A 72,089-nucleotide genomic window follows, 5' to 3' on the forward strand; every position below is an offset into this window, starting at 1 on the left:
GGAGACTGTCCGCATGTGCCAGTCTCCCTTCCTGTCCGCATGTGCCAGTCTCCTCATACAGCTGTTCGGCGGGGGTGCCGGGTGTCGGACCCCCGCCGATCTGATATAGCCGACCTATCCTAAGAATAGGTCATCAATATTAAAAGCCCGGAGAACCCCTTTAAGCATTCTCTCTCCTCTTCTAAACGAAACGAATTCGGGGCTGTAGTGATGCAGCTTTTTGTAAAATAGGAAGCCAAGTTTGCGAAAAAATATCAAAAAAAAAAATTATCACCAGTAAATGAAAATTCTTCCCCCCAGAAACTTTTGTCCATGGGCGAAGCGATTCATAACAGCTCAGCCCCACTCAAGCGAATGCTGCAATACCGGAGACAGCCCATAGACCGGATTGGCGCTGTTGCTGGGAAAGATGCAGACCCTTTTTCTAATCCTGGATCCCTTTAGGTCAAGTCGTAAAATAGAATATCCCTAGAAAAATGCCTAATAACCAATTACAATCAGGACAGCGGGGTGGACTTTACCACCGTGCAAATCCGAAATCAGGGGCCCCCCTACTGGCCACGAGCCACAGCAACAGATTTACCGCCTGTGCAGCAGGTTCAGTTGCAGAAGGGCGCGGGGCAGGCTGCAATGCTAAGCTGAGAGTGAGGATTTGAAGGTCAAGTGGGAGTGGAGTTTAGGGGTGTAACAGGGCGTAGCATAGTGCGATTTTTCGATTTTTAAATCGGAATCTCACCTAAGAGAAAAGCCATTTGGGTCTCTGGACAACCTCACTGGCGGCCAACCTGCTGGCTAAGAAAAAGACATGGCTGAACGGAGCAGCAGGGGGCGTCTCGGTGACTAACACATTATGTCATGTAACGGGGTGATGCTATATAGACCACACATGGTTTGGAGGTTTTTTTTAGCAGGCCTCATCTACAGGAACCATTTGACAACCCTTGGCGGGAAACTACTGGTTGAGATGGATTTGATTTATTTATTTATATCTTTTTATTGGGGCGATGCCAACCCCAAGTTAAGCTGGTGTCCTGCCTCTTCTCACCTGTAAGAAGGTCTTGTACGGTGCAATTATTAGGGGGAGCCACTAGTCCCAAGAATAGGACGCCTGTTGAGCAAGCGGCGGGGTGCACAAGCAGTCAAACTCCACTTGAGCCAACAGGAGCTATGGAAATGGGCAAGCCCCATTCACTTCTTGGGATCGGTTGGGGTCCCGAAGGTCAGAACCGCCACCAATTGCACTTTCAAGTTGATAGGTCTTCGGACGTTTATGGGCCAAATCCCTTTTCAGTACGGAAATGGACGAACCTATCAAACATCTACCCTCTAACGACCAAGACAAAAACAGCCGAAACTCATCCTTCCAAAACAAATAATGCCGATATAATTATTACGGTAATATGACGCTAGTGCAATCCCACATAGCCTGGTCACATGACAAGGCACGGTTTGTTAAAAAAAAAAAAACCATAATAAAAGTAACGATACAACGGAACAACTGGCAAACTTTACAACCGAGTCCGGATTTGATAATTTAAGGCAATTTAGTGAATACGAGAACAACCTGTTGAATTTAAAGCTGTGGATTCGATGACGTCATCCATCTGCAAAGCAAATGTTAGATAGGTCCTCAGTCTTGTGCGTGCGCAACCAGAGCGGGGAAGAAACAGAACAAAAAAAAAAAAAAAAGCTTCGGCTTGTGTGGTAGGTGAAACAGTTCGGAACACTGACTGTAAAAGTCCTTGACAGGTGGGACAAAGCTTCTCGGGGGCGACTCTTAAGACAGCTTTAGCCGCTTCCTTGGAAATCCAAAAGGCAGACACTGTGCGCATGCGAGTGCTCGGAAGGCTTCTGCTACTAGGTGTGGATGGGATTGGATCATGGATTTCCAGCCGTCTGTCTCCATTACGTCCATAGCTTGACTGGAAAAGTGAAGAAAAAAAAAAAAAAGAACGGAAATTGTAAAAAATAAAATGAAAAAATACACAAAAAAACAATAAAAATCCCCAAATTCTCTTTTATGTCTTCCTATCTTGTCTTAGAACACAATCACAACTGTATTAAATATACAAAGATGATGTATCTCAGAAGATCAGACTGTGCCCCTTCTTCCTCACGAACCTCAGATCAGATCTGACTTGTTGTAAGGCAACTGGCTGCAGCAGGAGCCCTCCCCCACCACTTCTTCTGCAGACCAAGCCCTCACATGTCCTGAAAGTGGACGGGATCAAGGTAACCTTGTGTTCAGTGCAAGACGCCTACAAGACTGTTTGATGGGAGGAAAAGGGGGAAAGTATGGCAGGTCGGCAAAGCAGGCAGGGAACAAACAAAGGCCGTAACCGTGCTAAACCAAGAACCAGTCTCGTCACCCAATGGTCAAACCCTGGAAACCATCAATAGGCACATTAAAGAAGGGTTAAAAGGATGAATCCCTCTACCACAATGTGAAACTAAACTTAAAAGGGAATAGCCTGTCAGGGTCCATGTGCTGCTTTCTCTGAGAAATGCGGGGTGAGCAGTAAGAGTCCAGCGGTATGAATGACCCCCCCCCCCCCAAGGTTTGTTCCTTTCAGAATAATGGGGATAAACCAGCCAATCAGCAGCTGGAAAGTGGTGGTCCAACCACTGGGACCACACCAATCAGGGGAACAGGGTCCCCGACACACTGGAGCGAATGGACTTATTTATTTGACTTCCATCAGCACCATATGACAAACACGGATCGGCCAATCCGATCACCACCACATGGCCAACCTATAGTAGTAATAAAAACCAGCACTTACCTGCCGTTCCAGTTTTTGCTGTCCTTGCAGCCCAACTGCCGGAGAACACTACATCTGAAAAGAGCACATAAGAAATAATAATAATAATAATAATAATAATAATAATAATAATAATAATAATAAGCGGAGATTTTTGTCCACGTCATGAAAAAACAGGGGTGCAAAGTTTCAGATGAAAGCCGCCCTGTGACCAGCGGATCTGGGGGACGAGGCCAGTTCTTTGATGTCCACAGTACTCGGCGCGTGTCACTTGCCTGTTAATGAAGTCTATTGCTTGTGCTTTCAGCTGTTCTGCGCTGTGCAAATCTGCGAGGATAAGGACGTCGGCGACATTCTCCACTGACAGGCTATTGCATAGGGCCTCTTCGCATAGGACTTTTAGCCGTTCTAAAGCATACTGACAAAGAACGACAAGCCGTGTTACAAGTCAGAAATGAATGAATGGAAGAGGGGGCTAAGAAAATCCTTAAAGGGGCTTTACAAGACCTCAGTATAGGTCATCAATATCTGATCGGTGGGGGGTCCGACTGCTGATCTGCTGTTTGAAGCCTCTTCTCGGCCAGTGACGTCAGGTTCATCGGTCACTTGACCAATGTGCGGCTCGGTTCCATTCAAATAAATGGACATGGGCTGCAATACCAAGCACGGCCACTATACACTATACAATGTATGGCGCTGTGTGATGAGGACGCATCATCGTACAGTTCCACAGCCTCTTCAAAAAGCTGTTTCAGCTAGGGTGGCGGCGTCGGACCCCCACAATCAGATATCGATGACCTATCCTGAAGATAGGTCACCAGTATCAAACTCCAGGACAAACCCTTTATTTAAATCCTGAAGATACCTAAAGGCTCTGTTCTGCTTAGGCGCAGTATCCTAGCAACTTCACCGTCTGATAGTCTCAGTTTGTTTATCACAGCGCATGCGCAGACTGACACATGGGACAGCCATGAGTAAGCCGATCAACCGGGGAATACCTCGCTAAATCGACAGGTACAGCTACCAATGGTAGGACACTATTTACACTGGAGGTTTATAAATCTGGCTAGTACACCACCTAACCAGGGTTGCCACCCAGAAATTTTCTTAGTTAACCCAAAATCACGGACATTTTTTACGGACAAATTGGAAAACCCTAACGAATGATAAAGATTATAAGTGAAGCCTGTCTATAACTCAATATACTGATAAGAACTCATTACCAGCATTTACAGTGAGCTGTAAAATGATGGACATTAACACCAAAATAATCTAGTCAAGAACCACCAGCCTAAAAAATCACGGACACACAGGCAAGAGAAGGACAGGGAGCATGTCGGGCTAATTAACTAAGGACACTTGACTCTGCAATGTACAGCAATCATCTGGTTATCGGAGGAACACGTGGATTGTGAGGCAGCACCGTGGGTGACATGAACCAGTGGCCTCTAAATGTATCTTCTTTTCATGTATCTTTCAGTATTTTGCTACTTTTTAACTATATAGTAAATTTTTGAATTGCCGCCCTATCGTGATCTGTCGTTTTAGCGATTCATTTAGGTTTTCAGCCTTTCAATGTAAACAAGAATTTTTCAATGACAGCAAGTAGTGATCATGAAAATGGAGGTAAAACGCAATGGGGCAGATTTACTAGTCCTATATAGACGGTGTACACTTACGGGCGGTCTAGACCTGCACTAGATTCAGCACGGGGGCTCGGACTGGATGACAAATGTGGTGCAGGGACAGACACTTATACCGACCATCGGTCGCTCAGACCGAATTCTGCTGCAAAATTGTGGAGCTATTTTGGTGCTAAATGCTGCAACTTCGGACACCCCCCTTTCCTGTAAAGCCTCTTTGTCAAGCTAGGTGCAGATAATTTGTCTAAACCTTAAAGGGGTTGTCCAGGTTCAGAGCTGAACCGGACATACGTTCCCTTTTACTCATTTAGCCTGTATGAGTGGAGCATTTCTAGCTCCGATGCCCCCCTTGCCCTGCATCACACAGGGCGAGGGCTTTTTCTTCACAACCGGTGACATACCAGGCTTTTCATGGGTATGCAGAGGCTTCCACCTAGCAGTGAGCTCGGTGATGTCACCGGCACAAATGGGTGGTCTTTAGAGTTGCCCTAGGCTGTTTTACAGGCTAGAGCAGTGCTAAGGACCACCCATTAGCGCTAGTGAATCACTGGGATCACTACAAGGCGGAAGCCTCTGCCTAGCATACCCATAAGAAGACATCACCGGGATCACTGCTAGGTGGAAGCCTCTGCCTAGCATACCCATGAGAAGACATCACCGGGATCACTGCTAGGCGGAAGCCTCTGTCTAGCATACCCATGAGAAGACATCACCGGGATCACTGCTAGGTGGAAGCCTCTGCCTAGCATACCCATGAGAAGACATCACCGGGATCACTGCTAGGTGGAAGCCTCTGCCTAGCATACCCATGAGAAGACATCACCGGGATCACTGCTAGGTGGAAGCCTCTGCCTAGCATACCCATGAGCAGACATCACCGGGATCACTGCTAGATGGAAGCCTCTGCCTAGCATACCTATGAGAAGACATCACCGGGATCACTGCTAGGTGGAAGCCTCTGCCTAGCATACCTATGAGAAGACATCACCGGGATCACTGCTAGGTGGAAGCCTCTGCCTAGCATACCCATGAGCAGACATCACCGGGATCACTGCTAGATGGAAGCCTCTGCCTAGCATACCCATGAGCAGACATCACCGGGATCACTGCTAGATGGAAGCCTCTGCCTAGCATACCTATGAGAAGACATCACCGGGATCACTGCTAGGTGGAAGCCTCTGCTTAGCATACCCATGAGAAGACATCACCGGGATCACTGCTACGTGGAAGCCTCTGCCTAGCATACCTATGAGAAGATGTCACCGGGATCACTGCTAGGTGGAAGCCTCTGCCTAGCATACCCATGAGAAGACATCACCGGGATCACTGCTAGGTGGAAGCCTCTGCCTAGCATACCTATGAGAAGACGTCACCGGGATCACTGCTACGTGGAAGCCTCTGCCTAGCATACCTATGAGAAGACGTCACCGGGATCACTGCTAGGTGGAAGCCTCTGCCTAGCATACCTATGAGAAGACCTCACCGGGATCACTGCTAGGTGGAAGCCTCTGCTTAGCATACCCATGAGAAGACATCACCGGGATCACTGCTAGGTGGAAGCCTCTGCCTAGCATACTGAGAAAAAAACAGGTACTTCATTGGCAGTAAACAAACAACCCTTGTCCTGTGCTATGCAGAACAGCGTAAAAGGGAGCATCAGAGGTAGAAATGCTCCGATGCTCCACTCATACAGGCTAAATAAGTGAAGGCGAGCTTATGTCCGGGTTCAACTCTGAACCCGGAGAACCCCCTTTAATGAGCCACATTTTGGAATCTAGGTGCACTCACATTAGTAAAGGTGAATCAATGTATCGGAAAGTTGCATAACTTTCCAGAATATAATAATTATGCCTTGTTCACATAAAATGGAAATAAAAAACACTTTTTATGCAACTTTGCAGAAATCAATTGCACAAGTGACTATAACAAACTTTGTAATATATCTTATCAAAGAAAATGCCTCTTTTTCCACTTATTAGCCCCTTTACTCCCCCATCCTACACTAACGTTCTCTAAGACGGAAAGCTCAGTAAAGGATCAGATTCCATGCTGCCCGAGTCTATACAGAGGGAGAGGGAGGAGGAAGAATAGGCTTTTTTCCCCCTTTAACCTATATTACAAAGTTTCTTATTGTCACCTTTACTATTGATTTATGCAAAGTTGCGTGAAAAGTAAGTTGCCATTTAACTATGTTTTTGCACATCACTGAGACTAGTCACGTGAAGGTACATGAGCAGGGACCCTAATAGGTCACCAAAACAACCCCTAGGCAAGTATGTATACCAAAGGTACATTAAGGCAGCAAGTTCTACGTATATATTACAGATCACTGAACCTTAATCCATCATCAAATCAATTACAGAAATCTCCCATAATGAAGGATGACATTTTGCTTTTCAGAAAATATTAGTATTGCTTAATTAACAATTCCATAATACATTGCTGTCATCTGCAGGCGCAGTCTGAATCTGCTGAAGACCGGCATGGAGAGAATTCCTTGCATCTATCAATCTATACTACAGGCTGAAGCCGCAGAGACTGTCAGGGGGTTTGAGCTCAGGGGTGCTTCTATTCATTTGTCAGACTCCACCCTTCCCCAAAATTGTACCCAAAAGTGCACTTGTTTTTCCACAGCTGGGGGTTTGGAACACCTCATCCACATTTATTGTACTGGATTCATTGCCTGTTTAAAGTGTGGAATTCGCATTGCAAATCTGCAGCGTCTGAACTCTGCCAAAGTAAGGAGCTTACCTTGTGGACGGCGTACCTCCTACTAGGACTAGGCCCCTTCTGGCAGCCAAAGGATGTACAGGCAATAATACTATAGGGGCTTTCTGGAAGTAGAATATTGATGATCTATACTAAGGATAGGTTCTCAATATCTGATCAGCGGGGGTCTGACTCCTGACATCTCCCCCAATTAGATTCCCTGCGGCCTCTTCAAAGCTTGTCGAGCACAGCGCCATACACTGTGTGGTGGCTGCTCTTGGTATTGCAGCCCAGGCCTATTCATTTGATTGGTTCTGAGCTACACAGAGGCCATGTGACCGACGAAGGTGATGTCACTGGCCTAGGAAGGGGACACAGCACTGACCAGAGCAGGTCGGCCTCTTCAAAAAGCTGATCAGTGGGGCTGCTGGGAGCCGGACCCTCACGATCGGATATTGATAACCTAACCTGGGGATGGGTCATCAATATTGTACGACTGGAAAACACCTTTCAAGGGGTCATCCAGTTCTTTAAAGTGGATGGGCTGCCCTTAGGATAGGTCATCAATATTAGATCTTGGGGCACCCCCACTGATTAGCAGCGTGAAGGGGTCGTGGCTTGTCCCATTCACATGAAAGGGAATGAACTGCAGTACCAGGCACAACCACTGCTAAAAGCATGGCGCTGTGACAGATCTCTCAGAAGTGCTGCGAGATACTCCCCAATATAATATTAAGGCCGTGGTGTTTTGTGGTCTGCAAACTGCGGATCCGCAAAACACGGATACCGGCCCGTGTGCGTTCCGCATTTTGCGGACCGCACTATGATAGAAAATGACTATTCTTGTCCACAACTGCGGACAAGAATAGGACATGCTATACATTTTTTGCAGGGCTGCAGAACGGAACAACAGATGCGGACAGCAGGTGGTGCTTTTGCGGAAATGAAAAATGTGCGGAACGGATGCGGACTCATTCATGTGGTCGCCTGAATGAAACCTAAATGTTTATCCTAAAGGTCAGGCCGTTGGAAAACCTGGAGGGGAAAATTTTGAAAAAAAAAAAAGAAATTCCCCTTTAAGAAATGGCACATTATATGGATTGCAACCCTGACTTGTAAATGATCCTGTAGGAAGACGTTCACAGTCAGATTAGCAAACGTGTGAAGAACTACAGACACTTTTAATTGGCAAATTGACTTACTTTATCTGCTGCTGCCAACAAGTTATCAGCCATCTTCTCTAAATTAGGAGCCTTTCCGGTGTAGATGTATCCCATCATTTCCTTAAACACTTCTGGTTCCATGTCGTGAATGTCTACTCTGTTCTGTACCAAAAAAAAATAAAAAAATAATCCAAAAATTAGAAAAAAATACATAAAAAAAAAAAACTGACAAGTTCCGAACAAGAGCAACGTTCAACAGACGCCATATTGTACCATGGGTATTACTCCCATCATGCCCTGCTGGCAGCTATAGAGGCCAGTAATGTACCGTCGCAGGTTAGGGATTGCTGCATCTCTCTGATATCCATCTCCAGCAGGGGGCGCCACTCATCTTTCCCATATTAGAGAATGTGCCTAGTGAGCTGCCCCGCTCTTTATGGAGTCTAGGAGAGATGGGCGATTTGGCCACTGTTGGGTTTGTTATTAGAATACATTGACAGCTGGGGGTGTTACTAGTTGAAACTACTACCCTATGAGCGCCTCTCCCTTTTCTGCCACAATTGCTGTTTAAAATATGATATTTGTTTCCATTTCTGTCAGTGAAACATTCCTAGTGACAACTAGACCAGGCATGCTCAACCTGCGGCCCTCCAGCTGTTGCAAAACTACAGCTCCCAGCATGCCCGGACAGCCAACAGCCATCAGCCTACAGCAGGGCATTGTGGGAGTTGTAGTTTCACAACAGCTGGAGGGCCGCTGCTCTGGAGGGTGCAAATCCTGTACCAACCCAATTCTGCATTTCTCACAGCTGGGAGTTTTATATAAAATGTATCAAGACTAGACACCTCTATCCGTAGTTTGCTCCGCTGTATCGGGGCAAGCAAAATGCATCAGCTTGGATACAATAGTAGCAAAATCTCAGCTGTGAGAAGTATTAGGTCTGCGCAGAGTTATTGGATGCAAACAGGGAGGTTTCCATTCACGGATAGCAAGCCGGGGTATTGAAGGCTGAAAGGAAATGATAATGGAGGAAGGCTGTAGAAGGTTTCATTTTGCAGGGATTATGGTTTATTTACATAAAGCCAAAACATTTAAACTGGAATTGATCCAGAAATAACTGACTGAAAAGACCTTTATTGGTCCAAAACCATCAGATGTGAGCCACAGGCACCAACATTTTTGCTCTGCGCAGGATAGGTAATAAATGTATGATGGGACCCACACTGACCAAGAAAAGGGGGGGGGGGGTCCCCAAGTCCCTTGAGTAAACAGAGAGGTAGTGGACATGGTTGACCACTCTTCCATACACTTCTATGGGAGATGGCCAAGCGCCATCTTGTGATTAAAGGGGTTGTCCAGGTGTTTAACACGGATGACCTATCCTCAGACTTGGTCATCAATATCAGATCAGTGAAGATCCAACGACCGTCACCCCCGCCGATCAGCTGTTTGAAGAGACCATGGTGCTCCGGTGATCAGCTGTTTGAAGAGACCATGGTGCTCCGGTGATCAGCTGTTTGAAGAGACCATGGTGCTCCGGTGATCAGCTGTTTGAAGAGACCATGGTGCTCCGCCGATCAGCTGTTTGAAGAGACCATGGTGCTCCGCCGATCAGCTGTTTGAAGAGACCATGGTGCTCCGCCGATCAGCTGTTTGAAGAGACCATGGTGCTCCGGTGATCAGCTGTTTGAAGAGACCATGGTTCTCCGGTGATCAGCTGTTTGAAGAGACCATGGTGCTCCGGTGATCAGCTGTTTGAAGAGACCATGGTGCTCCGGTGATCAGCTGTTTGAAGAGACCATGGTGCTCCGCCGATCAGCTGTTTGAAGAGACCATGGTGCTCCGCCGATCAGCTGTTTGAAGAGACCATGGTGCTCCGGTGATCAGCTGTTTGAAGAGACCATGGTTCTCCGGTGATCAGCTGTTTGAAGAGACCATGGTGCTCCGGTGATCAGCTGTTTGAAGAGACCATGGTGCTCCGGTGAGCGCTGCAGCCAGTGGCATCACAATAATATGTCACACGGCCTATTGAAGTGAATGGGGCTGAGCTGCAATACCAGGCACTGCCACTACCCAATGGACAGCGCTGTGCTCACCGAAGCGCCGCAGCTTCTTCAGCGGTGGGTGCCGGGTGTCTGACCTCCACCAATCAGGTATTGATTACCTGTCCTGAGAAATCGGTCATCAATAGTCAATACCTGGAAAACTCCTTTAAGGAGATTGCACGCAGTAGGTTACTGGCCACTACATAAATACCACCGCCATGTCTGCATAAATATATCACCTCTATGAAACCATGGCCGTGTACAATCCTGTTAATGAAACAAGAGAAGCGCCTGGCGCTGTCCGGAGATGCAGTAAAAATAACGGCAGAAGCGCGGCAGTAAATAATAAAAAAAACTGGAATTTTTTTCTTTTGTCCCAAAGTGAAATATTAGAGAAGAAGAAAAGCCCACGCAGTTAGGGGACTGATTTGTCTCCAGGCTCCCGGCTCTGGACAGTAATACCTTCTTGCTCTCTTCCATCTCGTGTTCGAACATTGCATTGAAAACCGGGGATCGAGCTGCAAGAGAAGAGACACGTGGTCAGACAGCCGGAGAGCCGAAGAGGCGGCGGACGGGACGAGACGTTACCTGCGAGGATGGATTTGTGAGCTTTGAACTCCTGGCCGCCCACGTGCAGACTGCAGTCCGTGAAGCGGCTGCTTTCCCACAGAGAGCCCACGTCCTCGGCCAGGCGGCACTCCGGCACTTTCAGGTTGTTTGTGCTGGACTGTCCCGATATGTTGACAGAATCCTGAACTACGCTCACCTGGGGACGGAGGAAAGGGGTATGATCAGGATGGACGAGAAAACGGCTACATTTGTATCATACAAGTGCCGGAAAATGGTTGTGCCACCACGACATAGTCATTTGATATAAGGCTACCTTCACAATCGCGTTTGGTGCGGATCCGTCATGGATCTGCACAGACGGATCCGTTCAGATATTACAACCGCATGCATCCGTTCAGAACTGATCCGTTTGTATTATCTGTAACATAGCCGAGACGGATCCGTCTTGAACACAATTGAAAGTCAATGGAGGACGGATCAGTTTTCTATTGTGTCAGTGAAAACGGATCCGTCCCGATTGACTTACATTGTGTGCCAGGACGGATCCGTTTGCCTCCGCATCGTCAGGCGGCCACTTAAAGGCTGCAAGCAGCCTCCAGAGCGGAATGGAGACGGAACTGAGCGGATCCTTATCCATTCAGAATGCCTTAAGGGCAAAACGGATCCGTTTTGGACCGCTTGTGAGAGCCCTGAGCGGATCTCGCAAACGGAAACCAAAACGCCAGTGTGAAAGTAGCCTAATTCAGTATGAGAAACTAGTGACTTTGTTACAAAAATGCTCCAGTTGTGATAAATTCTTCTTACTTCATTATAATGCCGCCTCCTGGTGCTCATTCTGTATAAGAACATGCATCTCCACCCAGGGCCGGCCTTAGGTGTCCAGGCGCCCTGTGCGAGCTAACCTTATGGCGCCCCCCCCCCCCCCAAAAAAAAAAAAAAAACACTGCTTGTTGCTGGCATCATGGCATAGGCTGGCTGACTATCCAACCAAGTAGTTACCAGCCCGCACACCCCAAAGGCCGGTGTAATGTTATATTTCCCTACCTCGTGAGATTTCCCTACCCTCGTCACTTCCGGTCACACCGGACATGACGTGAAGAGGTGTGCAGCGCCGCGCAGGCACACAACGACAGGTTAGGGAAATTTCACAGCAGAGTGCGCATGCGCCAGGAGCCTCGCCGGCGGTTAGGGTAGGGAAAAGCTATGGGCCAATGCGCAGGCGCAGTGATCGGATGGATGTTCTCAGCTGGACACCGGCCAACACTGCGCATGCACCGGGAGCCTCACCAGCGGTTAGGGAAGGGAAAAAATTACGTACGGGCCAGTGCTTTTTCCCTACCCTAACCGCTGGTGAGGCTCCCAGCGCATGCGCAGTGTCGGCCGGTGTCCAGCTGAGAACATCCATCCGATCACCGCACCTGTGCACTGGCCCATAGTTTTTCCCTACCCTAACCGCCGGCGAGGCTCCCAGCGCATGCGCAGTGTTGGCCGGTGTCCAGCTGAGAACATCCATCCGATCACCGCACCTGTGCACTGGCCCATAGTTTTTCCCTACCCTAACCGCCGGCGAGGCTCCCAGCACATGCGCACTCTGCTGTGAAATTTCCCTAACCCGTCGTTGTGCGCAGTGCGCCCCCCCAATATAATAAACATTTGTGGCGCAGTGCGCCCCCCCAACACCCCAGTATAATAAACATTGGTGGCGCAGTGGGCCCCCCCAATATAATAAACATTGGCGCAGTGCGCCCCCCAACACCCCAGTATAATAAACATTGGTGGCGCAGTGCGCCCCCCCAACACCCCAGTATAATAAACATTAGTGGCGCAGTGCGCCCCCCCAACACCCCAGTATAATAAACATTGGTGGCGCAGTGCGCCCCCCGCAACACCCCAGTATAATAAACATTGGTGGCGCAGTGGGCCCCCCCCAATATAATAAACATTGGCACAGTGCGCCCCCCCCAATATAATAAACATTGGTGGTGCAGTGCGCCCCCCCCAACACCCCAGTATAATAAACATTGGTGGCGCAGTGCGCCCCCCCCTCAATATAATAAACATTGGTGGTGCAGTGCGCCCCCCCCAACACCCCAGTATAATAAACATTGGTGGCGCAGTGCGCCCCCCCTCAATATAATCAACATTGGTGGCGCAGTGGGCAGTGCCAATGAGGGTTAAAAAATAATTAACTCACCTCCTCCAATTGATCGTCTCCTGTTCTTTCTTCAGGACCTGTGGTGACATCACTGTGCTCATCACATGATACATCACATGATACATCACATGATCCATCACCATGGTAATGGACCATGTGATGAGCTCAGTGACGTCACCACAGGTCCTGAAGAAACAGGAGACAGCTACGCGATCAACTGGAGGAGGTGAGTTAATTTTTTTTATTATTTTTTAACCCTCATTGGCACTTCCCACTGTGCCACCAACGTTTCTTATACAAATACAGGAGGCGGGTGCCGGAATCAAATAGCCGGCACCCGACCTTTGTGACAGGGAGCTGCGATCAGCGGCAGTTAACCCCTCAGGTACCGCACCTGAAGGGTTAACTCAACTGCAGCTGATCGCAGCTCCCTGTCACAGAGGTCGGGTGCCGGCTATTTGATTCCGGCACCCGCCTCCTGTATTTGTATTTCAGGTCAGTTATCTTCATTGGTGGCGCAGTGGCCACAGCCCCTCCTCCTCCTCCTCCTCCTCCTCCTGTCTCTCTTCTTTTTGGCAGCGGCGGGGGCAGCAGGCAGGTCAGACACAGGGGAGGGGGAGATGGAGGGGGCGCCCCGAGGGAGAACACAAGTGCAGCCTCGCCTGCCGCATATTACATTGCGAGCTGTCGGCCGCCCAGCGCCCCTGTTGCTATGGCGCCCTGTGCGGCCGCACAGCCCGCACACCCCAAAGGCCGGCCCTGTGTCCACCTACTGAGGTGGTCACACATGTTCAGTTTCATTCTTCAACTGCCACCAGCCGTATGTACTGCTAGAAGCTGTGACAGTTACAGGAAGAGAGCTGTAGCAGAAAGGACACACCCCCTGAGCTGTGATAGAGAGACAGCTACAACGGAAAGGACACCCCCCCTGAGCTGTGATAGAGAGACAGCTACAACGGAAAGGACACACCCCCTGAGCTGTGATAGGGAGACAACTACAACTGAAAGGACACACCCTCTGAGCTGTGATAGACAGCTACAACTGAAAGGACACACCCCCTGAGCTGTGATTGAGAGACGGCTACAACTGAAAGGACACACCCCCTGAGCTGCCACTATGAAGATAATCTAGCAGAGTAATTGGAGCAATGACTGGGGAGATCTCTGGATCCATGTGAGGTACAGGGCTGGTTCTGGCTTTGTCAGCTGTAACCTCCAGGGGTGTAACCTTGATAACCGACGTTCAATTCACTCTGCAGCCACAACTCAGGGTAATTGAAATATTACACAATATCTATTTAAATCAACATGTATGTTTTCCACAAATTTTTTCAGATACAAATTTCAAAACTTCATCCACTTGTATTGTATCTTGTGGCAGAGCTGCACCACAAATCTGCTACAAAGGGATTCAAACTAATAGGGCACTTCAAAATGTTTCCCCCCCCAAGCCAGACAAATACTGTAAATAAAACATATCTAATAATAATAATAAAAAACCTAACTATAATAAACATAAATAACAGTAAACCGAGCAAAAAAACTACAAAATAATTTCAACAATAACAGTAAATAAGCCTAATAATAATAGTAGTAATAAACATAAAAACAATAATCTAAACAATAAAGAATGATAAACCTAATAATACACATTATAATGATAATTAAAAATAATAAACTAAACACTCAAACATAACACTACTAATAATAATAATAAAATCAGAACACAGATATTACAAATGTGAATAAAAGGGTTACTGTGCCTTTAAAGAGGAGCTGTCCCCTCTCCAGACTTGAATGAATTGCTAGCAGTTTACAATGAAGGTCCAGATGGGCGTTACCAGTTGGTGGTGTGTCCCTGCACAGTCTGACAGTATCCAATCAGTGCTGCCAGTCTTCAGACTGTGCAGGGTCACAGGGTCACACACCTGGACCTTTATTGCAAACTGTTAGTAATTCATTCATAACTTCTAGTAGGAATAATAAAGGAACAGCACGGAGCCATAAGAGTTGTTATCACATGGAGAATGTCAGGAGAGGCGACGGCTCCTCTGTAATGTGCTGTAATGAAACGCGTGTTTGGGGCGCGGAGCCTGCCGCATTCTCTCCATATGTAATGTTATTTTAATACACAGAATAATGCACTCGATAAAAGCCCCACAAATGCCCGCTCTCTCTAATGACATCCAAACGATTACCCGAATTACCAATTGGTTGGGCCATTAAGCGGAGGGGCGCAGCAGTCGGCTCAGACTCTGCTCGTCCGGAGAGCAGACAGTTGCTGCCTCGTCTTTTGTCAGCCACATAATTGTATTCAGAACAGATTCCTTCTACAGCTCATTTCACTCGTCGGAATGGAAATGGGATGTGCGCTATTTGCACCATGTGGTCTCGGGGGATGCCCATCAATTATTCCCTTGCACGCCATAATATCATATAATTAAGTTGCAATCTTGCCAGTTTTACATATATTCGAGGAAGACGCAGATCATAGGAAGTGTACTGGCGGTTAACACATTCACGAGCCGGGCCAGCGCTGAAGCGCGTGACGACGCGCCGAGCGCCCGCTCCCGGGCTCTGACCTTCTGCACTCCATTGCTTTACGAAACTCACAAATTGCTTTGCTAACAACGGGCAGAGCGGCATCCTCGCGGACCTTTACTAGGTAATTACCAGCACAGCACATGCTACGACGAGGCAAGACAAACCCATCGTCAAGCTTTAACCCTTTCACCGACACAGGTGATGTTCACCCCTCCAATGCCAGGGTAAATCTGGGCTTACTGTAAAATTTCCGGTACCCACACAGGAGGTCGTTCGAACGCTTATTCGCCCATAAACATGCATGTTTATTTCAACAGGGGGGTGAGGATAAGCAGCTGCAGTGCACCACTTATCTCCCAAATACACCTATAAATACAGCCTACAGATGCAACGGAGAATCAATTCTGGCAAATTTATCCCAAAAAAATAAAAAATTAAATTATTTTCAAGATTAGTGTTACGAGGCTCCACATAGATAATTAGTAGCTTTCTTCCTTGTCCCATTAAGACAACTTATCCCCTGGCCACCAGTTCGGGGGGTGTCCCTGCACAGTCTGACACTGGCAGCATTGATTGGATAGTTGTAGACTATTCAGGGACACGCTCCCAACTGGTGACATCCATCTGGACCTTCATTGTGAACTGATACCAATCCTACTTCCTTTCCTGGCTCTTTACCTCTTTCATTCAGTTTGGAATTAATGTCTTTTAACAAAGCTAGAACCAGCCCTGTACCTCACATGGATCCAGAGATCTCCCCAGTCATTGCTCTGCAAGATTTATATCAATCTGGCAGCTCAAGGGGAGTGTCCTTTCTGCTGCAGCTCAGGGGGCGTGTCTCAGCGCACCCTATCACAGCTCAGGGGGCGTATCTCAGCGCTCCCTATCACAGCTCAGGGGGCGTGTCCATGCTCTACCTATCACAGCTCAGGAGGCAGTTGAAGGATGAAACTGAGCATGTGCGGCCATCTCAGTGAGCAGGTCAAAGAAATGAGAAAAGAACAAACAGCAGGTGGCGCCATACAGATACAATTTATTGAACAGCTGAGTGGCTATGCAAAATTTTTAATTACATGCAATTACAAAAGTATTCAGATCCAGGTGCTGGTTTGAAAACTGTAGAATATTTTTCATGGGACAACTCCTTTAACTGTCTCAGTCAGACCATCACTGTGACCAGAGAGCCCTTCCCCCTCAATTAGAGAATCACACATTACACTGATCAATGCAATGCTCTTCTGTGGCCACATTTACCTAGGCCTATCAAGAGAACAATAGAGCTTTCATACTGTCATCCCAATTCTACACCTACCATTATCATGAGGATTACCCCGCAGATAACACGGTCCCGTCACAGCAGCAGTGAACTGACAACGGATTACCTATCGACATGGGAGTTTTATATCTCTGCGCTGACTGCTACAGAGGAAAGTATTTTGCATTTAATCACAATGGCATAGTGCTGCCGAAATGAATAAGCAAAACATTCGGAGTTAAAAAGAAAATCCTTTTGGGATGGAAACGCCCCTTTAACTCAGGACTACTGCTGTTTAGAGGAACAATATCCACATTTCTCAAGAAGCTTCCTGGTCTTTAAAAGAATTAATAAAAAATAAAAATCAACCACATAACGAAAAGCAAAAAACAGAACTAAAATAAAATAAAAATAAAATAATTCCACTCACCTCACAGAACAACGTGAGTTTATCATCTGGCAGGAGACCATTGGCTTCATCAAGTAGGAAGTCTCGCCGGATGAATTTTTTGAAGCCCCAGTCTTTACCCTGGACAAACCGGTATGCCCTCTGACTCTCTGCGTGACATCAAAACATAAAAAACGTCAGAGAACATCTGCAAGAGCAAAAATATCTAGATAACACTTCTGGAGCATCTATTTTGAATTCTGCATTGTGTCCTATTATTCCTCCTGGAAATTTATGAATGAGCTGACAACTGGGCGTCACCATTCCTCTTGCCGATGGGCATCTGAAACTTGCTCCTCTCATCCTGAAAAATATTCTCCATGCTCTGAATTTTTTGCACTGGGTCCTACTCAACAACACAGGGTTTTCTGCTGTTGTACGAATCAAGGACCGCACCAGAGGATGGATAAACCTACAGACTTAAAGGGGTTAATTAAGACTATAAAATTCTCCCCCATATGCCGGGCCCCTCACAATGAATATACTGGGTGACGCTAGGGATGCTCGTCGCCGTCACCGCCTGCCATTGGCTGCTCCCCCTCCCCCCCATCCATGCACAGGGAGAAGCAGGTGGGGACCAGGAGTGGCGCAGGGAGCGGGGTAAGTATATTCATTGTGAGGGGCCCAGCATATGGGGGGGGGCTTTTTATAGTCTTGGATAACCCCTTTAACCTCTAGGTCTTAGTGCTGCTCAGTCCTATGCAAGTCAATGGGAATGAGCAGCAGTACCAAGCACAGCCACTATGCGTTGCATTGCGCTGTGGCTGGTTTACTAATGAAGAGGCTGCAGAATCCAGCCAAGCACCACGGGCGCCGGTAGACGGACCCTGAGGATGGGTCGTCCACACAGAATTCCTGGAAAACACTTGAATAAATCCACGGAACAACCAGAACTCACCCATGGCTTTTGTCTCCTCCCGCCGCACATTTAACAGAGAGAACTTAAATTTTGCTCGAACTTCACTCTTCGGACAGCTGACGAGCAGCAGGTACAAGGACAGGTAATCCTTGCTCTCGTCGTCCAGTCCTTTTGGGTTAACTCTTAAGCACCTGGAGGGGTAAGACGAGAGATCAGTCAGTTCAGATGGGAGTTTTTGACGTTGTTTCTACCATCAGAGTGCAGCGCATACGGCTCGTTCTTACCATTTCATTTTATCATTTGGCCCCGATGAAAAAGTAGAACTTTTTAACACTTCGCCCATTTCCTCTCGACAAAAACTGAAGTTACTGATGGTCCACATGTAGGAAAACTTTACTACTTTCACCTGTGGATAAAAGGCGAAGCAATTAACACACACGTATTATATGTATCAAAGGGCAGGAAAGAATAAGCGGTTTCAGAATTTACAGGATTATGTGAGATATTACATTTTTAGCACAGCCCATCAGGGCATAACTGCAGAGGTCCTACCCCTGGGAAGCCTGCAAACAGCAAAGGGTTAGCAGCACACAAAGTGACACCCGTAAGAATGTGTCTGTGCCTGGGATTGCAGCACTATTCACTTCAATGAGCAGAGATCTGGACCTCACTGTGCCGGGTACTGCAGAGATGCCCACATGAGGGTGCCCTTCACAGGGCAATGGTCAACCATTGGGCCTTGTGGCATATATAAATGGGTGAGGCTAAACACATTCAGTTCCCTATAGTAACACCAAAGCCTTTACCAGACCCCCTATATTGCCGTCAGAGCCCAGACCAGAGGCCTGCATTGCCGTCAGAGCCCAGACCAGAGGCCTGCATTGCCGTCAGAGCCCAGACCAGAGGCCTGCATTGCCGTCAGAGCCCAGACCAGAGGCCTGCATTGCCGTCAGAGCCCAGACCAGAGGCCTGCATTGCCGTCAGAGCCCAGACCAGAGGCCTGCATTGCCGTCAGAGCCCAGACCAGAGGCCTGCATTGCCGTCAGAGCCCAGACCAGAGGCCTGCATTGCCGTCAGAGCCCAGACCAGAGGCCTGCATTGCCGTCAGAGCCCAGACCAGAGGCCTGCATTGCCGTCAGAGCCCAGACCAGAGGCCTGCATTGCCGTCAGAGCCCAGACCAGAGGCCTGCATTGACGTCAGAGCCCAGACCAGAGGCCTGCATTGACGTCAGAGCCCAGACCAGAGGCCTGCATTGACGTCAGAGCCCAGACCAGAGGCCTGCATTGACGTCAGAGCCCAGACCAGAGGCCTGCATTGACGTCAGAGCCCAGACCAGAGGCCTGCATTGACGTCAGAGCCCAGACCAGAGGCCTGCATTGACGTCAGAGCCCAGACCAGAGGCCTGCATTGACGTCAGAGCCCAGACCAGAGGCCTGCATTGACGTCAGAGCCCAGACCAGAGGCCTGCATTGACGTCAGAGCCCAGACCAGAGGCCTGCATTGACGTCAGAGCCCAGACCAGAGGCCTGCATTGACGTCAGAGCCCAGACCAGAGGCCTGCATTGACGTCAGAGCCCAGACCAGAGGCCTGCATTGACGTCAGAGCCCAGACCAGAGGCCTGCATTGACGTCAGAGCCCAGACCAGAGGCCTGCATTGACGTCAGAGCCCAGACCAGAGGCCTGCATTGACGTCAGAGCCCAGACCAGAGGCCTGCATTGACGTCAGAGCCCAGACCAGAGGCCTGCATTGACGTCAGAGCCCAGACCAGAGGCCTGCATTGACGTCAGAGCCCAGACCAGAGGCCTGCATTGACGTCAGAGCCCAGACCAGAGGCCTGCATTGACGTCAGAGCCCAGACCAGAGGCCTGCATTGACGTCAGACCCCAGACCCCTGCATTGACGTCAGAGCCCAGACCCCTGCATTGACGTCAGAGCCCAGACCAGAGGACTGCATTGACGTCAGAGCCCAGACCAGAGGCCTGCATTGACGTCAGAGCCCAGACCAGAGGCCTGCATTGACGTCAGACCCCAGACCAGAGGCCTGCATTGACGTCAGACCCCAGACCAGAGGCCTGCATTGACGTCAGAGCCCAGACCAGAGGCCTGCATTGACGTCAGACCCCAGACCAGAGGCCTGCATTGACGTCAGACCCCAGACCAGAGGCCTGCATTGACGTCAGACCCCAGACCAGAGGCCTGCATTGACGTCAGACCCCAGACCAGAGGCCTGCATTGACGTCAGACCCCAGACCAGAGGCCTGCATTGACGTCAGACCCCAGACCAGAGGCCTGCATTGACGTCAGCCTCCAGACCAGACCCCTACATTGACGTCAGCCTCAAGACAAGACCCCTAACATTGACGTCAGACTCAAGACAAGACCCCTAACATTGACGTCAGCCTCAAGACAAGACCCCTACATTGACGTCAGACTCCAGACCAGACCCCCACATTAATATCAGACCACTGACCAAACCCCTATATTAATAACGTTAGATGTGTCAGGACCCAGTGTAGTGGAGCCTGAGCTGAATAAGAGCCATGAGCAGGGAAGGTAAGTATACAGACCACCATCTATTGGAGTAATTCCCGCGAGCAGGGTCCCCTCCCAGCAGACGGATGAACTGCGTTCAGGGGTCCTTGATGGACTATTCTGTGAATGGCCATGTGTACAATGAAATCAGTTGACATCCATTGGTCGCTTAAGGTCCCCAGCAGTGGGACCCCCTATGTTCAGCTCATCGGTGAAAACTTCTAACAGAAAGGGATTGTCCAAAGAGGAGGACACCTTAAAATTTAATAAAACTGGAAAACCCCATTAAAAGAATTCAAGTTTCAGGAGGGAATTAAAAAGTGGGAAATCCCCTTGAAAAAGGAGAATTTGCTCAGACAAGCCTTTTATAATGAAACTTCTGTGAAACATCAGCCAGTGACGTCACACACCAGTCAACGTCCATGTCCTAAAACTAGAGGCATCTCATGAGTCAGGCCCAAAATATGGCCTATCTAGTAATTCAGGTCCTTCTAATGCTACGTGCATTATAAGCAAACACGTGAATTATCATCACATGCTACAATGTCCATTCACATGTTTAAAGCATTACCCTAAAAGTGGTCAGGTGCACACCTGAAGGTTTAAAGGGGTCGACTCATGAATCAGACCCCAGATCACTAGTTTACTATCAGACTCCAGACCACTTATTTCAGACTGCAGACCAGACCACTAAATTAATATCAGACCCCAGATCACACCACAATAATAATATCAGACCCCCGACCAGTCCACGGTATTAATATCAGACCCCCGACCAGACGACTAAATTAATATCAGACCCCCAACCAGACCAGACCAGGCCTCCATATTAATAACAGACCCCTGTACCACGTAATTCATTTCCAACCCCAGAGCAGACCGTAGATCAACAAAAAAAAATAAAAAATACAGACCCTTGCTCCGATGCCATCCAGCGTCAGGATGCCATGGGGGTCACCACATATTACGGCCTGAAAACAGATGGTGTCAGAATTCAGCCAAGTGGTGGAACTGAGCCCTGACCAGACCTTCGATCACACAAACCCCGCACGCTCCTGGGCGCACCTGCAAAGGAGTTGCCAAACCCCTCCCCCCTGAAAAAAAAAAAAGTGGTCAATCCCTTTAATGGCCATATAACACCTGACAGACTCCCTTTACATAGACTTCTGACACATTACAAGTTTTATAGGTGGGGGTCTGGGTGCTGTCCATCCACAATAACTGGAGCTGAAAGCTCTGCCCGAAATAGTGAGCGTAGAGGGAGGGATAACAAACGTACCGAGAAAGAGGAAGAAAGAGGGGAAAAAAGGGTAGGAAGTGTGGGGGATCTATATAAATGTATCCTTCGTACAGAAGAGTTATCATTTGTGGGATATATAAATGATCGTCCGTAGTCACAACCACCGCAGAGAAGACTGAGGTCAAGTTTACACTTCAATGGAGGTATGGCGGCTCACTCAGTATATAGTTGTGGAATGGGTGCTACTAGGCCTAGAATGACTCACCCAGTCATAAATAAGAACAAATATGGAAAATATAGGAAGACTGAGCACTCACCAGCTGGACCAAATAGAGACTAAAAGTAGATGATATATAACAATATTATTTAATAGCCCTATACATAATCTAAACAAGTATAATCTGCAATAAAACAATGTGATAAAATGACTAAATGAATAAGGAGACAATCATGTATGTTGAAATATAAAAGGACACAAATGTATCAATACGCCTGATATATAGATACTAGTAAAAACCTAAATGTTACAAGGACAAGTATTATCGGTCAATAAAAATGGATAAAAAAAATATTCGATAATTAAATCGGTAATGAGTTCAATGAGAAATTCGCCAGATAAAATATAAGCAGATGAGTTATATTCGTATTTGATGGAATCAGTTCAATTATTCACGTTCAGTTCGATCATATAGACCGGATCGGTATAAAGTCAGTTAGTGTATTACACCTGTTAAATTGCCGTCTGATGTGAGTATACCGTGGCGTCCCACGTGGCTCACAAAATCAGATCTGGCGGTACCTGGTTCCAGTCGCTTGTTTGAAGTGATTCGGGCGGTCGTGTGGCCCCCAATGTAAGCGGTCTCCTGATGATATTCACCGGGTATACAAGTCTGGACCTGGTTTGCAGTTAACAGGGTGTTCCCTCCACATTGGAAAAGTCGTAATTTCGACAAAGTTGAAATCCAATTATCGGAGTGTTGGGGTCTCGTAGATATTCATCAGCTGATGTCCGAGGTATACAGTAACCAAGCGCGTTTCGGGGTCCTTTCCTGGTCCCTTCCTCAGTGGTGATCTGTAATGGGGTTTTATCCCCTTTTTATACCCAACATCCTTTAGAATAAAGTGGAGTGAAACTATGGTTTTGGATCCAGTGACATGTAAACTCTGGTATGGAGCAGTCTAGATGATTATTCTTGTTACGAAACAAAAAAGAAAAAGTACTTTCAAAGGTTATATTAATATAATCAATCTTGACCGTAATGTAGTCTGGCGTCTCTCATTTGAATCCCATTCTCATTAAACAACAATTTTCATGTGCGTTATTGATGCGGTTTTTCTTATAAAAAAAACGCAAATGCGGTTCCTTCAATGTATATGCGTTTTGTTGTTCCTTACATATATAAACACAAATCATATTGGTTTTCATTGATTTTACACTTTAAAATATAATATATAGCATTACAATATGCAAAAAATATATATATATATATATATATAGAACATAACAATAAAATCTATGCATAAATAAAATAATTAAAATATATATATTCGTTATTCCTATCTAGTCATGGCGTCATTGGAGTGGAGGAAGTGGAAGTGGATCAGATAAACATACTGTCTCGAGACATTTTAAATTGCACCACGGCCAAGATCCAGGCTGTCTCTTCTTTGCTGCTGTTGAAAAAGTCAGGCCCCATTGGAGAGGAGGAGATATCATCAAACATATGTCCCGTGTTGAGTCGCGATTTATATTCAATTTCGATTCAATTATACCCATGGGCTTGAATGCTGAATCCGAACTCTTCGACTTCCTATAGTCTACCTCTGTGGGGTGGAGGCCCCCCACCCGATGTGGCCCAGAGGTGGATTTAATACTCGCTCTGGTCCCCCTTGGGTGGGCAGCCTCCACTCTCATATTCTTCCTCCACTCCAATGACGCCATGACTAGATAGGAATAACGAATATATATATTTAAATTATTTTATTTATGCATAGATTTTATTGTTATGTTCTATATATATATATTTTTTTTTTGTATATTGTAATGCTATATATTATATTTTAAAGTGTAAAATCAATGAAAACCAATATGATTTGTGTTTATATATGTAAGGAACAACAAAACGCATATACATTGAAGGAACCGCATTTGCGTTTTTTTTATAAGAAAAACCGCATCAATAACGCACATGAAAATTGTTGTTTAATGAGAATGGGATTCAAATGAGAGACGCCAGACTACATTACGGTCAAGATTGATTATATTAATATAACCTTTGAAAGTACTTTTTCTTTTTTGTTTCGTAACAAGAATAATCATCTAGACTGCTCCATACCAGAGTTTACATGTCACTGGATCCAAAACCATAGTTTCACTCCACTTTATTCTAAAGGATGTTGGGTATAAAAAGGGGATAAAACCCCATTACAGATCACCACTGAGGAAGGGGCCAGGAAAGGACCCCGAAACGCGCTTGGTTACTGTATACCTCGGACATCAGCTGATGAATATCTACGAGACCCCAACACTCCGATAATTGGATTTCAACTTTGTCGAAATTACGACTTTTCCAATGTGGAGGGAACACCCTGTTAACTGCAAACCAGGTCCAGACTTGTATACCCGGTGAATATCATCAGGAGACCGCTTACATTGGGGGCCACACGACCGCCCGAATCACTTCAAACAAGCGACTGGAACCAGGTACCGCCAGATCTGATTTCGTGAGCCACGTGGGACGCCACGGTATACTCACATCAGGCGGCAATTTAACAGGTGTAATACACTAACTGACTTTATGCCGATCCGGTCTATATGATCGAACTGAACGTGAATAATTGAACTGATTCCATCAAATACGAATATAACTCATCTGCTTATATTTTATCTGGCGAATTTCTCATTGAACTCATTACCGATTTAATTATCGAATATTTTTTTATCCATTTTTTTATCAATTTTTATTGACCGATAATACTTGTCCTTGTAACATTTAGGTTTTTACTAGTATTTATATATCAGGCGTATTGATACATTTGTGTCCTTTTATATTTCAACATACATGATTGTCTCCTTATTCATTTAGTCATTTTATCACATTGTTTTATTGCAGATTATACTTGTTTAGATTATGTATAGGGCTATTAAATAATATTGTTATATATCATCTACTTTTAGTCTCTATTTGGTCCAGCTGGTGAGTGCTCAGTCTTCCTATATTTTCCAAGTTTACACTTCAGTTATTTCCACACTTCAGTTAGGCCTCATGCACACGACTGTATGTATTTAGCGATCCGCAAAAAACGGATCCGCAAAAAATATGGATGACGTCCGTGTGCTTTCCGTATTTTGCGGAACGGAACAGCCGGTCCCTGATAGAACAGTCCTATCCTTGTCCGTAATGTGGACAAACGACATACGGAAAAGGAATGCACGAGGAGTAACTTCAGTTTTTTTTGTGGACCCATTGAAATGAATGGTTCCGCATACAGTCGGCAAAAAGAACGGAACGAACACGTTAAGAAGAAACGTTCGTGTGCATGAGTCCTTATCGTGAGCCAAAACTAAGTGCGCGTCAAAAACACAGAACAGGTGAAAATCTTTCCATTACACCTGATCTCTGGAGGAGGCTTCCCTACTGGTTTTGGCTCACAATAAGCCCTCATGCACACGACCGTTGTGTGTTTTGCGGTCCGCAAATCGCGGATCCGCGAAACACGGATGGGGTCCGTGCGCGTTCCGCAATTTGCAGAACGGCACGGACAGCCTTTAATATAACTGCCTATTCTTGTCTGCAAAACGCGGCCAAGAATAGGACAGATTTTTTTTTTTTTTGCGGCCCACGTAACGGAGCGACGGATGCGGACAGCACACGGAGTGCTGTCCGCATCTTTTGCGGCCCCATTGAAGTGAATGGGTCCGCATCCGAGCCGCCAAAACTGCGGCTCGGATGCGGACCAAAACAACTGCCGTGTGCATGAGGCCTGACTGATGGACATAACTGAAGTGTGAACCCAGCCTAAACGGTACTGCAGGCCTCGGCCGGACCACCACTAGCGTCGCTGGCTAGTTGGGGGTCTATAGACACAATGGGACCACCATGATCTAAAATCTCATGTATAACTGTACGTTGCTGCACTTGGTTGGAGGAACCCGGCAAATTCTGCGGGACTGGCCGCCCACACAATGTGCTGTCCGCATCCATAGATCCGTTCCGCGGCCCCGCAAAGAAGATAGAGCATGTCCTATCCTTGTCCGCAATCGGACAAGAATAGGCATTTCTATCATAGGGCCCGGCTACATTCACACGGCCGGTATCCGTGTTTTGCGGATCCGCAATTTGCGAACCGCAAAACACATACGGTCGTGTGAATGTAGCCTAAAAATTTCATAGGGGGAATTCAAGAAGTGACGAGCGCTCTAGGAAGAGGGTTTCCTGGACGGCATATTGATACAGGGGCCCGGCAGGCACTTACAGGGGGGATCTCCTCTGTCTGACCCCAAATAATAACCCACTTAATCCATGTGTTGTGCACAGAAAACAGTTTAAGGCTAGGTCTACACGACGACATTTTGTCGCACGATAATATTTATAATGGTAGTCTATGGTGTCGCACTGCGAAATGGATTTTTTGCGACTGTCGTGTCGCAGCATGTTGCAGTGAGACACCATAGACTACCATTATAAATATTATCGTGCGACACATGTTGCAGTGAAGTTGTACCCTATGTGTCGCGTCGTGTAGACCTAGCCTAAATGCTACATGCACACGAACGTTGCTTGTTTTCGTGTCTGTTCCGATTTTGTTTGTTTTTTGCGGATAGGATGCGGACCCATTCATTTCCGCATCAGTATGTCCGTTCCGTAGCCCCGCAAAAAATAAAATAAAATAGAACATGTCCTATTCTTGTCCGTTTTAGGCATTGTTACAATGGATCTGCAAAAAAAAAAACGGACGTTATCCGTTTTTTTTTGCAGACGGCAAAACACATACGGTCGTTTGCATGTAGCCTAAGACCCCAAGATAGCCAGATATACTTCCCCATGCTCCAGCCCAGGTCTTGGTGCACAATGTAGGTAATGTAAAGCCCTCCTGCTGATAGGTCAGGCTGGAACTTGTAGTTCTCCAACAATTGTCGATAGCACATGTCACCTATCCTTGACTTCAGCGCACATTTTGGGCATGTTAGTACGTAGCCCAAGTCTTAGTGCGCAATTTAACCCGTGCATAGCCAATCTACACATTTAATAATGTCCTACTGCTGGGCCTGGCTGGGACTTGTAGTCCTCCAATAGCTGGTAGTAATACACGTCACCCATCCTTCACCTCAGCACATAATTCAGTCCTATAGCTAGCCCAGTCCAATCACATAATGTAAGTCGTGGGCCTGGCTGGGACTTGTAGTCCTCCGATAGCCGCGTGTTTTATGAGTTATGACTTCAGTGCATAATTCAGTCCCATAACGACGTAGCCTTAGTCTTCTCACATTATATAAGTCATGTATAGCCGTTCTATGCCCTGCTGATGGGCCGGGCTGGGACTTGTAGTCCTCCGATAGCTGGTGGCACCACAGATCGCTTTTCTTGGCATGTCACTATGTAGCCCGGCTCTTAACGCAGATTTTTAAGCCGTGCATAGCCTGTCTCCATGTTTAATTATGTCCTGATGATGGGCCTGGCTGGGACTTGTAGTCCCCAAATGGCTGACGGAGCGACACCGCCTGTCCTGGACTGCAGGGCATTACTCAGGCATATTACTAGGTAGCCCATCCAACTGTGCCCCGCTGATGGGCCTGGCTGGGACTTGTAGTCCCCAATCGCCATCGGCACCACGCGTCGCCTAGCCTGGGCTCCAGGGCATAATTTGGGCAGGATACTGTGTATCTTGTGCCCACAACATTCCAGAACCATTATCAACAATGTAACAGATGCAAGAAAATGGAGCAGCAATGGGAAGACAGATGTTGTTTACCTGGGTGTAACACCAGCTCTCCGCTACCGGTCCACTTGACACCTCTACAGGGGGAGGGGGCGAGGGCCCTCCTGACATGCTGCCTCCGAGGTGAGAACAGCCTCAGATCAAGGTTTTGCTTTTTTTGGCTTTATGTCACTTTTGCAAATAGGCAGCGGCGTGCTGTCCCTCCACGGCCCCATGGACGACCCGGACCCAGCCTCAGCGGCCCCCCGTGGGCTCACATGGTACAGCCCGCCGCCGCATCAGATACTTTGTATCAATGGAGAAATGTTTGCAATTCTGCCGGTACTGGCACGGAAAAGGCTCAATCCCATGGACGGGAAGGGCCTTCTGACGTCAGGGAGGCACGTGACACGCTGAAATCACGTGACCGGCTCAGAGTGATGGCGGCTGAAGTGAGAGGAACCAGTACCTGGCTTTACCACAGGTAGTTACACTGCGTGCACTCCGCTGCTGATGGCGGAGGGGGCCGGTCTGTACACTGGGTGAGCAGGGGGGTTATAGTGGGTGCACATGGAAGGAGCATGTGTGTGTGAGGGGTGAACATGTAAGAGACGTGTGTGTGTGTGTGAGGGGTGAACATGGAAGGGACATGTGTGTGTGTGAGGGGTGAACATGGAAGGGACACGTGTGTGTGTGTGAGAGGGGGGGTGAACATGGAAGGGACATGTGTGTGTGTGAGGGGTGAACATGGAAGGGACGTGTGTGTGTGAGGGGTGAACATGGAAGGGACGTGTGTGTGTGTGAGGGGTGAACATGGAAGGGACGTGTGTGTGTGAGGGGTGAACATGGAAGGGACATGTGTGTGTGAGGGGTGAACATGGAAGGGACATGTGTGTGTGAGGGGTGAACATGGAAGGGACATGTGTGTGTGAGGGGTGAACATGGAAGGGACATGTGTGTGTGAGGGGTGAACATGGAAGGGACATGTGTGTGTGAGGGGTGAACATGGAAGGGACATGTGTGTGTGTATGTGTGTGAGGGGTGAACATGGAAGGGACGTGTGTGTGTGAGGGGTGAACATGGAAGGGACGTGTGTGTGTGAGGGGTGAACATGGAAGGGACATGTGTGTGTGTGTGTGAGGGGTGAACATGGAAGGGACATGTGTGTGTGTGTGAGGGGTGAACATGGAAGGGACGTGTGTGTGTGAGGGGTGAACATGGAAGGGACATGTGTGTGTGTGAGGGGTGAACATGGAAGGGACATGTGTGTGTGTGAGGGGTGAACATGGAAGGGACGTGTGTGTGTGAGGGGTGAACATGGAAGGAACATGTGTGTGTGTGTGAGGGGTGAACATGGAAGGGACGTGTGTGTGTGTGAGGGGTGAACATGGAAGGGACGTGTGTGTGTGAGGGGTGAACATGGAAGGGACGTGTGTGTGTGTGTGTGTGAGGGGTGAACATGGAAGGGACGTGTGTGTGAGGGGTGAACATGGAAGGGACGTGTGTGTGTGAGGGGTGAACATGGAAGGGACGTGTGTGTGTGAGGGGTGAACATGGAAGGGACGTGTGTGTGTGAGGGGTGAACATGGAAGGGACGTGTGTGTGTGAGGGGTGAACATGGAAGGGACGTGTGTGTGTGAGGGGTGAACATGGAAGGGACGTGTGTGTGTGAGGGGTGAACATGGAAGGGACGTGTGTGTGTGTGTGAGGGGTGAACATGGAAGGGACGTGTGTGTGTGAGGGGTGAACATGGAAGGGACGTGTGTGTGTGAGGGGTGAACATGGAAGGGACATGTGTGTGTGTGAGGGGTGAACATGGAAGGGACATGTGTGTGTGTGTGAGGGGTGAACATGGAAGGGACGTGTGTGAGGGGTGAACATGGAAGGGACATGTGTGTGTGTGTGTGGGGGGTGAACATGGAAGGGACATGTGTGTGTGTGAGGGGTGAACATGGAAGGGACATGTGTGTGTGAGAGGGGGGGTGAACATGGAAGGGACATGTGTGTGTGAGAGGGGGGGGTGAACATGGAAGGGACATGTGTGTGTGTGAGAGGGGGGGGGTGAACATGGAAGGGACGTGTGTGTGTGAGAGGGGGGGGGGGTGAACATGGAAGGGACGTGTGTGTGTGAGAGGGGGGGGGGTGAACATGGAAGGGACGTGTGTGTGTGTGAGGGGGGGGGGTGAACATGGAAGGGACATGTGTGTGTGTGAGAGGGGGGGGTGAACATGGAAGGGACGTGTGTGTGTGTGAGAGGGGGGGGTGAACATGGAAGGAACATGTGTGTGTGTGTGTGTGAGGGGTGAACATGGAAGGGACATGTGTGTGTGTGTGAGGGGTGAACATGGAAGGGACATGTGTGTGTGTGAGGGGTGAACATGGAAGGGACGTGTGTGTGTGTGTGAGAGGGGGGGGTGAACATGGAAGGGACGTGTGTGTGTGTGAGAGGGGGGGGTGAACATGGAAGGGACGTGTGTGTGTGTGAGGGGGGGGGGTGAACATGGAAGGGACGTGTGTGTGTGTGAGAGGGGGGGGTGAACATGGAAGGAACATGTGTGTGTGTGTGAGGGGTGAACATGGAAGGGACATGTGTGTGAGAGGGGGGGGTGAACATGGAAGGGACATGTGTGTGAGAGGGGGGGGTGAACATGGAAGGAACATGTGTGTGTGTGAGGGGTGAACATGGAAGGGACATGTGTGTGTGTGTGAGGGGTGAACATGGAAGGGACATGTGTGTGTGTGTGAGGGGTGAACATGGAAGGGACATGTGTGTGTGTGTGAGGGGTGAACATGGAAGGGACATGTGTGTGTGTGAGGGGTGAACATGGAAGGGACATGTGTGTGTGAGGGGTGAACATGGAAGGGACGTGTGTGTGTGTGTGTGTGTGAGGGGTGAACATGGAAGGGACGTGTGTGTGTGTATGTATGTGTGTGTGTGGGGGGGGGGGGGGGTGATCATGGAAGGGACGTGTGTGTGTGTGTATGTATGTTTGTATGTGTGTGTGTGTGTGTGTGTGTGTGTGGGGGTGAACATGGAAGGGACATGTGTGTGTGTGAGAGGGGGGGGTGAACATGGAAGGGACATGTGTGTGTGTGTGTGTATGTATTTTTGTGTGTGTGTGGGGGGGGGTGAACATGGAAGGAGAATGGTGACGTCAGCGAGGTCCTGAAAGAAGACGCCGCCGGCTGTGCGATCAAGTGGATGAGGTGAGTTATGTTTTTATTATTTTTTAACCCTCACTTGACATTGGACTTTGCATTCTGCTATTATTCTCCCTTGTGACCCTGTTTATAATTGAAAATAATAAAATCTACAGAACACCGAACCCGAACTTCAGTGAAGAAGTCCGGGTACCAACATTTAGTTTTTTTTATCATGCGGGTGCAAAACGCATTAAAACGCTTTGCACTCGCGTGGAAAAAACGGACTGAAATTGCGTGCCTACTCGGAATGCACCCGCAACGCATCCGGCCCTCTTCCGCGACGCCCGTGTGAAAGAGGCCTTAGGGTGTGAACACACGTTGCAGGAACCTGCTGATAGACTTGCGTAGGGACCAGCAAAGTCTGCAGCGTTTCTGCGAGGTGTGTTCACACCCATGGGCTGGATTCACACAGCGCTGTGAACACGGTGTGGGATTTGCAGTCACCGCAGCCGCCATCAGAGGCAAAGCAACAGCGGTGGCCGGTTCTGGCTTTTCTGCTGGTGAGTGGTGAGCAGGTAAACAGAGCAGAGAAGGCAGCGCTTGTAGGGGGGGGGGGGGAGCGGACACCCCTTTAACCCCTTCCCGAACAGCGCAGTGGGACGTGACTCGCTTCCCAGCGCAGTACTATTACTGCACGCTGATCGGGCAGGAGCTGCGCCCGCCCCTGATCAGCAGCCGGACCCCTGCTGTATGCACGGGCATCAGTGAAAACACTGATGACGGCACATAAACCCTTGATGTGCCATAGTCAGCACTGACCGCGGCACGTACCATGTGTGGAGAGGAAGAGAGCTTCCATCGGGACTCCGCTGCTGTGATGGGGACCCGATGGCGGGGAAGGCAGCCCGATGCTTTACTTGGGTATCGTGGCAGCCTGTGAGATTCAGCCCCCTGTATTACACAGGTAATACACTTACAGCCAATGCATCACAATACAGAAGTATTGTGATGCATTGTAAAGGGGATCAGACCCCCCAAAGGTTGAAGTCCCAGAGCGGGACAAAACAAAGTGTCCTTTTCCCAAAATAAAGTAAAAAAATAAGAATAAAAAATGCTTTTATTATGTAAAACTGAAACAACCAACCAAATAAATTGTCATATTTTGTATTGTCACGTCTGTAACAACCTGCTCTATAAATATATCACATGATCTAACCTGTCGGATGAACATTGTAAATAATAAAAACTGCCAAAACAGCTATTTTTTGTTACCTAAAGTGTAATATAGAGCAACCAAAAATCCTATGTACCCTAAACTAGTACCAACAAAACTTCCACCCTATCCCGTAGTTTCTACTAGGGATCGACCGATATAGATTTTTTTTTTAGAGCCGATACCGATAATCTGTGAACTTTCAGGCCGATAGCCAATAACTTAGGCTACTTTCACACCTGCGCTAGGTGCGGATCCGCCTTGTATCTGCACAAACGGATCCGCACCGATAATGCAAACGCTGGTATCCAGTCAGAACGGATCCGTTTGCATTACCATGAACAAAAAAGAAAAGAAAAGTGACATTCAATGGGAGGCGGATCCGTTTTCATTTGCACCATATTGTGTGAGTGAAAACGGATCCATCCCCACTGACCTAAATTGTAAGTCAGGACGGATCCGTTTGGCTCCGCATCATCAGGCGGACATCAAAACGCTGCAGAGCGGAATGGAGGCTGAACGGAGGCAAACTGATGCATTCTGAACGGATCCTTATCCAACCAGAATGCATTGGGGCTAAACTGGTCAGTTTTGGGCCGCATGTGAGATCCCTGAAACGGATCTCACAAGCGGACCCAGAAACGCCAGTTTGAAAGTCGCCTTATACCGATATTCTGTGCATTTTCATTTTTACACCACATAGGAGATTTTTTATTAAAAAAAATATATATATTTTAATAGTTTGGACTTTTCGGACGTGGCAATATGTGATATGTTTATTTATTGTTTATATATTTTTGGTGTGTTTTTTTTTTTTTTTTTTTTTTTTTTTTTTTTTTAACTTAATAACCATTTCCCCCCTTAGGTGCTAGAACCTGGGATCTTTTAATCCCTTGTCCTGTTCACCCTAGTAGAGCTCTATCAGGGTGAATAGGACTTCACACTATCCCTGTGCTTGGTACACACAGCAGCAGGGAGCTGACTATGGCAGCCAGGGCTTCAGTAGCGTCCTGGCTGCCATGGGAACCGATCGGCGCCCCAGGATTACACTGCTGGGACTCCGATCAAAAGCTGCCACTGAACCACCAATGAAGAGGAGGGGACCATGTGGCCACTGCAACCAATGATTTTAATGGTGGGGGGGAGGGCGCACTGCGCCACTAATGATAATTAACGTTTAATACAGGAGGCAGGTGTGTCGGCGCAGAATCACATACCCGGCACCCTGCCCATGACAGGGAGTTGCGATCAGCGGCAGCAGTTAACCCCTTAGGTGCGGCACCTGAGGGGTTCACTGCTGCTGATCGCAGCGCCCTGTCATATAGGCTGGGCACCGCCTCCTGTGTTTGTATTAGACGTTAACTTTCATTGGTGGCACAGTGCACCCGCCCCTCCTCCCGTCTATCCTCATTGGCAGCGGCGGCACATGGGGGAGGGAGAGAGTGACTACTCCTCCACTGTGCTGCTGAGGGAACATGAACGCGCTGACGCGAGGTTAGATGCTGATGCCGATAACTTTTGAAAATCATCGGCCGATAATATCGGTAACTCCGATAATCGGTCGATCCCTAGTTTCTACTCTAGGGGTGCATCAGGGGGTCTTCAAATGTGACATGGCCGCTTAAAATTACCCCAGTGAAATCTGCCTTCCAAAAACCATATGGCGTTCCTTTCCTTCTGCGCATATTGAATAGGCTATATGGCATCTGTAAATTTTAAGCACTTTGGTATTTTATGGTTGTACAGTGATGAATATATTGTTAAATTCATATTTAATATTTTTATTTATTTTATTTTACTAGGACATTCCATCAAGTGAAGAGTCAAAACCAGATTTATTTGATTCTATTTCTTCATTGAATAAAGCAATTTCTTCTTTGGAGGAAACTTCAAAAACCAAGTTTATAAATCTACACAAGTCGAAAAAATGCAAGCTTATATTGTTTACTGCCACAAGAAATTTCGATGTGGCCCCCTTCCCCCCCCATTCAATGCTGGCAAAATCACGCGCCCCAATTTACTCCAAAGAAATGACACTAAGTACCTATTGCTTATGTCGGCTTTACAACCCTAAAGCTCAAATGGTGGAATGCTGCGCATGTGAAGTGTGGTACCACGTTCAGTGGGTGGGAGTCGGACAACTATCTTCTTGCATTAAAACAAAAAAACAAAAATTGTATTTGCAGCAAATGTGACAGACGGATCCGTTCAGATAATACAATCGTCTGCATCCGTTCAGAACGGATCCGTTTGTATTATCTTTAACATAGCCAACACGGATCCGTCTTGAACACCATTGAAAGTCAGTGGAGGACGGATCCGTTTTCTATTGTCAGTGAAAACGGATCCGTCCCCATTGACTTGCATTGTGTGTCAGGAAGGATCCGTTTGACTCAGTTTCGTCAGACGGACACCAAAACGCTGCAGGCAGTATTTTAGTGTCCGCCTCCAAAGCGGAATGGAGACGGAACGGAGGCAAACTGACGCATTCTGAGCGGATCCTTATCCATTCAGAATGCATTAGGTCAAAACTGATCCGTTTTGGATCGCTTGTGAGATCCCTGAACGGATCTCTCAAATGGAAAGCCAAAACGACAGTGTGAAAATAGCCTTATATATAGTTTATGATGTAATTAAATGTTTTATTTAAAAAAAAAATCTGTATTTTTATTTATAAAAAATTTAAATATTATTATTATTTTTTTTAAATAGCTCATAGGGTCTTTTAGATTTAGTTTACAATAACTATAGGCTGGCACACTTCTGCATGCCATCATATTGTGGTTGTCCATAAAGAAACTAACCAGTGCATAATGACCTCCAGTTCCAGTGATGATGGCAGCCATAGGACATTGTGTCATTATAGTCTATTAGCATGGGAAAATCTGCAGCACTTCTGCGATAAGATTCCTTTATTGTCACAATACAATGTACAATACAATGAAATGTTGTTTGGAGCAGTCCTAGATGCCAAGGACAGAGGAACAAGAACTGACATTTAAACTAAAGCATTACACTAGAAAAAAACAAAAAACATTGCACTTGAAAGCATTACTATATGTTAACATCCTGTGAGGCAGTGAAACTTTTGAGTAATGAGTGCATCACTTAGATGTGGGACTGGTAAGAGCATGACCTAATGTGGCATAAATGGTGTTCAATGGAAATTTAGTATGACAACTAGGTAAATTGTAATGAACTGCCTAAACTAAGATACTGCGGGTTGTATCACCTAACCTGGAGTAGGTGATGGCTGACGAGAGTCTATAAAACCAGTCCCAAAGGGTCAGGCAGGAGCAGTATCTGAATATAGGCCGAGGTAGTCAGTCATCTAGTCAGGGCCGGTAGCATGGGTCAGGAGCGGGATATCAGAACGGATTAACAGGAACACAAGCCGGCGTCAGGTACACGGATAAATAGAATTTCTCCCTCCTATTAGAACATGTACTTTCCTTATAAATATCAGGCAGGGAGCAGACGCCGCCCTACGGGCAGACACTGTGGCCTCAGTTGAACCAAGTGCATGTGTATCCCAGCATGGAGGAGCAGGAATCAGACATCATGTATGGAAGTTAACATGGTTGCTGTGTCTGCTGGGAGAAGTAGTACACTGGCTGGCACAGACTGCCAGCATTACATAAATATATCTGTCTGAATAGATGAGTTAATCTTGCAAATCCATTTTTAGAAGGCTATGCACTCTGCCTAATTCATTTGTATTGGACGCCTAGAAATAGTAAATTTAAAAGGGGTTATCCAGTTTATATAAGTGGGCCGTGTACTATGGAGTCACTCTACCATAGACTTCTCTGGGAGAGCAATCTATCTATCCCATAGAAGTCTATTGCAGTACACAGCCACGCCACAGCATAGTAGATGGGGTCTATTCTAAGAATACTCAAAAAGATACTTGTGAAAACCGGAAAACATCTTTAATGATGGACAAGGTTGACCACATTTCAATGGTATGTCCTGCAGAAGCTCGGGTTGGTTTTAAAATATTTGTTAGAAGAAACGAAGGCCGAGTTCATAAAGTGTATCATCGTTTCATATATGTGCTACTAATGTGTCAGAGGAATCCCGGCCTAACCAACCAGTAAAACAATGAAAAAGGAAAAGTCCAGGATATAGTCACTTCTATGTAAGCTAGCTATATCCCATCACTCAAAGGAACCTCTCCTACATGACACCTTCTCAGTATATAATAGATGGAGAAGGTCCTTCTGGAGTCCGGGATATAGTCACTTCTATATGATCTGGCTATATCCCATCACTCAAAGGAACCTCTCCTACATGACACCTTCTCAGTATATAATAGATGGAGAAGGTCCTTCTGGAGTCCGGGATATAGTCACTTCTATATGATCTGGCTATATCCCATCACTCAAAGGAACCTCTCCTACATGACACCTTCTCAGTATATAATAGATGGAGAAGGTCCTTCTGGAGTCCGGGATATAGTCACTTCTATATGATCCGGCTAAATCCCATCACTCAAAGGAACCTCTCCTACATGACACCTTCTCAGTATATAATAGATGGAGAAGGTCCTTCTGGAGTCCGGGATATAGTCACTTCTATATGATCCGGCTATATCCCATCACTCAAAGGAACCTCTCCTACATGACACCTTCTCAGTATATAATAGATGGAGAAGGTCCTTCTGGAGTCCGGGATATAGTCACTTCTATATGATCCGGCTATATCCCATCACTCAAAGGAACCTCTCCTACATGACACCTTCTCAGTATATAATAGATGGAGAAGGTCCTTCTGGAGTCCGGGATATAGTCACTTCTATATGATCTGGCTATATCCCATCACTCAAAGGAACCTCTCCTACATGACACCTTCTCAGTATATAATTGAATTGCCAAATGGAAAAATGCTAAACTGAAAATGTCTTCCCATGGATTAATTAAGAAATGAATAAAATTGACTTGATGGATATCAGTGGAAGTGTGATAAACTTGAAAGCACTCTCCAATGCAGAGGCCTGGTTTAGAGAGGCAGGTCTGACAGCAGTGAGTGGTGTCTTTCCTAATCCCTCTAACCAAGCAAACTTGATACCTTTTTTGGGGTCGCCTTTTTTTTTTTTCTGTGGGGGAAAGTACTCCAGGGAAATGCTGCCCATGTATTATTCTTGATACCCCAGAATCACTGCTGACTGAAAAACTGCCCTCCTTCCTGAACACCAAAAATCAATTTATTATTTTTTTCCTGAAATTTCAAGAAGGTCCCCCCATGACCAGCTGTTCTGTGGATGACAAAGGCATTATATAGTGACACTTGGGTTCGGTACACAGCTAATTTTTTTGTACCACACCTTAGATTTTCTTAAGGCACTGTAGGGCTGTAGTACCTGGTCTGAAAGATCCACTCCGCCCATGAACTGTTTGTAATCCTGGATACACACAGGCTTGGTTCCTCGGACTGGGATTGGGGTGGACTGATTTGCATGGATGGTAGTTAGTGTTGATTGAGCATGCTCGGCTGAACACCAGTTCGGCTCGAGCATCTCGGTGCTTGGCACATGGCGGTATTTGGCTGCTATGCAGCCAATAAACGTGCAGGTAAGTACTGCCCTTCACTATAATGCCGTAGCCATGTTGGTTACTGGCATTACAGTGATTAGCTGACAACGCGTCATTGGGTGCTATATAGCATCCGATGGCACGTGTTCGGCTCAGTGTTAGTCAGGGAGAGATGTGCTGAAGAAGGAGTGTAGGGAGAGAATTTTATTTTTTTGTAAGTTGAAAGACTTGTCAGAGCTCCTCCTGAGGAAGCGAACAACACGCGAAACGCGCGTCGAGGAGCGCCATTGCCCTGACTTCTGTCCCAGCCTCATAGGTATGTTGCCTCACCACTCAGCGCATGACCTGGTATTTTCACTTGGATCCAGGCCGCATTGCCGTTTAGCAGTGTTGGGGCTCAGCTACGTATCATATACACTGCTCAAAAAAATAAAGGGAACACAAAAATAACACATCCTAGATCTGAATTAATTAAATATTCTTCTGAAATACTTTGTTCTTTACATAGTTGAATGTGCTGACAACAAAATCACACAAAAATAAAAAAAATGGAAATCATATTTTTCAACCCATGGAGGTCTGGATTTGGAGTCACACTCAAAATTAAAGTGGAAAAACACACTATAGGCTGATCCAACTTGGATGTAATGTCCTTAAAACAAGTCAAAATGAGGCTCAGTAGTGTGTGTGGCCTCCACGTGCCTGTATGACCTCCCTACAACGCCTGTGCATGCTCCTGATGAGGCGGCGGACGGTCTCCTGAGGGATCTCCTCCCAGACCTGGACTAAAGCATCTGCCAACTCCTGGACAGTCTGTGGTGCAATGTGACGTTGGTGGATAGAGCGAGACATGATGTCCCAGATGTGCTCAATTGGATTCAGGTCTGGGGAACGAGCGGGCCAGTCCATAGCATCAATGCCTTCGTCTTGCAGGAACTGCTGACACACTCCAGCCACATGAGGTCTAGCATTGTCTTGAATTAGGAGGAACCCAGGGCCAACCGCACCAGCATATGGTCTCATAAGGGGTCTGAGGATCTCATCTCGGTACCTAATGGCAGTCAGGCTACCTCTGGCGAGCACATGGAGGGCTGTGCGGCCCTCCAAAGAAATGCCATCCCACACCATTACTGACCCAATGCCAAACCGGTCATGCTGGAGGATGTTGCAGGCAGCAGAACGTTCTCCACGGCGTCTCAAGACTCTGTCACGTCTGTCACATGTGCTCAGTGTGAACCTGCTTTCATCTGTGAAGAGCACAGGGCGCCAGTGGCGAATTTGCCAATCTTGGTGTTCTCTGACAAATGCCAAACGTCCTGCACGGTGTTGGGCTGTAAGCACAACCCCCACCTGTGGACGTCGGGCCCTCATATCACCCTCATGGAGTCTGTTTCTGACCGTTTGAGCAGACACATGCACATTTGTGGCCTGCTGGAGGTCATTTTGCAGGGCTCTGGCAGTGCTCCTCCTGTTCCTCCTTGCACAAAGGTGGAGGTAGCGGTCCTGCTGCTGGGTTGTTTCCCTCTTACAGCCACCTCCACATATCCTGATGTACTGGCCTGTCTCCTGGTAGCGCCTCCATGCTCTGGACACTACGCTGACAGACACAGCAAACCTTCTTGCCACAGCTCGCATTGATGTGCCATCCTGGATAAGCTGCACTACCTGAGCCACTTGTGTGGGTTGTAGACTCCGTCTCATGCTACCACTAGAGTGAAAGCACCGCCAGCATTCAAAAGTGACCAAAACATCAGCCAGGAAGCATAGGAACTGAGAAGTGGTCTGTGGTTACCACCTGAGGAACCACTTCTTTATTGGGGGTGTCTTGCCAATTGCCTATAATTTCCACCTGTTGTCTATCCCATTTGCACAACAGCATGTGAAATTGATTGTCACTCAGTGTTGCTTCCTAAGTGGACAGTTTGATTTCACAGAAGTGTGATTGACTTGGAGTTACATTGTGTTGTTTAAGTGTTCCCTTTATTTTTTTGAGCAGTGTATATCTCCCGTCCATTTTGGCATTATATCTTTCAGATGAATTGTCACCCACTTGTTTAATTATTGAAATATTGTTTTCACAATTCATATGACTGGGCTGATAACGGGGTGATGTAGGACTGTGGTTGTCCCTGCCTAATTACCCATATACATTAAGCATTATGTACATTTTATTGATACTTTAATAAAACTGATTTTTATTTCTCTATATTGGTGTGTTTTACACTCCTTCCTTGTTGTGTTAGACTTGTCAGAGACCCAAAAGTCATTTTAAGGACTATTGTGTGTGGCAGCAGAAATTTGCTAAATTTCTAAAACTTTGCTAAATTTCTAAAACTTTACAGACCCAAAAGTCCTTTTAGGGGCCATTGTGTGTGGCGGCAATATCTATTTTTAGCGCATCCTGCGCTAAATAGCGTGCTATAGTTAGGCCGCTGCAGACAGTGACATAATCTGCCCTACATCTCCTATGTAACGTGTGCGCATCCCAAAAATATCGGTGACATCCAGTGTACTTTTTCCGTAGATGGTGTCTGCTGCAGACAGTGACATTAGCTGCGCTACATCTCCTGTGTAACGTTTCCACATCCCAAATACCTGTGACATTCCCTGTAATTTTATATTAGCCGCTGCTGACATCAGAGACATTATCTGCGGTATTTCTCCTGTGTAACATGTGCGCATCCCAAAAATATCTGTGACAATCCCTGTAATTTTATATTAGCCGCTGCTGACATCAGCAACATTATCTGCGGTATTTCTCCTGTGTAACATGTGCGAATCCCAAATACCTGTGACAATCCCTGTAATTTTTTATTAGCTGCTGGTGACAGCATTGACATTATCTGCGGTATATCTCCTGTGTAACGTGTGTGCATCCCAAATACCTGTGACATTCCCTGTAATTTTATATAAGCAGCTGCTGACATCAGCGACGTTATCTGCAGTATTTCTCCTGTGCAAAGTGTTCACATCCCAAAAATATCTGTGACATCCATGTGACGTGTACTTTTTCTGTAGACTGTGTCCGCTGCGGACAGGGACATTACCTGGGGTACATTTCCTGTGTAACGTCTGCACATCCCAAATACCTATGACATTCCCTGTAATTTTTTATTAGCCGCTGCTGACATCAGCGACATTATCTGCGGTATATCTCCTGAGTGTGTGACGTTTCCACACCCCAAATACCTTTTTTTATTTTTTTGGGTGTACACTATCAAATCCTATGCTTCTGTACGTGTGACCTACTTTCAAGCATATATAACATTTAATATGAAGAAGGCAAACAGTAAGTGACAGGGAAGTGGCCGTGATGCTGATGGTTCATGCAGAGGTCGTGGCCCTGGGCGCGTTGAAACTGTGCCTGCTGCCAGAGCACAAGAAAAGCAATCATCCACGATACCTAGCTTCATGTCCCAGTTTGCAGGACAACGCTCTCAAAGTCAGACCAGTGCGACCAGGTGGTCGGTTGGATTTCAGCAGATAATGCTTCTAGTCGGTTAAGCACCACCCTGTCTTCCACAAAGTCCAGCCTCAGTAGCCAAGAGTCTGGTCAACACAATCTTCACCCTGATCCTTCTTCCTCCCACCATGGAGAGTCTCGCCAAACAAGTGATCCCACACTCCGATATTCCGAAGAGCTCTTTTCAGCGCCATTCCATCATTTGGGCCTCTCGACAAGCCCGCTTGAAGAGGGACATGAGATCTTGTGCCCTGATTCCCAAACTCTTGAGCATCCAGTCACAAGAAGATGATGATGGGGAACAGCCATTAGTGTTTCACGAAGTGGATGATGATGAGACACAATTGCCAATAAGGCAATGGCAATTAGTGTCTCAAGAGGTTGAGGATGAGACACAGTTGTCAATAACTGAGGTTGTTGTTAGGTCAACAAGTCAGGAGGATGAGCAGAGTAAGGAAGTGGAAGAGGAGGTGGTGGACAATGAAGTCACTGAGGGGGAAGGTGGCAAGCCGAGCGAGGACAGCAGTACAGAGGGGGAGGGATCCGCAGCACCGCAACAGGCTGTAAGCGGAAATCTCACTTGCCAAGGGGTAGGTGTTCCACAGTCTGGTGCTTTTTTGAGGAAAGGGCGGACGACAAAAGAATTGTAATTTGCAACCTGTGCCATACAAAAATGAGCAGGGGCGTGAACACTAGCAACCTCACCACCACCAGCATGATCCGCCACATGGCATCAAAGCACCGTAATAGGTGAGCCGAACGCCTGGGTCCACAATCTGTGTCTGCGGGTCACACCACTGCCTCGTCTTCCCATATGTTACGTGCTTGCCAATCCCCTGTCGAAGGCGCAGGCCCGGATGCCTCCCGCCCTGCACCTGGACCTTCGCAAGCACCATCAGCGACCACATCCACTTCCGTGTCCCAGCGCAGCGTACAAATGTCCTTACCCCAGGCATTTGAACGCAAACGCAAATACCCAACCACCCACCCACAGGCCATAGCACTAAATGCGCAACTTTCCAAATTATTGGCCTTGGAAATGTTACCAATTAGACTTGTGGACACTGAGGCTTTCCACAGCCTGATGTCGGCGGGCGTCCCTCGTTACGCAGTCCCCAGCTCCCACTATTTTTCACGGTGTGCCATGCCAGCCTTACATCAGCATGTGTCCCAGAACATCACCCGTGCCCTGACCAAGGCAATTACTGGGAAGGTCCACTTAACGACTTAAACATGGACAAGTGCTTTTGGCCAGGGACGCTACATTTCCCTGATGGCACACGGGGTGAACATTGTGGAGGCCGGGAGTGAGTCGTACCCTGGGATGGCACAAGTGCTACCGACACCAAGGATTGCGGGCCCTACTTCCATCAGGGTTTCCGCCACCACCTACGTTAGTTGTTCCAACCCCCACTTCGCCTCCTCCTCCACTTCCACCTCAGAATTATCCTCTTGCAGCACCAGTCAGCCATCAGTCGGTAGCTGGAAGCAGTGTAGCACTGCAGTGGGGAAGCAGCAACAGGCCGCGCTGAAACTGATCTGCTTAGGGGATAAACAGCTCGGCAAGCTGACACACATCCCATGCCTAGCCCAGCCATCAGTGAAGAATAATGTTAAAAAAATGTATTTCACTGAAACCTGTGGTATCTACATTGATGCCTGGAGTGGCTGTAAATTCAGGCACCCGGGGCACATAGTTATCTGCGGGGATTCATGAAGAGTCACTTGTACGGGGCTGCGACTGCGCACTACCCCTAGGACGCCTACGAGGGGGTTCATCATTAGATTAATCATTTGAGGAAGAGAAAACTAAAAATGTCACTTCATCTCCACTGTTGGAGTCAGTGTTCTCACAAAGCACGGCATATGCCTCTTCAGCAGTGAAAAGCTGTTTAGTCATTTTAAACTGTAAACTAACGAAGATTTTTTTTTTTGGGGTCTTTTTTTTTTTTTACTGCAAACTAAAATCCTGTATATCGTTTAGGATAAAAACTCCCTGAGTCACTTGGCAGTTATTGACACAGATGGCTGGCGATGAGCCTCAGGAGGCTGAAAATCATATACAGGGGTCTGGTATGGGGCACAGAGTAGTGCCAGTATCCTTATTGGGGCAGAAAAGGGGTTAATTAATGTATTATTTTACAGTTATAGGGGGCACAAAACCACCTGGGACATAGGAGACTTATATTTTACAGATTGGTGCCACTCCAGCACAGGACACCATTATGTACACATAGGAGGAGGGCACACGTAGTGACAGGGTTATTTATTTTTATGTAACTTGGGAGTGTGTGACAGGTGTCTGGACGGACGGACAGGCTGGTGATTAGTGGTATAATAAATAATATCCCTGGTGATTAGTGGTATAATAAATAATATCCCTGGTGTTTAGTGGTATAATAAATAATATCCCTGGTGTTTAGTGGTATAATAAATAATATCCCTGCTGTTTAGTGGTATAATAAATAATATCCCTGGTGTTTAGTGGTATAATAAATAATATCCCTGGTGTTTAATGGTATAATAAATAATATCCCTGCTGTTTAGTGGTATAATAAATAATATCCCTGGTGTTTAGTGGTATAATAAATAATATACCTGGTGTTTAGTGGTATAATAAATAATATCCTTGGTGTTTAGTGGTATAATAAATAATATCCTTGGTGTTTAGTGGTATAATAAATAATATACCTGGTGTTTAGTGGTATAATAAATAATATCCCTGGTGTTTAGTGGTATAATAAATAATATCCCTGGTGTTTAGTGGTATAATAAATAATATCCTTGGTGTTTAGTGGTATAATAAATAATATACCTGGTGTTTAGTGGTATAATAAATAATATCATTGGTGTTTAATGGTACAATAAATAATATCCTTGGTGTTTAGTGGTATAATAAATAATATCCCTGGTGTTTAGTGGTATAATAAATAATATCCCTGGTGTTTAGTGGTATAATAAATAATATCCCTGGTGTTTAGTGGTATAATAAATAATATACCTGGTGTTTAGTGGTATAATAAATAATATCCCTGGTGTTTAGTAGTATAATAAATAATATCCCTGGTGTTTAGTGGTACAATAAATAATATCCCTGGTGTTTAGTGGTATAATAAATAATATCCCTGGTGTTTAGTGGTATAATAAATAATATCCTTGGTGTTTAGTGGTATAATAAATAATATCCCTGGTGTTTAGTGGTATAATAAATAATATCCTTGGTGTTTAGTGGTATAATAAATAATATCCCTGGTGTTTAGTGGTATAATAAATAATATGTCTGGTGTTTGGTGGTATAATAAATAATATGTCTGGTGTTTAGCGGTATAATAAATAATATGTCTGGTGTTTAGTGGTATAATAAATAATATCCCTGGTGTTTAGTGTTATAATAAATAATATCCCTGGTGTTTAATGGTATAATAAAGAATATCCCTGGTGTTTAGTGGTATAATAAATAATATCCCTGGTGTTTAGTGGTATAATAATTAATATGTCTGGTGTTTGGTGGTATAATAAATAATATGTCTGGTGTTTGGTGGTATAATAAATAATATCCTTGGTGTTTAATGGTATAATAAATAATATCCTTGGTGTTTAATGGTATAATAAATAATATCCTTGGTTTTTAATGGTATAATAAATAATATCCCTGGTGTTTAATGGTATAATAAATAATATCCCTGGTGTTTAGTGGTACAATAAATAATATCCTTGGTGTTTAATGGTATAATAAATAATATCCTTGGTGTTTAGTGGTATAATAAATAATATCCTTGGTGTTTAGTGGTATAATAAATAATATCCTTGGTGTTTAGTGGTATAATAAATAATATCCTTGGTGTTTAATGGTATAATAAATAATATCCCTGGTGTTTAGTGGTATAATAAATAATATCCCTGGTGTTTAGTGGTATAATAAATAATATGTCTGGTGTTTGGTGGTATAATAAATAATATGTCTGGTGTTTGGTGGTATAATAAATAATATGTCTGGTGTTTGGTGGTATAATAAATAATATCCTTGGTGTTTAATGGTATAATAAATAATATCCCTGGTGTTTAGTGGTATAATAAATAATATCATTGGTGTTTAATGGTATAATAAATAATATGTCTGGTGTTTGGTGGTATAATAAATAATATCCCTGGTGTTTAATGGTATAATAAATAATATCCCTTGTGTTTAGTGGTATAATAAATAATATCCTTGGTGTTTAATGGTATAATAAATAATATCCTTGGTGTTTAATGGTATAATAAATAATATCCCTGGTGTTTAATAGTATAATAAATAATATCCCTGGTGTTTAATAGTATAATAAATAATATGTCTGGTGTTTGGTGGTATAATAAATAATATGTCTGGTGTTTGGTGGTATAATAAATAATATGTCTGGTGTTTGGTGGTATAATAAATAATATCCTTGGTGTTTAGTGGTACAATAAATAATATCCTTGGTGTTTAATGGTATAATAAATAATATCCCTGGTGTTTAGTGGTATAATAAATAATATCATTGGTGTTTAATGGTATAATAAATAATATCCTTGGTGTTTAATGGTATAATAAATAATATCCCTGGTGTTTAATAGTATAATAAATAATATCCCTGGTGTTTAGTGGTATAATAAATAATATCCCTGGTGTTTAATGGTATAATAAATAATATCCTTGGTGTTTAGTGGTATAATAAATAATATCCTTGGTGTTTAGTGGTATAATAAATAATATCCCTGGTGTTTAGTGGTATAATAAATAATATCCTTGGTGTTTAATGGTATAATAAATAATATCCTTGGTGTTTAGTGGTATAATAAATAATATCCTTGGTGTTTAGTGGTATAATAAATAATATCCCTGGTGTTTAGTGGTATAATAAATAATATCCTTGGTGTTTAATGGTATAATAAATAATATCCTTGGTGTTTAGTGGTATAATAAATAATATCCCTGGTGTTTAGTGGTATAATAAATAATATCCTTGGTGTTTAGTGGTATAATAAATAATATCCCTGGTGTTTAGTGGTATAATAAATAATATCCCTGGTGTTTAGTGGTATAATAAATAATATCCCTGGTGTTTAGTGGTATAATAAATAATATCCCTGGTGTTTAGTGGTATAATAAATAATATCCCTGGTGTTTAGTGGTATAATAAATAATATCCCTGGTGTTTAGTGGTATAATAAATAATATCCCTGGTGTTTAATGGTATAATAAATAATATCCTTGGTGTTTAGTGGTATAATAAATAATATCCCTGGTGTTTAGTGGTATAATAAATAATATCCTTGGTGTTTAATGGTATAATAAATAATATCCTTGGTGTTTAATGGTATAATAAATAATATCCCTGGTGTTTAATGGTATAATAAATAATATCCTTGGTGTTTAGTGGTATAATAAATAATATCCCTGGTGTTTAGTGGTATAATAAATAATATCCTTGGTGTTTAATGGTATAATAAATAATATCCTTGGTGTTTAATGGTACAATAAATAATATCCTTGGTGTTTAATGGTATAATAAATAATATCCTTGGTGTTTAGTGGTATAATAAATAATATCCTTGGTGTTTAGTGGTATAATAAATAATATCCCTGGTGTTTAGTGGTATAATAAATAATATGTCTGGTTTCCATTGGGCCATTAACTAACATTTCTGCTATAAATTCTTGGTGTAAAGTAAAAGTTCTCGGGGAAATTCAATATGGAGGAGACATTAGGTAATTGTTTTGGACATGAGGAAAGCGTTAGTTTTTTCGGGGTAAATGCTTTGCGCGTGAAGCAGCCGTGAGTTGAAAATCATTTGGCGACAGACATTTCCTGCACCGTTATATAAAGCTCTGAGCACAACCTTTCCCGGGAACCTTTTCTCATCTCTCCTTTTGCCCGCATCAGTTCTATGGTGCAGCGACCTTGTCAGAAAGCCATTTCGGAGCTTCTCTAATGCGCTGGCCGGAATCAGAGGTGGAGCAGCCCGTTTAGATGGAATCATTCATCATCTGTCTCAGCGCCTAGATTTTTGGTTGCTGAAATGTTAAACTTGGAAGATAAAATGTTACCGGCTGGAAACATTGTATAAGAACGCAGAGAACCGTTCTGTCCGTCTTAGGCTACTTTCACACTAGCGTTGCTTGAATCCGGCGTTCAATTCCGACACCGGAACTGCCCGCCGGATCCGGAAAAACGTGTGAAAACGGATTACATTTGAATCCTGATCAGGATTTTGATCACAATGAAAAAGTGCATTGGAAAAAACGGATCCGCCATTTATGGACTTTAACTTTTTTTTCACATTTTTCATGTTTAACATGCAAAAGCCAGATCCAGTTTGACGGAACACACGGCGCCGGATCCGGCGTTAATGCAAGTCAATGGGAAAAAGGCCGGAGTCGGCGTTCAGTCAAAGTGTTCAGGATTTTTGGCCGGAGGTAAAAATATAACATGCTACGTTTTTCTGAAAAGCCTGATCAGTCAAAAAGACTGAACTGAAGACATCCTGATGCATCCTGAAGGACTGACTCTCCATTCAGAATGCATGGGGATAAAACTGATCAGTTCTTTTCCGGATTTGAGCCCCTAGGACGGAACTCAGCGCCGGAAAAGAAAAACGCTAGTGTGAAAGTACCCTTATTCCTACTTGTATTTTTATTCACGGGCGATAATGACTGCAGTGGTGACAATCAAAATCAAGGTTCCTTAGGCCTCGTCCACACTTCCGTGTCAGTGTCACGTCCGTGAAAAAAAGTGTCAGTGTATCATCCGTGAAGGATCCATGATGGGACCATGTGTCATCCGTAATTCACGGATGTTGCTCAGCTGAAATGTAATTTCAAGAGCATTTTCTATCTGTCTTCCGTGATGAACAGATGCCATCCATGGTGTGTCGGTGATTTTCACGGACTCATAGACTTCTATGGGCGTGCTTGGTTCCGCATCACGGATCAAAGTAGCGCATGTCTCTGTGATTTTTTTTTTTTTTTACTGACCCACATACTGAAATGTGAACAGACACATTTAAAGCAATGGGTATGTGTGCTGTCTGTGGAAAATGCGGACAGCACACATCCGTGAAAAAACGGAAATGTGGACAAGGCCTTAAAGGGATTTATTACAGTTTTAAGAGAAACTCCAGTAGGCACATGAAATCATGCCTTAACCTGGCCCACATTATAAGGCCTCCTTCACATTTCCGTTTTTCATGGAGGTATGCTGTCTGCATTTTCCACGGACAGCACATACACCCATTTATTATCTCGCATCAGTATTTTCTTACTGACAGTAGGTCTGTGAAAAAATCCCAGAGACATGCACCACTTTGGTCCGTGATGTTGATCAAACAAGCCCATTGAAGTCTATGAAAATCATGGACACAACACGGATGGACATTGACCACTGATAGGAGATGTTCTGGAAATGAATTTCAGCTGAGCAGCTATGCGTGGAATACAGATAACGCACGGAGGGTAAGAAACGGATACACGGACCAAACACGGATGCTTCAGACATCTTCACGGATGTAAGGCTGGGTCTACACGACGACATTTGACGCGCAACATTTTGTCGCACCAATGTCGCGTGACAATTTTTATAATGATAGTCTATGGTGTCGCACTGCGAAATGCGACATTCGCAAAAAATCCATTCGAAATAGAGAGCCACAGGAAAAACGTGGGAGCTGCTGCAGACGGCACATTGTGCGGCATCATCCACGTCACAAGCTGCCGAAAAGCCCGAGATCATTGCTGGCAATAGCCTTACATCATCTACAGGGGGTAGAAAGCTGCAGACACACACAGTATGGCCGATGGGTCCGCAATTCGCCAGATACGGAAAAAGATAGGGCATGTCTTATTTTTTGGCGGTGCAGAGCAGGGGCACACATCTGAAAGCCCACAGAAGAGCTCCGTAGTGTTTCCGTGGGCTTCCGATCCGTGCCTCCGCTCCTCAAAAGATAGGATCATGTCCTATCTTTGGCTGTATCTTGCAGTCAGTGGGTCCGCAGCACGGTGAGCACATGGCCGGTGCCCGTATATTACGTACCCGCTGTTTGCGGTTCGCAATACGGGCACGGAGCCCTTGAGTTCGTGGACTTGAGCCCTTAAACTAAGATCACTCACACTACACCTAGAAATAATACTTTTCATATCATGGGGCCCCTCCATTGTAACTCTCAGCCACAGTGCCAACATAACACAGTCTGTTATGGCACAGTGGCACCAACGCAGCCCCCATCTCATGACCATCCACATGTCTTCAGTGCAGAGCCAGCCACACTGTGTCCCCATAAACACAGCCAGCCCTATTATACAGCCAAATGCTTCTGGAACACAGCTGGCCCCATTATAAAGCCTTAATGCCCCCATAACATTGCCAGCCCCTTTATACAGCTACAGTGCCCCCATCACATAGCCAGCTCCATTCACATAGCCACCGTGCCCTAATAAAACAGGCAGCTCTATTATACAGTCACACTGCCCCCATAACTCAGCAGGTCCCATTTTACAACAACAGTGCCCCGGTAACGCGGCTTACCCCATTATACTGCCACAGTGCCCCCATAACATAGCCAGCTCCATTCACACAGCCACGGTGCTGCAATAACCCCAGGTCCCATTATACGACGGCAGTGCCCTCGTAACATGGCTTACCCCATTATACTGCCACAGTGCCCCCATAACATAGCCAGCTCCATTCACACAGCCACGGTGCTGCCATAAAATAGGCAGCCCCATTATACAGCCACAGCGCTGCAATAACCCCAGATCCCATTATATGACGGCAGTGCCCTCGTAACGTGGCTTACCGCATTATACTGCCACAGTGCCCCATAACATAACCAGCGCCACAGTGCCGCCATAACCCAGCAGGTCCCATTATACAACCACAGTGACCCATTAACAAAGCCATCCCCATTATACAGCCACAGTACCACTGTAAGACGCCTAACCCCATTGTACAGCCACAGTGAGTGCCCCCATAACACAGTGGGCTCTATTATACTGCCACAGTGTCCCCATAACATAGCCAGCCCCAGTAGCACAGCCATAGTTCCTCCATAACACCACCCTCCATTGCCCAGCTACCATTTAATGCATATGTGGGGCTTAATACCCTAAAGACAAAGTGAGGATTTAGCTTCCGGTGATGCTATTCTCTCCTCCTCCACTAGGGGGAACTAAAAGGACAAATGGCAGAAGTGATCTAGGACTGTTTTGCGGATCTTGGATTTCTGACTACATTTTAGACTTCAGAACATTAATATTAATTAGTATTTGGATATTTCACGTATGGGAATAAATTATAACTCCCATCCCCTTTAAATACAGCAAACAGTCCAGTTACTTGTATCGAAGACGCATTCCATTAAGTTATCGACCTTTCCATTATTGATCTTTGGTTAAGAGTAAGGAATCGCTTGTTTCCAGCAATTAGGGCTAATGAAAGGTGTTACGTCAGTGCGGAGATGATGTATAGTAATGGAGAGAGGAGCCGATAGCCGCACTTTGCTGATACATTGTGATGGGGGGAGGGCAACCCCTGTGTTATGCACCATACCCTCAGGTGCTGCACTGGCTATGTCCGGAGTGTCCCTTTACATGCAACTAATTTTGTTGTAGACATTTCTGAAAAAGTCTGTTGTAGATTTTTATCTAAAATGGGGTCACTGCATGGATTTCTGCAAGTTCCATTCCGATGATTGCGAGATTCGCAGAGATGTCTGCAACAGAATCTGCCGCAGGTGAATCCACCCCTAAAGGGGTATTCCCATCTCAGGCTTTCATTGCTGAGTTCAGAATACCCCTCGTATGCGGTGACCAGAGATGACTGGGGTTATGGCGGCAGTCGAGTGCTGCTACATTGTTTCCATAAGGGCTCATGCACACGATAGTGTTTCTTGTCTGCATCCAATCCCCATTTTTTTGCGAGCCAAAAAAGGCGGACAGCACACCATGTGTATGTCCGTTTCGTGGCATCCGTAAAAATATAGAACATGTCCTATTCTTGTCCGTTCTGCTCTGTGGATGGCAGGATGTTGCGTTCCGCAGAATGCGGAAGGCTCATGGCCGGTATCCGTGTTTTCCGGACAGCAAAATTGGCTAGGGCTATGTGCATGAGCTCTCACTCGCAGAGAAGTGAATAGGTCTCTAAGGCAGCAGGAGGGAGAAGGGGGGTAACAATCATCTTTCATCTAAGTACATCCCTTAGACCTTGACCAATGTATTATGTGAGTGACCTTGGTGGGACTAAAAAAAAAAAGTCGAAAAAAAAAAAACAACACAAAAAGCCTATTCCCATCAAAAGTGTGCATAAATCGGTATCCGTAACGACCCAGACTATAAAATTATCATGAACTTAGGTTATTCAGCGAATATTTGTGTTATGTGGTTGGTATGAATCTGGTTGTCGGCCTCTTGGCTTTTGGGGGGAGGCCTGATAGCTTTGGGGCCTAGTTGGTTGCCTATTGGCTTCAGGCTGAATGCCTTTGATCTTATGTTGGTTTCATTGAATTCCGATGCCCTGTGCATGCTTGGCTGTATGCCTGTGTGGCTATGCCGGTCTAGCTGAACATTTTTGCATCTATGCCGGCTTTGTTGAACGCCTGGTTGGCGGTCCACCTCTGCATCTATGCTTGCTTAGCTGAATGTCTTGCATCTATACCTGCTTCTTTAAAAGCCTGGTCTGCTGAGCGCCTGTGCATCTATGCCTGGTTGGTTGAACACTTGTGCCTCCATGCTGGGTCAGCTGATAGCCTTTGGGTCTATGCCTGTCTGGCGGATTGCGCCTAGTTGGCTGGCTGGCTGCCTTTGAGTCTGCGCCTGGTCGGTAGTGATGAGCGGCATAGGCAATATTCATTTTCGCGAATTCTTCGCATAATATTTGCAATAAATTCACGAATTCTAGAATTCGTGATCTCCAGTCATTATTTTTTGCGCAATACATGCAACTTCACATTTTATCAGGTCTGAGTAGATATTACTGATTGGTGCACTAAGTGACATCACAGCACTATGTCTGTAGCATGTATGTATGGACATCAGAACCTATCAGCTACTACACTATATCAGGATATAACCTACACTGACTATCTACCACTATCTGTATTATATATATGAGCTAACTAACTAACTAATGTAATTGGATAAGTAATAGGCTCCAGATGAAAGCACAGAGCACAGCAATGTCACTGATTTCTCTCTCAAAACTGCAAAAAAAACTGCAGAAAATGGCTGCTGGGGAGTTTCTTATATAGTAATGGGGTAGGCACCTTTCCTATTAGTTGCTAGGGAAGTTGCTAAGCTCAGACAAAGATATTGCAGTCTTCTTATTGTCCCACAAGCAAGAAGGGAGGTTACTGATGAAAAAATCTAGAATATTCACGATTACAAATATATAGCACTATATTCTACATCTTCGCAAATTCTCGAAGTGCCGATATTCGTGATAAAAATTCGCGATTAGAATATTCACAATCAACACTACTGGTCAGCTGGCTGCCTTTGAGTGTGCGCCTGGTCGGCTGGCTGCCTTTGAGTCCGCGCCTGGTCGGCTGGCTGCCTATGAGTCTGCGCCTGGTCGGCTGGCTGCCTTTGAGTCTGCGCCTGGTCGGCTGGCTGCCTATGAGTCTGCGCCTGGTCGGCTGGCTGCCTTTGAGTCTGCGCCTGGTCGGCTGGCTGCCTTTGAGTCTGCACCTGGTCGGCTGACTGCCTTGAGTTTCTGTCTGTTTAGCAGGCTGGCTGCCTTTAAGTATATACCCGGCTGGCTGGTTACCCCTTTAAGTCCATGCCTAATAAATGATGGCTGCCTGGAAAGCCTGGGCCAGGATGACTATTTTCATAACCTCATGTTCCTATGGAACTGATTGCTTCTATGTTATGCTTGCCTGTTATGATTGCTCCTCCAGCTTTGCATTGTAGCTGGCTGCTTCTGCTTCTGGGCTTATCTAGTGTTTGTTCAGCTGCTCACTTTGCATGGGCTGTGTCTGCATGGTTGGCGGTTTTGGTCGCTATGTCTGTGTGGCTGGTGGCTCGTGCCGCCGTGTCTTGATAACTGACGGCTCTTGCAACAGTATCTAGATGACGGTACCTGGCTCTGAGCGGGTGTCTATGTTACCAGCTGTGCCTGAAATGCAACCATGTCTTGGTGGCGGTCTACCTTGATGGCTATGCCTGCATGGTGAACTGGTTCTGTGGCTATGTCTGATTGACAGTTTGTAGTTTAATGATCTACAATAAGCATAGTACACCAACAAAGCCCTATAATGTTCCTAGTGGAGAATGAGAAGATGGGCTAGACCAGATGGTTTAGAGGCCTATAAGTCTCCTAGTTGGAAGTCAAGATATGGGCTGGACCATGTTGTTTGGACGGCCTACAGGACATATAGTGTACCAACAAAGCCCTATATGGCTCCTGGTTAGGAGTAAGAAGATGGGCTGGTCCATCTATTTAGTCTACAGGAGGTATGGCTCACCAGCAAAACCCTATAAATAGTTGACGCCGATCTAGAACTTTCCAGGGAGTCCCTGGAGGGTCGGCGGTTGTCTGCTGGAGTCCTTCGTGTGGTAGTTTCCGGCGGTGGGGGCCCTAGGAGGTCTGAAGGGTCCAGGGGGCTCTTTGGACCTCTTGCAGCAGATCTGTGAGCTCCTCCAGATAAGGGATTGATGCCACGGTAGGGTTCTATCATGGATGCCAGATTGTGAGAAAATTTACAGATTTTGGCATCTTAAGTTCTTCTGGTCCTCCAGTGGCTCTTGGATCACTGGGTGGGAAGCGTGCCGGGTGAGTTCCCTACTACCCGCTCCCTGAAGATTCAACAGTGCAGGTGGCGTGCCTTGGAAGGGCCTCTCCTGGGGAACTTTTGGTGAGGCAGAAGAAACATCTGTCTCGGAATATAATCTGCACCAAAGGAATCGTGTACAGCAATCATCTTCAGTTTGATCATTCTGCATCAAGATAAGTACTTCTCTAGGATGTTTTGTTAAATCTGTTATGATTTATGTTAACACTTGATGAGAAACCCATATAAGATTTATTTTATAAGATTATCCTCGATTTAAGGTATAATGTTGAAATTCCTAGGTTAGGATGTTTATTGTTCCCACTTTTTTAGTTTGGACCTCTTGTTAGCCTTTGGGGTCTTCATAGTTTAAGATTACTTTTCAAGCACGTCCCTCCCTAGGGGTGCTTTTTATCTCTGGTATTCGATCTCTCTATGGTGCTGTTATGGGTGAAGGGAAAAATGATAATTACACTTACCGGTAATTAGATTTTCCAGAACCCATGACAGCACCCCTCTAATTCCCTCCCTGGTGCTTATGGTTGATGAGAATTGTTTCTGTCTTTCAAGTAAAAAGAAGAAAGAAGAATGAGGTTATAGGAATTCTATTTTGTACGGCTCCTACTGATCTGTCCAGTTGTGGGGGCGGATCCATCTCTCTAGTCATGGGGAAATCGAGGAAATCTGATTTTATTGATTCAGTGACGTCATGACGGAATTTAGAACTCTAATGCTTTATTTGATTAGGGTTCTGGGTAAACCAGAAATTATGGAAAGGATATCATAACGCGACAGGTGCTGTCATGGGTTCTGGAAACTCCAATTACCGGTAAGTGTAATTATCATTTTTGCGTTTGGACCCCCATCTCCTCTACGTATACAATCTGATGGCGAGTTAGTTGTACAAACTTCACACACATTCGCGTTATGATATCCTTTCCATAATTTCTGGTTTACCCAGAACCCTAATCCAATAAAGCATTAGAATTCTAAATTCCGTCATGACGTCACTGAATCAATAAAATCAGATTTCCTCGATTACCCCATGACTGTAAATTAGCCTGTATTTATCACATTCTCACCAGCACCCGGGCTCCCTAAGTTCTGATTTACGAGGCGGCTTTTACTCCTTTTTCTTTTTTTTTTGCTACAGCTGAAAAATGTTCATATTTAAAAGCGGGTCGCCGGAGCCGTCCATGCATTGATCCATGTAATGGAATCATCCAGTTCTGTGACAGACTATTACTATAGCAGTAATTATGCGGCTCCTGTACGTGCCCATTAAAAGAAAACAAATCATTACCTCAATTTTCCAATGGGAGGAACGATCGTTTCCTCGACAGGACCAATTAAAGGACACTGTGTAACATATTGGCAAGGCAGGCAAAGGATACAGTGTAACATCAACCTCCATTTCCATAATTAAAACGCACTTTATTTGGATACTGAAGCCGTAATTCACTTTCCGGTTATAACACTGTAGTGGCTGGTTAGTCCACGGTGCCCTGGCTAAACATGGGCTGTAGATGAATGTTTGGGGGGAACGGGGGGCCCCGAATATAAAGGGGGTTTATTACATTGGAGGATTGTGACAATTCACATAAGGTTTCTCAAATTAAAGGGGTCCTCTCACTTCAGCAAATGACATTTATCATGTAGAGAAAGTTAATACAAGGCACTTACTAATGTATTGTGATTGTCCATATTGTCTCCTTCGCTGGATGGATTCATTTTCCCATCACATTATACACTGCTCATTTCCATGGTCACGACCACCCTGCAATCCAGTAGTGGTGGTCGTGCTTGCATACTATAGGAAAAAGCGATGGCCTCTTGTGCATCTCCTGCCCCGGCCACTTCATATCTGCGCTGCAGCAGTGGCCGAGGCTGCACAAGAAGTTGGTGCTTTATCCTATAGTGTGCAAGCACGACCACCACCGCTGATGGATTGCAGGGTGGTCGTAACCCTTAGGCTCCATTCACACGTCCGCAAAATGGGTCCGCATCCTTTCCGCAATTTTGCGGAATGGGTGCGGACCCCTTCATTCTCTATGGGGACGGAATGGATGCAGACAGCACACAGTGTGCTGTCTGCAGCCGCAATTGCGGAGCGCAGCCCCGATTTTGGGTCCGCAGCTCCGCAAAAAGATAGAGCATGTCCTATTCTTGTCCGCAGCTTGCGGACAAGAATAGGCATTTCTATGGGGTTGACGGGCTGGTGTGTTGCGGACCCGCAATTTGCGGGTCCGCAACACACCACGGACGTGTAAATGTAGCCTTAGATATGAGCAGTGTATAATGTGATGGAAAAATGAATCCAGCCAGCAAAGGAAGCAATATGGACGATCACAATACATTAATAAGTGCCTTGTATTAACTTTCTCTTCATGATAAATGCCACTTGCTGAGATGAGAGGACCCCTTTACTTTATAGTCAGGATGTACATTTATTTAAAGGTTAGGTCTACACGGTGAAGATCACAATGCAACATTGTATCTAATGATTGTCGATGGGGAGGGGGGGGGGCGCATTGCGGCATGTGAGGTGCCCCATTCCTTCAGGCACTGCACTACGCAAGTGTGTCCGGTTTTAGGCTCCATTTACACGTCCGCAATTGTGGTCCGCATCCGTTCCGCAATTGTGCGGAACGGGTGCCGACCGATTAATTCTCTATGGGGACGGAATGGATGCGGAGTGCGCCGCCCTTACGGTCCGTAGCTCCAGAAAAAAATAGAGCATGCCCTATTCTTGTCCGCAATTGCAGACAAGAATAGGCATTTCTATGGGGGTGCCGGCCGGGTGTGCTGCGGATCCGTGTAAATGGACCCTTACCTGGATTGTTCCTTTATGGAACAGATTTTGCAGCTTCAAATAACTGATAAAAGTGAGTCATGTCTGATGCAGTAAAAAGTAATGGCGTCATATTCTCTTCTTCATTTGTAGCAGTAAAATATTTCTTTGCTAATTAAAGGGGTTGACCACATTTTTTATATTGATGACTTATCCTCAGGATAGGTCATCAATATCATATCGGCGGGCGTCTGACTCCAAATCAGTTTGAAGAGAAAGCAGCGCTGGTGCGAGCGTTGTGTTCCCTTCACTATTTACCTGTCCGCCTAACCTTTGCTCCTCCTCCTTCCTCTGCCAGACCCTCCCTTTCCTTCCAGGTCAGATGAGAATGCAGGAACCTGGATCTGTCAATCAAGAAGGAGAGGGAGCGGCTGTCGGAGGAAACATGATAGTTGTAATGCACTAACTTTAGGGGATCAGATATTGAAAAGGAAGCATCTATACAGTACTAGTCAATGTAAATACACGATGCTTGGTTTCATAACTTGCAATAGTTAAAATGTAAAATTCTAGATACAAAAAATGAAGGACTGTTGCCCACCCAATTTATATAATTCCTTTATATTAATAGGAACCTTCAATGATAAGCTGATCACAGAGCGTCCCTCTGCTCCAACAATCAACTGTTACGCGGGGGAAGCGGGCAGTAAGTGTGCAGTTCACCTGCAGCGCCACCACAGGGGAAATAAAGCATTGCACAGTGCTGACTGAAATGAGTAGGCTGTCCGTATAATTCATGGACATGATAGGTCCTCCAGAGAGAGAGAGAGACGCTCTGGGTAGACACTCTTTATTCTGAATGGGCCCTTTCCTTATAGAGTATTTTAAAAACGGTGTTTCTACACCAGACATACCCTTAAAATGGTCAATCAGGGCAAACATGAGACTATTCAATTTTTTCCTATTTTAAAAACATTAAAATAAAATACCAGAGCTCATTTTCCACTTTTAGTCTTTGGTCACTACCAGAGATGGCTTAAAGGAGCTGTAAGGTATGACTTACTTCTACAACCCAGTTGTCCAAAAAAAACGTGGATGTCCGCGTAGCATCCGGGTGCATCCATTTGTTTAAATGAATGACTCTTGGATGGAGTACAGACAAGAATGGCAAATGCTGCAAGTTTCGTGACACAGACCAATGATCCAGGCCAAAAAACTGGTGTGAATTGCACCATGTAATTTAATGGGACTGAGTGCTATGCGGGTGCAGTCCAGAGCACGGCAGAGATTACTGCTGTCTGAATCCGGCCCGAAGAGAGTTGTCCTTGTCAGAATACTTGTTTAGTTGTCCCAGTCTGCCAAATCATCATGTATATGGGTAAACTCAGGAACACCAGACAAATGAACTAAATATGGATGTGGTTGGATGCATATTGATTTTGTAAAATAAAATCAGAAACCTTGGCAAGCAAATGATAGGCAATGAATGATGGTGTTCCTAGTGATTTTACACTATGAAAAGTGTACAGTCAGAGGTGACACCACCATCATCACCCATGATCATTCATGAATCTAGAGTTGCTGTTGAATGTATACCAGTGGATCATGTACATAATCACAGTCCACCATAGTGTCCATCATAGACTACACCATAGTGTCCATCTTAGAGTCCACCATAGTGTCCATCATAGAGTTCACCATAGATTCCACCATAGTGTCCATCATGGGGTTTGCCATAGACTCCACCATCGTGTCCATCATAGATTCCACCATACAGTCCTCCATAGTAGTGTCCATCATAGAGTTCACCATAGTGTCCATTATAAAGTTCACCATGGTGTCCATCATAGAGTGCACCACATAGTCCATTAAAGTGTCCATCATAGAGTCCAACATAGTGTGCATCATTGAGTTTACCATAGTGTACACCATAGAGTCCACCATAGTCTCCATCCTAGAGCCCACCAGTGTATATCATAGAGTTTACCATAGTGTCCACCATACAGTCCACCATAATGTTCGTCGTAGAGTGCACCATACTGTCCATCAGTAGTTCAGTGTTGCTTGCCCATGAGACTTGGGTCCTAGATTTTTCAAAAATATAGCCATCCTTATAAGAGTTAAGAAAAATACATATTCTGAGCCATCTAATAAAATAGTCTCATCAGATTTTGAGCTTTTAAATTACAGTTTTGTGAACATTCTGCAAGTGCTTCAGAAAATAAAAAAAATACGTTGTAATTTCCAAATGTGTTGCATGCAAACTGAGAAGCCATTACGGCTATCTAATGCACTCTATATGAACCAAACAATGCTGTTATTTTTAATTAAATTTCCTAGTCTTAGGGTGCTGTAGATTAAGTTTCCCTCAGCCTCGGGGTAAGACATATTGCTTTAACACTTCATGAAGTTATTTACTGACATTTCTATTAAATGTCCCAATTGTAGCTTTTTCCAGTATTGATACTTGCTAGGCTTCAAGAAAACTCACATGCAAAAAGAAAAAAGACAAGAGTTCTACTACTGTGCCAAGTCTCAGATCCGTATGAGGAACCTTGAGGAACAGCAGGGAGAAAATTGGTTAGGACATTATCAGCCCTTGTATCTTTCAGGGCTGGAGAAATTTAGTGTGACAGGCGTTTATAGGTAGATTTGAACTTTCTATTTTAGGGCTGGTTCTTGCATGCCAATAGCTTTTCCTCCCAACCATCCCTGCCAGTATGGCCGAGTGGACACGTGTTCTCAGTGAGGTGAGGGGAAAAAGCTGCTGATGGACACTTCTGATGAGATCAAAAAGGATTGGGCATGTTGACATCCAGAGTGCTTAAAAGTTCTTTACCCGAACATCAGTCGCCTCAGAGAGTCGGGACATCACCATATACATTAGGTGGTTGGCCAGTCCCACCAAAATTGGTGGGTTCGACTGACAATCCTCTAATGGGTACGGCCTGTCACATATTAAAGGAGTTGTCTCTTCTTGGACATTTATAGAATATCACTAGGTGCAGGTCCCAACTCTGAGACTCTCTCCTATCTCAAGAACAAGGCCACACAGTGAATAGAGAGCAAACCGCGCGTGCATGACAACCCCTCTCTTCACTGCTATGGGGCTTCCAAAACTAGCCAGGAGCACTTGCTTGGCTATTTTTGGACGTTCCATTGCAGTAAAATGGGAAAGGATGACGCACAAGCGCAGTGAGCTCTCCGTTCACTTTGGGACTCGGTTCTTGAGATAGGAGTGGGTCCCAAAGATCAAACCATCAACTATGGGACATACATGGCATCTCCTTTTGATATGCCATAAGTGGCCCAGATGGGACGGTACCTTTAAGCAGGCCATAGACTTTAGATAACTGTCAGCTAAATGCTACTTTGGCCAACAGCTATCCCCCGACTCCTCGCCCCATACACATGCATACTCAGTTTCACAAAGTGTGCATGTATTCTCAATGGGGAATAAGCCAAAAAGGTCGGCCATGTTGAAATCCAACATGTTAAATTTTTCTTTACCCCCAACATATGTACAGCCGTACACTTAACATAAATGTTATGCTCTAATTGGCTGCACTCTTTCTATCCATTGTAGCAGAGATGGACAAAGTGACCCTCCTACCTATTCCCCTTCCTTGTTCCCCAATATTACAGGAAATGGATTGGGGCCAGGGTAATATGGTGAATTTTTGCAAACTTTTAGGCAGATATAGATGTGAACAAGGGTGTAACTAAAAAAAGGTAGGGGCTACCAGGTCATGTGCTGCGTATACAGGGTTCACCATGGATAGTGCTATCCTATCTAGAACGCCCCCATGGAAAGTTTTCCCTCTCGGTCTGAGCAGTGTGCTCTGGAAAGGGAAGTTAAAGGGGTATTCCGGTTGTTTGAAGTTATCCCCTATCCACAGGTCGGTGGGGGTCCTACCACTGGGAGCCCCACCGATCACGAGAATGGGGGACTTGAAAACCCTGCAAGCCAACCCCCCCCCCCCCCCCCCGAAATGAACAGAGTGGCCAGACGGTCATGTGTGCGGCCTCTCCATTTATGAATGAATGGAGCGGCCACACACATGTGCGACCGACCGCTTCTTTCATTTCAAGGGGGCTCCAAGGGATACGGGGCCCCCATTCTGGTAACCAGTGGGGATCCCAGCGGCAGGATGCCCACTGATGTAATAGTTATCCCTATCCTTTGGATAGGGGACAACTTCAAACAACCAGAATACCCCTTTAAAACAAAATTATAATGGGGTGCTTGAGATGGAAATGTCAGAGTACGAGCTGGCACCAGTTGGAGTTCCGCCACTGGTAATACCAGCCAGATTGCCCTCAAAAATAGAACTGGGCGGAGTGCCCCCACTGACAATACCAGTCAGAGTACCCCCAATAATCTACTTACCAGTGCAGTACTATGCAAAACACTTTAATGGGTATCTACGGATTTGTAACAAAAAAATATAAACTCTGCAAATAGATTTTACTAAAGACTTCCTACTATTTTGTGAATACAGCCCGTACGCAGACCTATGTATCTCCGTAGTAACCGACCACATGCATCCCTTTGGTTTGTATGTTCTCCCCGTGTTTGCGCGGGTTTCCTCCGGGTTCTCCGGTTTCCTCCCACACTCCAAAGACATACTGATAGGGAACGTAGATTGTGAGCCCCACTGGGGACAGCTTGATGCCAATGTCTGTAAAGTGCTGTAGAATATAGTAGCGCTATATAAGTGCGTATAATAAATAAATACTCCCTTCTGTATGTCCCCGACTTGTTACTATCTTAATGTACGTTAGTAAGAAATAGTGGAGAGGTGGAAAGGACCTGCAGGATCAGACTACACAGGGTTTGTTTGTAGTCTGTAACCATGGAGACGGGGTTGTATAGCAGCAGCTGACACAGAACAGCAGAGTCTATTTGCAGAGGTGCTTCCTTTTGTATAGTAGATGCTTTGGAGCAATGGGTGGTTTCAGAGCCCTTAAACGCATCTGACTGCGGCTCCTATATCTTATATACAGCCTTGATGACTATTTTCAAAAACCCGTTCTTCAATAACTTGAAATTTGCTAGGAAATAAAAAAAAAAGATAGAACCTGAGCTGCATGCTTCAAACAATATTTGACACTTTATCACTAGAAGGCTGCCAAGTCCCCGTCTGATCTCAGCCTTGATTTAAAGTTACGAGCAAGTTAAGGGGTGAAAAAAAAAAGTGATTTAATAACGCGTGCTTCGCTTTAGGCGCTTTTATTTATAGATTTGCTGTGCCGCACATATTTCACCGTGTAAAAGGTTGAAGTCAGATCTTCTGTGAAGACACAGAGCGAGGCCTTTCGCTGACCAGCTGGCGTGGTGAAGACTCCGTGTGCAGATGTGCAGGACCCCGACATATGGGGATAGCGCTGAGTGTGCACAGCAGCCCCAGGGCGATGTAACCGACGGCCGACAGCATTTCATTAATTAGGTCTTCGCATCACTAAAAGGTATCCGTCATCGCCAGACTGCAAATGAATCCTTATATTTTTTATTTTTTTCAGGTAATCAAATGTGTCTCAATCACGAGTCGCTATCTGAGGGAAATCGGCGATGCTGCAATGAATTAAACATCCAATTCATTTCTGACGATAAAAAGGGGCCGGTCACATAACATAAAACACTCCACAAAAGCGGATAGGAGAAAATCATTGCAGAGTATGGATGTTCATTTAATCAAGGAGCTGCAGAAGACAGCGATGGACGCCACCTCAGGCCTGCAGACAGCGACGGACGCCACCTCAGGCTTGCAGACAGAGATGGACGCCACCCCAGGCTTGCAGACAGGGATGGACGCCACCCCAGGCCTGCAGACGGCGATGGACGCCACCCCAGGCCTGCAGACGGCGATGGACGCCACCCCAGGCCTGCAGACGGCGACGGACGCCACCCCAGGCCAGCAGACATCGAAGGACGCCACCCCAGGCCTGCAGACAGCGACGGACGCCACCCCAGGCCTGCAGACGGCGACGGACGCCACCCCAGGCCTGCAGACGGCGACGGACGCCACCCCAGGCCTGCAGACGGCGACGGACGCCACCCCAGGCCTGCAGACGGCGACGGACGCCACCCCAGGCCTGCAGACGGCGACGGACGCCACCCCAGGCCTGCAGACGGCGACGGACGCCACCCCAGGCCTGCAGACGGCGACGGACGCCACCCCAGGCCTGCAGACGGCGACGGACGCCACCCCAGGCCTGCAGACGGCGACGGACGCCACCCCAGGCCTGCAGACGGCGACGGACGCCACCCCAGGCCTGCAGACGGCGACGGACGCCACCCCAGGCCTGCAGACGGCGACGGACGCCACCCCAGGCCTGCAGACGGCGACGGACGCCACCCCAGGCCTGCAGACGGCGACGGACGCCACCCCAGGCCTGCAGACGGCGACGGACGCCACCCCAGGCCTGCAGACGGCGACGGACGCCACCCCAGGCCTGCAGACGGCGACGGACGCCACCCCAGGCCTGCAGACGGCGACGGACGCCACCCCAGGCCTGCAGACGGCGACGGACGCCACCCCAGGCCTGCAGACGGCGACGGACGCCACCCCAGGCCTGCAGACGGCGACGGACGCCACCCCAGGCCTGCAGACGGCGACGGACGCCACCCCAGGCCTGCAGACGGCGACGGACGCCACCCCAGGCCTGCAGACGGCGACGGACGCCACCCCAGGCCTGCAGACGGCGACGGACGCCACCCCAGGCCTGCAGACGGCGACGGACGCCACCCCAGGCCTGCAGACGGCGACGGACGCCACCCCAGGCCTGCAGACGGCGACGGACGCCACCCCAGGCCTGCAGACGGCGACGGACGCCACCCCAGGCCTGCAGACGGCGACGGTCGCCACCCCAGGCCTGCAGACGGCGACGGTCGCCACCCCAGGCCTGCAGACGGGGATGGACGCCACCCCAGGCCTGCAGACGGCGATGGACGCCACCCCAGGCCTGCAGACGGCGATGGACGCCACCCCAGGCCTGCAGACGGCGATGGACGCCACCCCAGGCCTGCAGACGGCGATGGACGCCACCCCAGGCCTGCATACGGCGATGGACGCCACCCCAGGCCTGCAGACAGCAATACAACGTAGCAAGGTAAAGGCCATCTCGCGATCAGCACAGGAGGATACAATGCAAATAAAGTGTAACAGCTGGATAATGAAAAGTTCTGCAACTTTCTAATTTACTTTGTGCTCCAGTTCCTCCCCAGATCTCTGCTTGCTGTCTGTGAATGAAAATATATTCTAGCAGCTGAAAATATAACCTTATGCAAGTACAAATAATCCTACGTTGGAAGTCACCTCGGGAGGCCTGCTTGTTGGACGATGAAACTGATGTAAGGCTGCGTTCACATCTCCATTTTGGAGATCCGGCTGACTGATCCGGCGCAAATGCTGGCTGTCGCCGAATTTTTGCTGGATACCGCCAGACCGCATTGCAGTCAACGAGGATCCGGCTATAAAGTAGAGGATGTGACAGCCTGCCGGATTTCCTAATGGAGAGGAGTACACAGCGCTAGTGTAGAGCCTGTGATGAAACTCAGCTTTCACACAAATGTACTTTTTGGCCGTTTCATTTTTTTTTTTTTGCGGGCCGTATGTGGAACCATTTATTTCAATAGGGAAGCAAAAAAAACACCAAAAAACGGAATTGACTCCATGTGCATTCCGTGTCTGTATGTCCGCATGTCTGTTCCGTAAAAATAAAATAAAAAAAATTGCCCTATCATTGCCGCATTACAGACAAGGATGGGACTGTTCTATTATGGGCCGTCCGTTCCACAAAATGCGGAACGCACACAGCCGTTATTTGTGTTTTGCGGAACGCAAACAACAACTGTCATGTAAATGAGCCCTTAGGCTTGTGCGAAAATCCCAATTCTACACCTAGCCTTAAAGGGGTATTTCAGGATTGGGTTCTCTTTATAGGAAAGCCCCCTAAGGTGTTTAACCAAAGTAAAGAATTAGGGCTCATGCACACAAACGTTTTTTGCAGTCGGTATACTGGCCGTATTTTGAGTTCAGTATGCGTTACTTATACGGAACCATTCGTTTCAATGGGTCAGGAAAGAAAAAAACTGAAGTGTCTCTGTGTGCTTTCCGTTTCCATATTTCCGTTTCTCCGTTCCGTTCAAAGATAGAACATGTCCTATTATTGCCCGCAAATCACGTTCTGTGGCTCCATTCAAGTCAATGGGTCCGCAAAAAAAACGGAACACATACGGAATGTCTTCTGTATCCGTTCCGTTTTTGCGGAACCATCTATTGAAAATATTATGCCCAGCCCAATTTTTTTCTATGTAATTACTGTATACTGTATATGCCATATGGAAAAATGGAACGGAACTGGAAACACTACTGAAACAAAAAATGGAAAAACGGATCCGTTAAAAACGGACCGCAAAACACTGAAAAAGCCATACGGTCGTGTGCATGAGGCCTTATACTCACCTGTTCCCCGTCACTCTGGTCCTCTGTCCTGGCTCCACTTGGCGATCTTGGGTCTCTAGCTTGTTTACTTCCGGGGTCGGGGTATGGACGGGCTCATGTGTGCCACTGCAGCCAATGACTGGCCTCAGCGGTGATGTGTCCCCAAGTGACAGGTATTTGGGGACACATTACCACAGAGGCCAATGATTGGTTGCAGCGTTGCCTGTGACCCCGTCCATCTGGAAGTTTACAGGAAGGAGACTGGAAGAAGGGAGCCGGAATAAAGCGGTGGGGAGTGGCTGCTGCTGACAGTTTAAAAGGTCAGAAAAGCTGGACAACCCATTTAAACCAATACTCTTCAGATTTAGGGCTCATGCACACGACAGCATCAATTTTGCGGAACTGGTACGGGCCCATTCACTTCAATGGGGCCGCAAAAGATGCGGGCAACACACTGTGGGCCGTCCGCATCTGTAATTCCTTTCCGCGGCCCTGCAAAAAAGATAGAGCGCGTACTATTCTTGTCTGCAATCACGGATAAGAATAGTGCGGTTGTCTGAATGCGCCCTTAAAGGACAAGTGCATTCCAAAGTGTCACCACTGAAGCCAGGCATTGGCGGCAGTGGAGGATGTGTCCATGCCCATGAACTGCTAGATTTCAGCAATCCAGGGACCGGAAGAAGGACACAACGGAGGTAGCAAGGAGGAACAGAGCGGCAAGTATCAATCCTGCAAGCCTTAGATAGTATGTAACTGTTACTGGTAAAACCCCTTTAAACCCCCAGTTCATTCCAAGCTTTACTCGTATTTCCAGCCTTCATTGCAGTCACATACAGATGCATCTAGGGAAGCGACACTGTTGTTTTTAAAGGGACTCCGCAGTTTATTGCTTTTCATGGTAATGCTTCGTCTTTTTAATTACAAGTCAACTGTTGGAAGTGCACCAGTGAACTCCGCAAGACGGATCTCACTTCTCCGGCGGCTCCTTCCATTATAAAGTCTCTGTAGCAACAGCTGTTTGATACAACAGGTTATGCCTGGGGGTCTCCTGGGAGAGGGGTTTAAGAAGTGCTAAATGGAAATCAAGAGCTGGCTGTGCTTACTGGTAAGCTGAGCGAATGGCGCTCGCTCCGGAGATGCCTCCATTTTTCATGTCATTTGTGAGGACATTAAGGGAGCAATGTGAAATCTAAAACACCACAAATCTCCCTCTGTAATGATAATGCCGCACCTGATGGGCTCTAATGAAACCTCCGCGCTGGCAGTTCTGAACGCTGAAGTACAAATCATGGCGGGGTTCTTCCACCGTCATCTCCCCGCTGTTTGCTGTATGGAATATAAAAGATGCATTACAGCTACACAAGGTGCGGTTCTTTCCGGCAATTCATTAGTTCTCTAACAGACTCTTCTAGCTTTATTAATTAAGCCGTCAGGTATTTGCCTTCATTAAACTTTAGGCAGTGATTCCACTTTCTTAGAAGGAGCCGCACAGTCGTCTTCTGTGTTGTATTGAAGCTTCAGAACTATCTATTATCTATCTATCTATTATCTATCTATTATCTATCTATCTATTATTTATCTATCTATTATATATCTATTATCTATCTATTATCTATCTATCTATTATCTATCTATTATTTATCTATCTATTATTTATCTATCTATTATCTATCTATCTATCTATCTATCTATCTATCTATCTATCTATTATACAGTACAGACCAAAAGTTTGGACACACCTTCTCATTCAAAGAGTTTTCTTTATTTTCATGACTATGAAAATTGTAGATTCACACTGAAGGCATCAAAACTATGAATTAACACATGTGGAATTATATACATAACAAACAAGTGTGAAACAACTGAAAATATGTCATATTCTAGGTTCTTCAAAGTAGCCACCTTTTGCTTTGATTACTGCTTTGCACACTCTTGGCATTCTCTTGATGAGCTTCAAGAGGTAGTCCCCTGAAATGGTTTTCACTTCACAGGTGTGCCCTGTCAGGTTTAATAAGTGGGATTTCTTGCCTTATAAATGGGGTTGGGACCATCAATTGCGTTGAGGAGAAGTCAGGTGGATACACAGCTGATAGTCCTACTGAATAGACTGTTAGAATTTGTATTATGGCAAGAAAAAAGCAGCTAAGTAAAGAAAAACGAGTGGCCATCATTACTTTAAGAAATGAAGGTCAGTCAGTCAGCCGAAAAATTGGGAAAACTTTGAAAGTAAGGGCTATTTGACCATGAAGGAGAGTGATGGGGTGCTGCGCCAGATGACCTGGCCTCCACAGTCACCGGACCTGAACCCAATCGAGATGGTTTGGGGTGAGCTGAACCGCAGAGTGAAGGCAAAAGGGCCAACAAGTGCTAAGCATCTCTGGGAACTCCTTCAAGACTGTTGGAAGACCATTTCAGGGGACTACCTCTTGAAGCTCATCAAGAGAATGCCAAGAGTGTGCAAAGCAGCAATCAAAGCAAAAGGTGACTACTTTGAAGAACCTAGAATATGACATATTTTCAGTTGTGTCACACTTGTTTGTTATGTATATAATTCCACATGTGTTAATTCATAGTTTTGATGCCTTCATAGTCATGAAAATAAAGAAAACTCTTTGAATGAGAAGGTGTGTCCAAACTTTTGGTCTGTACTGTATATCTCATATCTATCTATCTATTATCTATCTATTGTCTATCTATCTACACTGCGTGCAGAATTATTAGGCAAATGAGTATTTTGACCACATCATCCTCTTTATGCATGTTGTCTTACTCCAAGCTGTATAGGCTCGAAAGCCTACTACCAATTAAGCATATTAGGTGATGTGCATCTCTGTAATGAGAAGGGGTGTGGTCTAATGACATCAACACCCTATATTGGGTGTGCATAATTATTAGGCGACTTCCTTTCCTTTGGCAAAATGGGTCAAAAGAAGGACTTGACAGGCTCAGAAAAGTCAAAAATAGTGAGATATCTTGCAGAGGGATGCAGCACTCTTAAAATTGCAAAACTTCTGAAGCGTGATCATCGAACAATCAAGCGTTTCATTCAAAATAGTCAACAGGGTCGCAAGAAGCGTGTGGAAAAACCAAGGCGCAAAATAACTGCCCATGAACTGAGAAAAGTCAAGCGTGCAGCTTCCAAGATGCCACTTGCCACCAGTTTGGCCATATTTCAGAGCTGCAACATCACTGGAGTGCCCAAAAGCACAAGGTGTGCAATACTCAGAGACATGGCCAAGGTAAGAAAGGCTGAAAGACGACCACCACTGAACAAGACACACAAGCTGAAACGTCAAGACTGGGACAAGAAATATCTCAAGACTGATTTTTCTAAGGTTTTATGGACTGATGAAATGAGAGTGAGTCTTGATGGGCCAGATGGATGGGCCCGTGGCTGGATTGGTAAAGGGCAGAGAGCTCCAGTCCGACTCAGACGCCAGCAAGGTGGAGGTGGAGTACTGGTTTGGGCTGGTATCATCAAAGATGAGCTTGTGGGGCCTTTTCGGGTTGAGGATGGAGTCAAGCTCAACTCCCAGTCCTACTGCCAGTTTCTGGAAAACACCTTCTTCAAGCAGTGGTACAGGAAGAAGTCTGCATCCTTCAAGAAAAACATGATTTTCATGCAGGACAATGCTCCATCACATGCGTCCAAGTACTCCACAGCGTGGCTGGCAAGAAAGGGTATAAAAGAAGAAAATCTAATGACATGGCCTCCTTGTTCACCTGATCTGAACCCCATTGAGAACCTGTGGTCCATCATCAAATGTGAGATTTACAAGGAGGGAAAACAGTACACCTCTCTGAACAGTGTCTGGGAGGCTGTGGTTGCTGCTGCACGCAATGTTGATGGTGAACAGATCAAAACACTGACAGAATCCATGGATGGCAGGCTTTTGAGTGTCCTTGCAAAGAAAGGTGGCTATATTGGTCACTGATTTGTTTTTGTTTTGTTTTTGAATGTCAGAAATGTATATTTGTGAATGTTGAGATGTTATATTGGTTTCACTGGTAAAAATAAATAATTGAAATGGGTATATATTTGTTTTTTGTTAAGTTGCCTAATAATTATGCACAGTAATAGTCACCTGCACACACAGATATCCCCCTAAAATAGCTAAAACTAAAAACAAACTAAAAACTACTTCCAAAAATATTCAGCTTTGATATTAATGAGTTTTTTGGGTTCATTGAGAACATGGTTGTTGTTCAATAATAAAATTAATCCTCAAAAATACAACTTGCCTAATAATTCTGCACTCCCTGTATTGTCTATCTGTCTACTCTATCTACGCATCCATTTCTATATACATTTCTCTATTATCCATCGATCCTCTACTCTATCTATATTGATTATATACAATGGAAGACGATGGCGGCACTGGACAAAAAGAATGGCGGGTGCTAGGTCCAAGGGTATAGCTGCTTACCCAGTAAAATAGACAGGAAACCGGACAGCACTCCAGTTAAAAATAAGTGGTTTATTCACCCATGTGGTGTAGGCGACGTTTCAGCTCATACAAAGAGCCTTTTTCAATCAGTTACCCGCAAAGGCATCCGCTCGTGTGAAAGAGCTCTTAGGCAGAGTGATCCGGCAAGCAGTTCCATCGCCGGATCAGGAAATCTGCATGCAAACGGACAGCATTTGTAGACTGATCCGGATGCGGATCCGTCTCACAAATGCATTGCAAGAACGGATCCGTTTAATTTTTTTTTTACATTTTTACCAGTCTGTGCATGCGCAGACCGGAATGCCGGATCCGGCATTGCACTACTAATACATTTCAATGTAAATTAATGCCGGATCCGGCATTCCGGCAACTGATCCGGAATTTTAGACGAAGATAATACCACAGCATGTTGCAGTATTTTCTCCGTCCAAAACGCCGTTCAGTGACTGAACTGAAGACATCCTGATGAATCCTGAACTGATTGCTCTCCATTCAGAATGCATGGAGATAAAACTGATCAGTTCTTTTCCGGTATTGAGCCCCTAGGACGGAACTCAGTGCCGGAAAAGAATAACGCAAGTGTGAAAGCACCCTTATACCTGTGATCTTGTAGGTCCCAGATGTGGAGTCCTCAGTAACCATTCATCCATTATCCTCTGGATGCTTGATACATGTTGATCGTTTGTGTGAAATCTCCTTTATGTAAATCAATAAAAAGAAATAACGACCCAGATAAATGTAATACATAAAGTACATTCTGGAAGCAATGTCATTTAGAAGATTCCATCACATAGTGTAGAATATTGAGGGCAGCAGTTTCATATTCAGGATTATATTTTGGATTAGGACCTAAAATGAGGGATTATTTTTATAATGTTTTTGCTGTAGATAAGTCAATAACAGATCTCCTGAGGCCTTAATCAGGATGAAGACCAGAAGTTCTTCCCTTGGGACAGACTGCAGAGCGGCCGATGAGACAGAGATCCACGTGAAAATCTCCATCATGCAGTGGCCCAAGTGGAGGACGGGCTCAAAGCTGGTGACGCTGATGGTTTATCCGAAGAATGCATTCTGAAGAGCCCCTGTAACGAAAAACATTGCCATACCTCTCCACGGATTGTTTAATGGTAATGTAACTCAGCACCATTGACTTGAATAGAGCAGAGCTGCAATACCAGGCACCACCCATGGTCTCCTAATCCTGGACAACCATTGAGAAGTGAGAATATCATTCAGCCGAATCTCGGTGCAGCTCTAGCATATAAATGGTGGTGGACAACCTTGCTGATTTCAGTGGCATTGGCCGAGCGTCGAATGTGTATGGGGACCTCCTGGCTATGCCTGATCCTTTTGTGCTTGTGGGGGTTACCTGCACCCCTCTAACATTCACAGGACTTGCATGCTTGGCCAAACTGAGCATGCATGTATGAGAGACGGGTGTCAGTCAAACAAGAGTTCTGCTGACAATTTATCTCGTGTGTATGGTCAGCTTAAGGAGTCCCATTACCGCCTACATATATAATAGTACCCGCTAAGAATGGGCAGCAATGAATTAATTTCAGTTTATTGGATGAGGATTTAAAAAGGCTTTTCTGAGATTTTAATACTGATGACCTATCCTAAGGAAAGGTTATCTGTTTCTGACCGGTGGGGGTCTGACACCCAGGACCCCACCGATCAGCTGTTTGAGAAGGCAGCGGCGCTATCGGCTTTTCCTAGGCCAGTGACGATACGTTCATCGGTCACGTGGCCTAGGAGCATTGAAGTGAATGGGGCCGAGCGCGATACCAAGCACGGCCACTATACAATGTACGGCGCTGTACTTGGTAAGCATGGATGGGTGTCGGACCCCCACCAATCAAATACTGATGACCTATCCAGAGGACAGGTCATTAGTATTAAAATATCGGAAAACCCCTTTAAAGGAGTTGTTCAACCTCGGGGGGCATTTCGGGCAGACCTTCCCCTTGCATAGTTGGGCAGACAGAAGGAACCAAACTTACCTGATCCCCGCTGCTGGGTTTCGGCTGCTCTGCTTCCGGCCACCTCTGCAAATCTACGGTTTTCTGCGTCAACATCCAGTTTGACGCAGGTCACATGACCACTGTTGCCAAAGACTGGCCATAGAGCTGACGGGTTCCCCATGCATCATAAAACCTGCTCCAAACCGGATGTTGACGAGGGCTGACCAAAGATCTGCTGCAGCGGAAGCGGAGAGAAGGAGCTTGAACCCATTTGTGGCCACGCTGGGGAGATGTGCCCAAAAGGCCCTCGGGGGAGAACAACCCCTTTAAGTGATGTCATTAGTCTAACTGCATCATGACATCATTATCTAGTCATTTTGGAATATCCCTCCAGTGCGTTCCAGTTCTGTAAACTGATATTGTGTCTTTGGGTTTGGGCGCAACGAACAAGA

The 72,089-nt window shown here is 46.0% G+C and overlaps 1 protein-coding gene across 1 annotated transcript; it reads right to left on the bottom strand.

Moving 5' to 3' along the window:
• Nucleotides 1-217: 217 nt before the first annotated feature.
• SPOPL (speckle type BTB/POZ protein like) lies at nucleotides 218-28,219 on the bottom strand. The gene is made up of 10 exons (XM_040440452.1): nucleotides 27,902-28,219; nucleotides 18,438-18,559; nucleotides 18,193-18,344; nucleotides 17,277-17,404; nucleotides 10,911-11,088; nucleotides 10,785-10,840; nucleotides 8,317-8,439; nucleotides 3,038-3,180; nucleotides 2,784-2,837; nucleotides 218-1,922 (listed from the first exon to the last, which is right to left on the bottom strand). The coding sequence occupies exons 1-10, from the start codon at nucleotides 27,977-27,979 to the stop codon at nucleotides 1,778-1,780; spliced, it is 1,179 nt and encodes a 392-aa protein (XP_040296386.1). The 5' UTR covers nucleotides 27,980-28,219; the 3' UTR covers nucleotides 218-1,777.
• Nucleotides 28,220-72,089: the final 43,870 nt, after the last annotated feature.

Source organism: Bufo bufo, chromosome 7 (assembly GCF_905171765.1).
Source record: "Bufo bufo chromosome 7, aBufBuf1.1, whole genome shotgun sequence".
Lineage (NCBI taxonomy): Eukaryota > Metazoa > Chordata > Amphibia > Anura > Bufonidae > Bufo > Bufo bufo.

Coding starts and splice junctions, on each gene's coding strand:
- SPOPL (XM_040440452.1), bottom strand. CDS start 27,979: ATGTCAGGAGGGCCCTCGCCCCCTCCCCCTGTAGAGGTGTCAAGTGGA. Junction 3,181..8,316: donor TGTTGGCAGCAGCAGATAAA/GTAAGTCAATTT, acceptor GTTCTTTGTCAG/TATGCTTTAGAACGGCTAAA. Junction 1,923..2,783: donor AGCAAAAACTGGAACGGCAG/GTAAGTGCTGGT, acceptor TCACTTTTCCAG/TCAAGCTATGGACGTAATGG.